Here is a 72,089-nt window from a genome sequence, read left to right as displayed (position 1 = left end):
AAGGTTTTTGACTTAGAAAGCTTTTGCAATTTCAGCTTTTAATGTCTTATTCTACTTATAGCTCACTTTCTGTCTCTTCTCTGATTGTGATTGCCCTGGGGGCTGGATCTCAAAGTATCCCCTTGAAAGATTGTAGTTTTGTGGTTCATCAGCCTAGGTCTATGACTGACTGACATTTGTTTGGTCAGAGCTAGATCCAGCTAGATGCTAGACTCTTTTCCTCATGCTTGGTAGAATGTGACGCTACAACAAGGAAGGAAAGAACTGAATGCAGGGGTGGTTTTGATGAAAGACTGTGTCATGTTCTTACCTCTGCTGGTGCTGCCTCACTGACAATATCATGGGATAGGAGGTGGGAGTGGGAACATTTTTATCCTTCTTTTGGATTCTGTGAGTTCTAGACTATGGAAACAGCTGAAGTTTCTTTATTTTTTGTGAATAATTTTTACTTAGGAGGGGTTTGAAAGGTTGTTGGAGAAATTTTCTAATTTACCATCTCTGTACTCATATAATACAGGAAACTTTATTTTTTATTTATTTTGTCAAACCTTTTAAAGTGCTTAAGTCTGTATTGTTCCTCTGTTCAAGAATATTCAGTGTCTCATTTCTTTCTCTCAGATAAAATATATATTCCTCAGCTTGGCATTTAGAACTCTACACTATCAGGATCTAGCCTATATTTCCTAAATTACTATAACTTGCTCTCTTTCATGCACATTACATTCTAATCAAAAATTCGATCCATAATCACAAGGACTTAGCATTTGATATGCCTGGAATATATCCCCTGCTCACCTCTACCTCTTAAAACCTTCAGCCTCCTTTAAGATTTAACTTTGATGTCTCTTCTTACAGGAAGTCTTTCCTCTTGCAACTCATTATTGTCCTCTTCAAAATATATTTTAATTATCTATGAAAATATTCTAATATATCCTAGAAGGAAGGAAATAAACATTTTTAATACCTTATTATACTAAAGACCCTGAGCTAAGTTCTTTGCAAATTTAACTCTATTCTCACAACCCCAGGAGGTAGGTGCTGCTATTATCCTCATTTTATAGGTGAAGAAACTGAGGAAAACAGATGTAAAATGACTTGTGTAGGGTTCTGCTGATGGTGTCTGAGCCTGGATTTGAACTCAGGTCTTCTTGACTCCATGTTCAGAGCTATACTCTAATTCTATGCATTATGTCACCCAGCTGCCAGAAGAATTTAGGGTGAAGGGTGTTTTTCTGCTTTTTTTTTTTAATAATCCCATAACCTACCTCAGTGTTGTAAACATAGTAGATGATTAATAAGTTTTTGTTTCATGGATGAAATTTGTCCAACCTAATTTTAGGGATTAAAACATTTTGAGTTTCCCAATTCTGAGTAATTGCAGAGCCATTGATTTGAATCTGTCTTTTAAGTCCAAATGCAGTATCTCTTACATTACACTACAGAGCCAAGTCAACTGGCATAGTTCAGATCCATCATCCTGATGGGGGATGGCAATAGGTTATACAGGAACTCTGATCCTTATCAAAGACCAGAATGCCTGCGATTCAGTCTGGAAAATAATTCAGTAAGCCCAAGCAGACTTGGAGTCAGAATTGTAAAAGTTTATAGTACGCTTTATAGTACGGCAAGGGTCCTTAGGGGACCTGCAAGTTTATTGTTATGCTGTACAGCAGGCAAGAGTTCTTAGAGAACCTGCAAACTTAAAGAAGACATAGGCATAGTTTTAAATCAGATGTCAATTATGCTAACTAGGTGAGTAGGGATTCGGGAGGAGTTAAGGAGTGGTCAGTGCTTAAAGGAACATGCACTTTTAATGTCAACTGTGCAGGCTTATTGCCCATAATTCACTGGGAAATAGCCCAACGGGGAGGGGGAGGGGGCCCTACCTGGAGGTGTGGTTTTAGGCCTGAAATGTCACTAAGTCAGCTAGAGGTCAAGGACTGACTGAGAAATGCCTAATCTGCAACCCATCAGTGTCATGTATGACAAGATGGATGTTGGGAACCAACGCTAATAGATATTCAGTATGTGTATAATTGGCTAAGGAGTTAACCTATAGAGAGTGCATTGAAGGATTCAGAGGGGCAGTGGGCCACTTTACTAAGGGGAGATAACATTTGCCTAAGCTAAAATGTTTATGGATGGTTTAGTGAAAGATTCATAGGTGTAGCTTGTTATTATTCCAAGCAGAAATAAACAGTTCATGAGTTGTTGCTGGACAGAGTGCTGGCAGGGGGAAGGGGCAGAGTTAATGCTCTGAGGCTGGGGTGGGGGGGGGGTAATGTGATTTTACAGACTGGTTTTACAAATTGATTTTATAAACTGATGTTAAAAACTAATATTACAGACTGATATTACAAACATAGATCCCAAGCACCCCATCAATCCTATGAGCTCTATTTACTTCAGGACCTTAAGCAGGCAGATATGCTACTTTCCTCAAATGTTTAGTGCATCTTATTGCAGCTTCAAGATTTTTCTAGGCCTAATTTCTAAATAAACATTGTGTATTTTGCATAGCAGACACTTAAGGGTATTCTAAATGGAATTAAATGACTGAATTAATTTGAATTTGCTGTTCCATTACAGTGGTTCACCATAGCTAGAAAATCTCACCCAACAACTCAGCTTTTTCTACTATTTCATTAATAGAAGCAATGCCATTTATCCTTTTGTGCCTGGCACCCCTTTTCTATGCCTAATGAATAGAATGCAACAACTTAAAGCGGGGGAAAAACACAGCAGACAAGGCTATCAGGACTAAAACCTGATAAAAGTTACATCTTTCTCAGAAGAATGAAGCATGACAGAAAATAATCTCTTTTAGGTAACAACTTTGATACCTTTTTCAATGTTTTATTGTAAGGTGTATATATAGCTAGGCATGGACAGTATGGGATGAATTTTAATCCTTCTTTTTATGTCTTAACACATCTTCCTCCTTTCTCTTTTCCTTCATAAGCCTCTACCATGGGATCTTGCAGGGCAAAACAGCCAAATGCCAAAAATCCACAAGAATTGAGAGTGAAAAACCTTTTGAAGACAGAAAACACCCAAGTAGCTAAATCTCTCTTTGCTCTATCAGCTGAAAACTTTTGAAGTCTTCTATCAATTTTTTGATGATATTTACCATTTTAAATAGATTTATTATCTGCTACAAGAAATATGCATAGAGACAGTAATGCTTTACAAATCCTTGTTGACCAAAAAAAAAAAATGACATAGAGGCATGTTTAGAGACAGAGATCAATAGGGATCAAAGGGGTTCTGTACAACTGAAAACTTACCAGGGTATCTCCAAACTGCTTTAGGCATGTTCACTGTAGGAGATAAGCATTACATGGAGATAATCTTTTGTGATTTGATTTCATACATAAGTGGAAAGCCTTTTAATAACCTTTATACAATAGTATTTGTGAAGCACTTTAGCAAAGTTCATGGCATATAGTACAATGCAATGCTTATTTCTTTCTCTTTTCTTTCCCTTCCCCACTATTGCTACTTTATTCTGTAAATATGTGTGTGTATACATGAGTGTGTGTTTTATGTTCCATTCTTTGTTTAAAAAGACTGATGGAAGAAGTACTTTGGAAACAAAATTAATTAAAAACGTTAAAGAGAAACCTGCAGCATGGAAATAAAAGTGCACAATGCAATTGCCCTTTGCCTAGAAGTTAAGAGCCATCAGAATTAAAATATAATTGAATTTAATAAAATTTGAGTTTAACTGAAAATTCAAGAGAAATTATTGAAAATAATTTTATAATTGAAATCTCAAAGTCTTCTTTGATAAAGTCCCCAGTATATAGTCCTTAATAGATGATTATGGATTTTTAGGAATAATACACTATGACTGGGGTTGAAGGGTGGGGAATAAAGAGCCCATTTTAGTCAAAGAGGAATTATTTGAATTTTTAATTTAATTCCATCCTCCTTATCCTCCTGCTCCCCACTGCCATACTCAAAACAACTAATTTAGATAATTCAGATGATTATTCTTTTAACTGATTTATATGTAGACAACCTGTCTGACCCCAGGAATATGCATAAAAGGATAGTCAGTTTCTAACATAATTAGGTTATTTAATGGCTAATTTAATTCCATATTCATTCACTCTAAAATATCTATCTACAGTTACTACATTTTGTTATTTGTAACTGTATAGATGTTGGCTTATGAATTAGAGAGCTTTCATTTAATAAACTATGAAACTTTAGATGAAAAATGCCTTCATGATCCGGCCATTATCCAGTCCACAGCACTTATTTTAGAGTTTAATAAAGTAAATCTAGAGAATGAGTTGTTCTCATTAAAAATTTTATTAGAAATGGATTCAGTCAGTTCAATTTCAAGTAGTCTTCAAAAAAAAAGACATACTCTGAGAAGGTGGGATGGAAGTCCAATAAGGCTCAGAATGTGTTCCCAATAGCCATAATCTTGTGCTTTGTATTCCTTAATTCAGTCCCCAAATGGCTTCCTATCTTCATATTGCCAGGTATGGTAATGCATTCAGACATAAAAGTGATAGGTCTATACTACTCTGCTTTGAAAATAGTCTAGTTTGAAGAAGTGTGACTAGAGGAAGAAAAAAATGAAGAAGCTAATTTTCCCCACCCAGGCACCCAAATAGAGGCCTGAATGTCCACCATTTGCAATTCAATCCTTTGGATTAAATGCTGATTTCTCAAGACAGGGAATAAGGATAACTTATGAGTATTTTTTTTTAATGCAGTTAAAGGGTATGGGGAAGGATGATGAAGACAGAGAAATGTATTATGTTTAACAGAAGAAAAATGAGTAAACCACAAGTGAATATTACACATGCAATGGATTTTATAAAATTGACTTTACATATGGTTTGAAAATAAATTTTTTAATTAAACTTGAAGGAATGAAGAATATATATATATATATCCATTTCCATGGACCTAAAGCAAATTATTCTGTTTAAAAATAACTGTGTGTGAGGCTCCAGTATATTTTCTTTGGAGATTTTATATTTTGCACAATTCTAGACTCTTGTTGGAAGTTGGAAGACTTGCTATCTGTGACTATTACTAAACTAAATTGGAATAGGGAAGAAGTAAGAGTTATCAAATAAAGAAAGCATGCCATTACTGAAAAGGATATCCTTGAAACAAAAGGATATGATATAAACTAATTTTTAAATCTCCATCCTCTTAGAAGACAGGGAAAACTAAATTTGATTTTATATTTAGATAAAAGAAAGAAGGGCATTTAATAAAGAAATTTTAGAATATATAAAATGGAAAAATTACTGAAAGTAAGAATTTTTCAAAGTTCAGATGGCCTATGAAGAGGTATCCTTTGAAAACTTTGATATATTTCTCTCATAAACAATAAGTTCTCTTAAGGTAGGGAGTGTATCTTCTTCTTTAACTTCATATTTTTCTCAGTTAAAATGAATTGTTTTACTGAGCAGGGACATGAGATTTTGCCAGTGTGGCATCTTCCTCCACCAAGAAATTTTAGTGTCTTTGAAACTTATTAACTGATAAGGCTAAGTAAGATTCCTGTGCCTCATTAAGGTTAAATGACTGTACTCTTTTCACACACCTATTAAGAATTGGAGGCAATATTTGAACATAGAGTTCAAAACTTTATGTATTGTGCCATGCTGTTTCTAGCTTTGCACATAGTAGATTCTTATTTTTTTAAAGCAATTGGGGTTAAGTAACTTGCTTTTTAATTGTAATTTTGAAAAATGGCACTGCCCTTGCCATATACTAAAGACACTACATGTTGAGGTGTTTTGAGGAGATACAAGAAAAATCCCATTTTCTAAACTTCTTATAACCCAAATCTGTCAGAAAATGGTGGAAAATATAAGATAAATGTCCCCACCCCCCCACTAATCACTTTTCTCTTGGCATTCTGTTCATACTTCTAAAGGCAATTCCCCAGTGATGACCAGCATAAAGTCTTAGTCATGAATAAAATAACATGATTGTTAAATATTATGATAAAAATAAAATTTTAAAAGAAGTTAATGAACTTGAATACTTACATTTTTTAAAAATCCCATGGCCTTTTTAGATCCTGAGATGTTGACTAAGCAAGAATATTAAAGGCACAGATTTCACTTGAAACATTAAAAATAAAAATTGACACTACAGGATAAACACAAGGGCTCTGAAGCAGAACAATATACTGTCAATTCTAAAACATTGTTAATCCTTTAAAATGGCATTTTGGTTATATATCCCCTCCTCTGAGTTGACTAACAAAAAGAAAATAACAAGAAATTTAGATGTATTATTAAAAATCACTCATTTAGAAGAAGTTTTATTCAAAAGTGGATCCCAAATTTAAAGTAAGTTCAACTGGAAGATCCTTTTGCCATGTCTGTCCCTTCTCTATTGGGGTCTGCCTCTTAGGGTCTCAATTTTGGAGATTGGCCTAGCAGGACAACTTTGATTCTCACCTTGATTGTGCTTCTGAACTTCTGGACTTAAACAGCATATCTCTCATCCTCTGCCCTTCCTTTTTCCTCCACAACCCATTTTTGACCTCCCTTTTGTATGTTGTCTTCCTTCCTTAGAAATTAAGCTCTTTGATGGTAGAGATTTGCCTTTATCTCTGCATGTATTTGTATCCTCTTCACTTAACACAAGGTATGGCAAGTAGCAAGTGTTTAATAAATGCTTGTCATCTTGATGCTGTTAGGTTGAAAAACAAAGAATCCAGATACTTCTCTAGTAAATCTAATATTCAGTGCTGTTTAACTTTAGCCTAAATAGTCTGTTTCATCTAAGTATGGTTCAATTTCTACATATTTAGGTAATCCTAATATTTGTCACACATAATCAGTCTTAACATTATTAAATTAAGGAAAAAATTATATCCAACCTTTAGTCTCTCTTCTCTACAATCCATCTTTTCATGCAGCTGCCAAATTGATATGCCTAAAACAGAGATCAAAGTCACATCATGACCACACTCAAAATTTCTAAAGTTTCTTAAATGACTCAAGGATAAGGCACAAAATTTTTAGCTTGACAGCTTCTCTATGCAGTAGCAATAAACTTCCATTGTTTGACATTCGATCTCCTGCTTCCATGTACTTGTACATTTAGTTGTCTCCCAGGTTTGGAATGAGTTCTCTCCTCACTTCTGCCTCATAAAATCTCTAGATGCATGCAAAGCATAGCTTAGCTCCTACTTTCTACACAAGAACTTTTATGATGTTCCCAATTGTTTCTATATATTTGTTCACACTAAAATTATATTACTTTTTTAAATCTACCTAATATTCTCTTATTTATTTACAGGCATTTCCCTAGGTAAATGTAAGCTTCTTTGGGAAATAAAATACTTTTTATTCCTGTAACCTCACCTCTTAGCACAGTATTATATACATAGTAGGTGGTTAACAAATGTTCATTGAATGATCAAATAATAAAATTAAACCCAGTCACTCGATCAGCATTCCTGGTACCATTCCTATGCCCCCCAAAGACAGGAAAGGGACCATGGCTGGTGAAAAGTAACTTCCCCGAGGTGGATAGAGACATAGATAGCTTTATAGTATAGACCTACTGGGGAAGGAAGCAGTCTATACACGAGAGGGGAAGTAGTCAGAAAGAGAATAATGAGGACAAAAGGGTGGGAAAGATTAAACTATTAAAAATTTCAAATAGAAGAAAGTTCAGTTAAAATCCTAGAGTACAAAGGGATAAATAAACAGAAAAGATACTTAAATTAGAAGGATGACTATCAAATAAAAAAAATTACGGGTTCTTTTAAATATTATAAGACAAAGGAAATTCAAATAATACCTAATGAAACATAGAGCTTTTTAAAATTCAAGGTGAACACAGAAAAAGAGATACTGAAGAAGATATTGACAAATTAGTTTCTTTCCATTGATTCCTTCATTGTATCCTACTTATTGAATCCATGTTAACATACTTTGTTTTTGGAAAAAAATCTTATTTTATTGATACCATTTACTTTTACATAGTGTAATTACCAAACATATTTCTCCTCCTTATTATACCCAATAAATCACTCCTTGGTTTAAAAAAATTCAATAGTTAAAAAACATTCATTAAGGGGCAGAGCCAAGATGGCAGCATAGAAACAGGAAAACTCTGTGAGCTCCCCCCATAACCTCAAATACCTATAAAATATGACTCTAAATAAACTTTAGAGCTACAGAACCCACAAAGTGGTGGAGAGAAACAAATATCATGGTGAAGGCAGACTGGCAGTCTAGCAGGAAAGGTTGCATCACAGCATGTTGGGAGCCAAGCCCAGCCCCATGAGAGATGTGATCAACCAGCAGCAGCTTGAGCAGCTCTTCGAGAGAGTGGATCACCAGCAGCTGTGGTGGTTTCTATAATTATCAACACATAAATGCCATAGACAAAGTGAGAGGTCAGTGTGTACTTTGTGAGATCAGGGGGACTGAGAGTGTGGTCTGGCTCCTGCCTCCAGGGTGAGAAGATAAGAAACAGCAAAGGTGCTGAGGCCCAAACAGCTGCCACCCCATGGCTTCTTCCAGAGCTCCTGCCCTGCAGATTGTAGGAGGACCAAGCAACCATTCTGAAGGGTGATCATTTTTGCTTTAACATGTTTGAGTCTGGATCACTGTCTTGGGGAGGTCCTGGGGTGCATGACCAAGTGCAAGAGCTTGTGGAGGCTGTAGCAAGGGTAGATAAGTAATAGCTCTGGCAGCTGTGAAAACCCCAGTGATTTGGGAAAAATATCTCCTCTCTGGAAGCAGAGTTCTACTGTAGCAAAAAGCTCAAAAGTCATGTAATTGAGTGGCAACATGAGCAAGCAAAGGAAGAAAAGCAAGAACAGCAATCAAACCTTAGATTCCTGTTTTTGGGGACAAAAAGGATCAAAGCATGGAACAGGAGGAAGACAATGAAGTCAGAATTCCTGCACCAAAAACTTCCAAGAAAAATATGATCTGGTTACAGGCCATGGAGGAGCTCAAGAAAAATTTTGAAAATCAAGTAAGAGAAGTGGAGGAAAAATTGGGAAGAGAAATGAGAATGATGCAAGAAAATCATGAAAAGTTAGTCAAAACCTGACTGAAGAAAGTAACACCTTAAAAAATAGACTAACTGAAATGGCAAAAGACACTCAAAAAGCCAATGAGGAGAAGAATGCCTTAAAAAGTCAAATTTGCCAGATGGAAAAAGAATCTCAAAAGCTCACTGAAGAGAATAATTCTTTCAGAATTATATTGGAGCAAATGTAAGCTAATGACGTTATGATAAATCAAGACACCATTAAACAGATCCAAACAAATGAAAAAAATAGAAGGCAATATGAAATACCACACTGATAAAACCACTGACCTGGAAAATAGATCCAGAAGAGAAAATTTAAAAGTTATTGGACTACCTGAAAGCCATGATCAAAAAAAGAGCCTAGAAATCATCCTTCGAGAAATATTCAAGGAAAATTTCTCTGATATTTTAGGACCAGAGAACAAAATAGAAGTGGCAAGAATTCACTGATCACCTCTTGAAAAAGATCCCAAAAAGAAAACTGATAGGAATATTATAGACAGGTTGCAGAGTTCCCAGGTCAAGCAGAAAATATTACAAGCACACAGGAAGAAATTTCAACAATTTGAATATTGTGGAAACACAATCAGTATAACACAGGATCTGGCACTTCTACATTAAGGGATCGAAGGGAAAAAATGAGAGTTGAAGAGAAAATTTGACATTCAAATACAAGAAGCTAGAGAAGCATGAGAAAGTAAATATGGAAAAGAAATCAATAGGAATTTATCAAAGTTGAAGTATTTACATTCTTACATGGAAAAACAATAATTGTAACTTATGAAACTTTTCTCGATATGAGGATAGTTGAAAGGAATATAACTGTGTGTGTGTATATATATATATATATATACACATAAATGCATATATGTCTATATAGGAGGGTATATGGGTGTATGAATACACAGGTAAGTGTGTGTATATATGTGTACAGGAAAACATAGACAGAGGGCACAGGATGAATTGAATAAAAAGGGGTAATATTTAAAAAATAACATTAGTAGGTGAGAGAGGAATATAATGAGAGGAGATGGGGAGAGACAGAATGGGGTAAATTATCTCATAAAAAAGCGGCAAGGGAAAACTGTTACAAAGGAGGAAGTTACAAGTGAGGAAGGCAAAAGGGAATGCATCAACCTTACTCTCATTGAATTTGGATTAAGGAAGTAATACCATACACACTAAATTGGATATCTCACCCTACTGCAAAGTAGGGGGGAATGATAAAAGGAAGGGAAAATTGGGGGTAGGGTAGATAGAAGGAAGCACTTTTGAAAAGGGACAGGGTAAAAGTAGAAAATTGAATAAGTGGGGGGCAGATAGGATAGAGGAAAATATAGTCAGTCTTTCACAATATATCCACTATAGAAATGTTTTGTGTAATTACACACATACAACCTATATTGAATTACTTATATTTCCAGTGGGGATGGGTGAGGAGGGAAGAAGGAAAAGAATCTTGGATTCAAAGTTTTAAAATTAAATGTTTAAAAAATATTATTATTATTATCATTATCATCATCATCATCATTATTATTATCATTTTACATGCACTTGGAAATAAAATATACAGGCACTGGGGTATTGAAATACATCTTGCCCTACTGGAAAGTTGGATGGGGAATGGGGGAGGATATAGGAGAGAGCAGTTTGGGGAAGGAGGTATTCACTGGAATCGCTCTTCTGGGCTGGTGGGTAGGGGAAAGATGGGGAGAAAATATATAACTCAAAATATTGTGGAAATGAATGTTATAAAATAAAAATAAACATAAAATTAAATTTAAAAAAATTTAAAAAGCCAAAAAACCCTTTTTTGTAAACTTTAAAACCAACAAAAAAGAAACAAAATGTAAGTGGAAACACCCATAAAACCATAAAATCTAGGCTATTTCCAAATTGTGAAGAAGAATATTACATATAAATATGAAACCTTTAAGAAAATATCTTATTTATTTTTGTATTCACTTCTAAGTGCTTTTCTGTGTTCTTATTATATTTGTTTTGTTATTTCTGTACAGTTGGAGTCAATATATAAGCAATTCTATTCTAAAAACAACAACAACAAAAACATTCATTAAACTCACTCTGTGCCAGGCAGTGTGCTAAGCATTGAGGTTGCAAAGAAAAATAACAGCCACTCCTTACTTTTGAATAGCTCACAGTCTGATAGGGGAGACAAAATATCATCAATTATGTACAAACATTATATACACAGAATAAGTTGAAGATAATCAGTAGAGGTATAGGGGATCTGGAATAACACTGTCAAACAAATCTTTAAGGCATAATGAACAAGTCTATAAGTATTTAAGTATCTATTAAGTAACTATATAAGTATCTATTACTCACCTCCATTTCATCACTTCTGCAGTTGTGATGGGAGATGGAATTTCTCTACTTTCCTCTGGGGCCAGCCTTGCTCATGATTACCAAGTATTCATTTTCTTTTTTTTTTTCACTTTCATTTGTACTGTTATAGTCTTATTTTCCTTGTTCTTCTTACTTTACCCTGAATCAATGAATTCGATGTTTCTATGAATTCTTCATATTTTCTGTTTATTTTATCATAGAATTATTTCATTACACAGTAAATCAGTAATAATACCTTGAATTTCTCTGGCATGAAATGGAATAAGAAACTCTATGACAGTAAGGAAGAACTAGTATTACACTGGTCCATATTTGGAAACTGCTATTAGCTATTTCTTAATTTAACATAAAGTCTTAAATAACATTTATAATCCATTTCAGGACAGGTAGGTGGAGCACCAGATAGCGTGCTGGGTCTGGAAGCATGAAGTGCTGAGTTCAAATTTAGCCTCAGATACTAGCTATGTGATCCTGGGTAGATCATTTCACCCTGTTGGCCTCAGTTTCTTTATCTGTAAAATGAACTGTGGAAAGAAATGGCAAACCACTCCAATAGCTTTGCCAAGAAGATGCCAAAGGGGTCATGAAGAATAAGACATGATTGAATTGGCTAAATAGCAACAATAATGAATAATTCATGGCAAAGAGTAATAAGCAAGAATTTATATTTGCTCAGTCCAACTAGCCCAGTCTCCATGAGTCATTTCGAACCAACAATCCCAATTGGGAGTTACTCAAGCTATCAGCATTCCCTATCCCCTCACACAATAAATTATAAAGGAACTAACCAGTACAAACTGGCTTCGAGGTCACTGAACAACAGATTTGCACCATCCCACAGATACTCTAATGGGCAGTTAATATCTACAGTTATTATTCTTGCTTATGTCATCCCATGAATCACTCACAAGGCTTCTACCTAACAGGTACAGGGCCTTTCTCTACATCTCATGACATTTTATGCATACTAGAGAACAAATGGGCTTACAGTGGATTATTCTTGACTTTTGCAAAGTAATTAGCCTGTTATCTTTAATAATTTTCTCTTGTAAAATTCTCAGTTGGCGATATATTGCAGTCTGTTCATGATATAAGATGCTCTGAGTGTCATTTAAACCTCTTCATAGACTAGACACTCCCTACTTTTCCAATTTTCTTATACTTTATTCCCTTTTAGGATCTAGCTATAATGAACTTTTTCCTGCTTGTAGCATATGGTCCTCCATCTCATACCTCACTGCCTTTGCACTTAGTGTCTCTCGTGCGTGGATTTTATTACCTCCTCTTTTTTGCCTTAGTTTTCCTGGATTCCTTAAAGATTGAGGTCAAATCCCACCATCTGATGGAAGACAGGGTCTGTTTTTGCCTTTATTACATCATCAGTGCTTATCACACAATAAACTCTTACTAAATGTTTATTGACTGCTTCAGTGCTTTGAATGACTTTAACTGCAGCTCTTCAGAGACTGTATTACAGCATGGCCAAAGCATCATAGGAAGAATATTGGTTTACAGTTTTGTGCCAACTCATGCATCCTTATTTGTTTTTGTCATTTGGTGAGATGAATAAGGATTAGAGGAAATATAAAGGTGAGTCTCTTGTCTGAAAATAGCTTTGAGTTTGGGCATTGTAGTGGGAAAGAACTAGAAGTAAAAGGAAAAGGAAGTTAGGGATTTGGATAAGTGGGAATTTTGGCAGTAGTGCAGCATTTGACCTATCATGGGTGGGTTGAAGTGCCATGGATCCCCAAGGACCCCAACCTGTTGGTTTTGTTGCCCAGACCCCTCTCTGGAAGCAGGGGCTGGAGCAGTGTGAGGGGAAGGACACCCCCTCCACCCAAGAAAACTTTATTTGGACTCTTGTTTTGAATTGAGGTGATAATGCAATGTACTTTGTGTTTGTTTAAGGCCCTGTGGCCACTTTGGTAACATTAGTTATGTATCTTGAAAATGTGACCTAAGAGATGTTTAGTGCTTATTCAAATGTAAATTGTCTATGCTGTGGGCATGAAAGATCTTGGGGCCCGAATGTTATAGGAGTATAAATTTTTAAGATCTTCCCTGCCCCTAGGTTAAGTGCACTTAGAGCCTATGGTGAGAGGTTTGTTTTTTAGAAATGTCCACACCTTGATGCTGTGTGATTGGGCAGAGGGTCAAGAGGGTGGCTACACTCTCTGACCCAGGAGAAGGCTATATAATACCTGATGTGAGGCTGTGCTTTGGGGCTCACTTTGAGAAGTGTTTTATGATTTGACCAGATGAGACTCTGGGCAGCCATTGAGAGCCCCCTGGCTTTGAAAACCCAGATGTTGATGCTTCCTTTTCTGGTAACTGGGATTAGGTATGGATGTATGTAATGGTTGGACAGATTGGAAGCCTGTCTACTGAAATGTTCTTGTAACTTATGCTTGTAATCTCTGTATACTCTGAAGTTTGGGGTGCTGACCTTTTTCCCCTGAACTAGTAAAACTATATATGTAACCAGCTTTGGATTACTACAGGGGTATATTTTTTTTTCCATAAAAAAATTTTCTCCTAAAACTACATTTGCTTGTTTTACAGTAAATATTAGGTGCAAAGTTAAGCAAGTAGTATTCATTGGATAGCTGTCATCCTAATAAAACCTATGTTGCTACCTATATTTTATGCATAAAGTGTATTTTGGAAATAACACAAAAACCTCTTAGTAGTTGTTCTTATATGGTCTTGGGTACTAAACTCACTGTTTTGTTACAGATTTTAAATTATGTGTACCATTTCCCTATGCAAAGTTTTATTTTAGTGCCTCATTAAGGTTTGTAAGTAAACCTGGGATCCCCAAGGCTATTATAAGCAGAAGAGCAAAATCTCTGGCAAGTCCGACCAAAACTAGAAAGGTTTGGGTATGGGTCTGATAACGTATACTATGTCTTCCTCACTAAGAGGCTCACTACCAGTAAGTTTCAGGTTAATAACTAATCCACATCAACTCTTGAAGGCCAAAGTAAAAAGAGAATGAAATCTACATAAAAAAAGAGGGAGTATCCATATCACCAACCTCACAGATCTTTTGAGTAATGTGTCATTATTAAGGATGCAGTCATGATTTTTCAAATGAATATTATCTTGAGAACGTAGGCATCTAGGGTACTTTCCTTTTGGCAAAAATATATAAAGCTGAAGAAAACTGGTATACCAATACCCAAGTTCTTTGGTAGGAAACTTTAGTTTTTCCAAGTGAGAGCTGTTAATGATACCATATTATACTGTGATAATGATATCATTAACCCAAGTCACCTTCCACTCCTTTCCATTGCCAGTTTGATATAGTTTCAATGGTAGAAGAAAATAACATTTTAACTCCTGGTTATGACTGTGTAATACAATTGCATACCATATGTGAAAGAACATATTCAATTTTTAAAAACCTGGTTGCTTACAATCCAAGCCAAATGAAATTCTCTCTAATTGTTCTCAACTATTCTACAATGAGGAGGTTTCAAAATGTTGGTCCCAATCTACATTTAATATAGGAAGTTAAAATAAAAATTTAATATTAGACATTTCTGTTCTCTAATTTAGCCCTCAGTCTTATGGATATTTAACAAAACCAAACATAATTAACTCTGAAACACAATTTCAGGTTAAAACTAAAAAGATAATAAAAAAGTAGTATTAGATACAGTAAATCAAACCTAATGAAGCAACATTAGCACTTTTATGTTGTAGGTTCTAATTAGAAAGTCTGTTAATGAAATTGGGGCATTTACTTAATTGCTGTGAACAATTATTTTCAAATTAAGCCTAGCAATTAAATAGCATGATTAAGCTTAGAGTAGTGGATTTTGCTCCGAATATGTTAAATATCTTGCATGCTGTATTATGCAAGGAAGTCTAAACTCTAAGAATCTGCTGATTAACAAATAGAGATTGAATACACTATTTCCTGGTTTTGAATGTCTGTGCCAAATAAAGCCCACATGCTAGGAGTGGAGAGGAAGTTATTTAATATACTTTGAAAATGAGCCTTAGATTTTGATGATGATGGTGTACGTATGTGTGTGCATATGTGTATATGTGAGCTTCACCTAAGAAATAAAGTGGGACTCATTGATTATATACATTGCAATTTATTCTTATTAACAAATGTATAAATCCAGGCCACACATGCATTTTGACTGTTTCTCTGAGGCTCTTTCTAAATTTCCAAAGGTCTAAAGGCATCTCAAATGCTGTCACTCTATGGCTATTTTAACTTAGAGAGGTGATGAAATTATACAGATAATTCAAGTAAAGGGAAAAGAGACCAACTCATTAATTGAAATTTATATCATCCAGTAAATTTCTTACTCAGGATTAAGTGACTTAGAACATGCTAAACACAATTTGAAGATTCAAAGAACATTAGTAGGAATGAATTATTTTTTTATTTTTTTAATAGCATAACTATTCTTTTCAAAGCAAAATGCTATATTTAATACTTAGTCTCATAAGAGTTTAAATGCTTTTTAAAAACCTCATTGCTTCATTCTTTTATTAAAGAATGCATGCCTGATCTTATCACTTAGAAGATAATAATTTTACCATCTCTGAGCTGGCTACCTAAGGGACTTATTAAATATACATGTTGAGCTTATACTTACACCAAAGAAAAGGTATTGTTAACAAAGAAAAAGAGGGCATTGACTTATTATTCCAGCTGTTACCAGGGTTCTCTATTAATTTATAATTTGATGATAAGTGTAGTAAATGTTCATGTGGTTAAAGGTTACAAAAATAGATTTTATTTTTCCATGTCACCATAGCTATTCCCTAGAAGGTTTTATTCAAATCTTTTGATCTACCTTTAAAAATATGTTTCAATCTTTATTAAATTGCCAGAGTGCTTGAGGCAAAAAAAAAAAAATTTAGTAGGAAGGTGTTCCAAATACAGGCAAGAGTTATTGGGGTAAGGCAAAGTGCATTAAGTCTTTCACCACATTAGATAATTGATTGTTGTGTCATTGTTGAGTCTTTCTGAATCTCTGTGATTCCCTTTTAGGGTTTTCTTAATAAAGATATTGGAGTGGTTTGACATTTCCTTTTCTAGCTAATACTAAAGATGAGGAACTGAGGCAAACAGGGTTAAGTGACTTGCTCAGGGTCACATAATTAGTAAGTACCACAGGCAAGATTTGAACTCAGGTCCTCCTGACTCCAAGGCCAATGCTTTATCTACTGCACCACTTGGCTGCCCAGTTAATTATAAAACAGATCTCTGGCCTTGGGTGTTTATGAACTTCACAAAGTAGTTATTTTAAAACTAACATTTCCTGCCTCATGTTATATTTTGTTGAGGAGGCATAGCACATAGAGTTACTGACCGGGAGTTCAGATGATCCAAGTTCAGATCTGAGTTTAGATATTTACTAGTTGTGTGACTCTGGGAAAATCATTTAAATCTCTGTCTGTTTCTGCTTCCCCATCTGAAGAATGGGAGTAATCATAACACCTACCTCACAGGACTCTTTTGAGAATAAAATTAGATAATATTTGTTAGATACATTGCAAACCATAAAAGTGCTATGTAAATTATTATGATTATGATTCTTGTTGTTGTTGTTTCTATTCTGCAGTGTTCATGTCCCAAGTGTTTCATTAAGCTCTTGTCACTTGAGGTGTGACTCCACAGCCTAGGAGAGAGGGAGACACAAAGAAGGGGGACAGGCATGAGTTAGAGATATATATTTCTTGGCAGTGGATGGAATCAATACATCATAAACCACTGACATCCACACTGAAACTTAAAATATATTTGAGAGTAGCTGAGAAATTATTCAGTTATATCAACAAATGAATTGTTGTTATGGGAATGGGAATCTAAAGATTTTCCCTGCTCCTTGGCCCTTTGATAGGCTTAAGTGACTCTGAGAAACTTCTCTGATTTGAAAATATTCTCTGCCCCCTAATAGTCTGAATGTGATCACCTGGAGCCTGTGGTGGGAGACTTATTTTTCAGGAAAGCCCATACCTTGTACTTTGTGATTGGGCAGTGGGTCAAGAGGGTTGTGACATTCTCTGACTCAGGAGAAGGGTATATATACCTTGATGTGAGGTTTTGCTTTGGGGCTAACTTTAGGAAGAGTTGTGTGATTTAGCCAGATGAAACTCTGGGTAGCCGTTGAGCACCCTCCACCCCCTTCCCGGCTTTGAAAACTGAGATGTTGGTGCTTCCCACTCTGATAACTAATGAGGTATGGATGTAATGGTCAGACAGCTGGAATCCCTGTCTGCTGATATGTTTCTCTGTCTGCTTGTAACTTCTGTTTGTATTCTCTGAAGTTCAGGGTGTTGACTTTTTCCCCTGAACTAGGTAAATGATATGTTTGATTAAAGTAAGATTGTAAATGCATTTTGAGTTGCTTTCCTTTAGAAAAGCAGATCTAAGAACCTGGGGTAGAAGCCGTCCTGGGTATGCTAGGGTGCTTGCTTCTACAACAATACAACATGATGTCTACACTTCTTTTCTCAGCATTGGTAAGATAACTTGTCCAATTATGTATGTAACTGTCATACACATGATTATATCTATATAGATATGGATAGCTGGATAGAACAGACATACATATATATAGACACACTAAAATATATATGCATAAATTACATACTGTGTATTCATACATTCATAAATACCATATATGTGCCTATTTCTAGTTCTCTCTCAATTATCTAATTTTTTTTTTTTACTTTATTGCAAGTGATTAGAAAACCAAACTCCCAAAGAGGAGAAAACATACCCCCCCCCCATTTTCTGTAGAGAAATAAAGAATTACAGGTGTGGAATAACGCATTCAGTGTCAGAAATAGTCATTGCACACAAGAAGGCTTGTGGGGGTGGGATTATGAATATAGAAAGGCATAAATAATATTTTTAAAATAAAAAAAGTTAATTAAATGACACTTTTTACACCACAGATATGTACTGATACATGCTACACCAACACTTTGCTATGAGTGCTTCCTCATAACAAAGAGAAGTAAACAAAACCAACTAACACAATGATCAAGACTGACAGAATATGCAGCATTCTGAACCTATAATCCCCCTAATTCATAACAAAAGGATGAAGGAACATTCTCAATATTGTTACTACGACTAAGATTGATCATTACATTTTTTTTAAAGCAATTGGGGTTAAGTAACTTGCTCAAGGTTACACAGCCAGTTATTTCTGGGTGTTGTGGTAAGTATCTGAGCCCAAATTCGATCCCAGATCATCCCTACTGGTGCTCTTACTCACTAAGCCACCTGGCCTCCCCTAAGCAATTGGGGTTAAGTAACTTGCTCAAGGTTACACAGCCAGGTGTTTCTGGTTTGGTGCTAAGTGTCTGAGCCCGGATTTTATCCCAGGTAATCCCACCTCTGGGGCCGGTGCTCTTACTCACTGTGCTACCTGGCTGCCCCTAATCATTACATTTAAAAAATTATTATTCATCTTTGTCTTAGTGTTTTTTTCAATTTACATTAATTCTACTCATTTTGCATTATTGGCCTATTTGAGTTTTTTTGCTTTACTTACTTTACTCTGCATTGATATGTATGAACATTGCCATATTTCTATGAATTCCTTTTAATCATAATAACTTGTGAGATAATAATCAATTAAGTCATATTACACAGTTTAATCATCCATTCCTTGATCATTATGTATGCACTCTCAATATTTTGGTACATACGTAGAGTCTTTTTGTCCTATACTGTAATGCCATGCATGAGCAGGTTTCCATAAGAATGCTACTGTGAACAGCCTTTAAGGTTCTGATTACACAGTATAGTGAATACTGTATTCCATAACAAACCAGAGCAAAACATTCACAGAGAATCAAGGTACCACATTCACAATGTTACAACTTATCACAGAAAATCAAAATACAGCATTCACAATGATTCATCCCTAAAATGGCCACATAGTTTTCAACAAAATAGAATCATTTAGTAACGCAATCATTCAATCATCCTTAAGGAGGCTTGCCTCCTTAAGGGTCACAAAATACAATACTTAACATTCTACCCTCATGGGGCACACTAAGTTACAAATCAGTCACTATTTAGTCATCAGTCACTACTCAGTAACCTATTAAGGGGTAGTGGAAAATACACAGGTCATCTACCCCTAGGTCACAGTAAATTATAATCTTCTCAGTCAGTACACAGTATCCAAGTAAAGTCTTCTTTCAGCTTGACTCAAGGCTGGCTCACAGCTTCCATGGTTCCTCTCCCATGGTCCCAGATCCTACCTAGATTCAAAGGCAGGTAGCTCCCAGTTCCTTGTCCACCTCCTTGTCCAAATCTTTGTCTAGTTCCCATTCTATATTGAAGCTCACAGTGTCCAGTCCACCTCAGATCTTTCACAGTTCCTGTTTCTGGGAAGACACAGCTTGATAGAGCCACAATAATATTCATAAACATTTCTGGCACCATCATCAATTCCCTATCTGCCTGTAAAATCAACTCAGATGAACCAACAAGGTCTGAGAACTCAACACAAATCATCAACACAGACCCACAAACAAGGTCCATGAGGTCAGCACAAATCATTAGTAAAGTCCCCGGACCTACAAAACCCTCCTCCAGGACTTCTGTAAACATACAACCAGAAAATCCTCTTTCAGGGCTTCAAGTAAGATCCCAGGTATAACTTTCAAGTTATATACATATATATGTGTATATATATATATCTTTCAAGTATAACAAACATCAACACATACAGAGCAGACAAACAGAGTGCCAGGATACCACAAGTATTCTCCTTGACTCTGCCAACACAAGAGTCCTCTTTTCAGCTCCTGCTGTCTCTAGCCCTGGGGCTCTTCTTATATAGTCATTAGCTCCTCCCCAGGAGTTCACAAGTTCTAGGCTTCACAACTTTTGGAGTTCACAGTTTCTGTTTCTTAACAGACTGAAACAAGGTGTTAATTCAATAGCTGAAACAAGGTGTGAACTACTTCTATGCTTGCCATTATATCCCCTTGTGTGTGCATATGTATGCACCTAATAGTGGCATATATCTGCCTTGCTCCTGCTTCCCATTTGCCTTTCATTCTCAAGGAGGATCATGACATCAGGGAAGTGACAGAATGACATGCAAATGAATGGGATTTAAGTGAGGCAGGGCTGTGCAAAGTCACCAGTCTTACTTTCTCCTCTGAAATCATCTGTGTGCAGTTGGCACACATGGAATAGGACAATTGGAGATGGCCCAGGATTCAGTGGGGGACCTTGGTCTTTTAAAAATAATGTATTTAACAGGTCTCAGTTTTAGTGAGGCAGCACCCATTAAAAGAAGGAGACAAAGAATGACTTCTTTAAGAAATAAAAATAGATCTGGGAAGATAAGACACAGGATTTCTGGCCAAAACAGAAACAATTGCAATTTACATTCATTCTGAGGTAATCAGGGCCAAACAGTGACCAAGTAGACCTTGAACTGGGACCAGAGTGATTTGGGATTCAGGCTGGTTTTTAAGAGAAAAAAAAAAGCAAAAAGAAAAATATGTTTCAGAGATTAAAATGTACATTCCCTTTGGACAGAGCACCAGCAGGTAAAGGTACCTGATGAGGTACAGTCTCTAGGAACCCCCTTGAATTCTGATTGAATCTTCCCACCTGATGAGGCATTTGCCTGAGGCTATAAGACTTTCATTATAGCTAGATACAAATCTCTTACTCTTACTAAATGTAACAGCAAGCGCCCTAGCATACCCAGGGTGTCTGCCAACTTCGTTTCCTAGATCTGCTTTTCTAAAGGAAAGCAACTCAAAATGGGTTAATAATCATGCTTTAATCAAACATATATCATTTATCTAGTTCAGGGTGAAAAATCAGCACCCCAAACTTCAGAGAAGTTTTCAAAGAATTCAAACTTAGGAAGCACCATAATCTGGGTTTTCAAAGCTGAAGGGCTCAATGGCTGCCCAGAGTCTCATCTAGTCAAAACACACAACTCTTCCCAAAGTGAGTCCTCTGGTTTTGATAACTCAGATTTTGGTGCTTCTCTCTCTGCTAACTGACTAGGTATGGATGTAATGGTCAGAAAACTGGAAGCCTGTCTGCTGATCTGTTTCTCTGTCTGTATTTGTTTTCTACTTGTAACCTCTGTATTCTCTGAAGTTAGGGGTGCTGAACTTTTTCCCATGAACTAGGTAAATGACATTAAGAACAGTGTTGGCAGCCATCCTGGGTATGCTAGGGTGCTTGCTGCTACACTAGCCTCCATTGTCCATCTACTTCCCACCCTTGAACCTATCAAAATATCTATACCCAAATCAACTGTTACACCCTTGAACTGGCCTAGCCCAGCATTATCTGTCCTCTCCAAGTAACCTCCAGGAACTTCACTGGAACAGCCCCCATTCAGTGATTAAGGTTTGAAAAAAAAATAAGGCAAAGAATGACCTCTTCTAAAAAATATGTCTGGGAGGGAAAGGATCCTCAGGGTTTCTGGGCAAAACAGAAATAATTGTTATTTATATTCATTCTGAGCCAATCAGGGGCCAAACAGTGACCAAGTACGGTTTGGCCTAGGACCAGAGTGACAGTGGAGTTAAAGCTGATCTTTAAGAGAAAACAAAATTAAACAAAACAAAATATCTGGCAAAAATAATCTAGACACATGAGTCAAAAATAATTATTACTTTGGGTATTTTTATTTCATACTACCAAGTTATTGTCTGGAACCATTGGAGCTATTTACAATCCTACTAACAATGTATTAGTGAGCATATTATCTGTATTCCCATAGTCTCTCCAGCAATATATTTTTTTTCTTTTGTCATCTTTCTCAATCTGTTCAGTGTGAGGTGAGATCTTTGAGTTGTTGAAATGAAGAAGAAAGAAGAAGAGAAAAGAGAAGGGAAAGGAAGGGAACAGAATAGAATAGAAAGGAAAAAGGGAAAATGGATAGTAGAAAGGGAAAGCTGGCTCCTATACCCAAGGAAATACTCTACTTCTATAATTAGACCAAAAAGAATCATAGTGGCTATGTTCTTGAATTATTTCACGCATCAAGAGGGTTACACAGTATGTTCAATTCAGTGGATTGTAAGGCACATTCATTTTTGTAGTAGGAATTAATATTTAAAGCAAAGTAGATTTGCTCAAATGCAGGAATAAAATCAAAGTGATAATTACAGAAAGATAAGTAATTTACTGATGTGGTTCAACTTAGAACTAATATTTATTTGGATGCTTTGAATCACAATTAATCCATCTGCATAAACATTACAATGAATATGTATCTATATTTACCTGTCCACTTAGACTCTATATTGACTAAATTTCTTCAGCTTAAACATTAATTATATAAAGCCAGCTAATAGCAGAACTTTTTTCAAGAAATGTTTGTGAATTTGTCATGCAAAGGTAAAGCTTCTCAAAATGAATAAATTTTTATTTTTTTATTCTAATATAGTGCGGAACAAATGTGTTTGCATGTACTTGTAACTACAGAAAATGATAAGGATATATTAACTTCAGTATTCTTAGTTCAAAACACCAAGAGATAAATTAAAATACATGAATGTATATATTTTGAAAAATTATATTCTCATAAATGAAAATTTATATTTACATATTTGAAAGTTCATGTTTACATAGATGAAAAAAAGTCCACTTGGAAATGAGCCCCAAGCAGTTTGTTGGAATACTCATAAAAATCACTATTGATCCTTAACAATCAATAACTACCAGAGATTGATTAGACATTAGTCCCTCACTCCTTCAGCAGCTACTTATTGGGCACATACTATGTGCTACACAGTGTGTTAGGTGGCTCTGGGATGAATAGAGAGATAAATAGGTCATGCACTGAAGAAGCTTATATTTTAGCAGAAATGATGTCATATAAAACATAAAGGGTAAAATATTCTATGTCGTGAGTGAAAAAGTTCTATGATTGTTCAAAGAAGAGTAAGAAAAGTTCTGATTGGGGCCACCAGGTAGCACAGTGAGTAAGAGCACCAACCCCAGAGTCAGGATAACCTGGGATCGAATCTAGGCTCAGATACCACCACACCCAGAAATAACTGGCCATGTAACCTTGAGCAAGTTACTTAACCCCAATTTCTTTAAAAAATAAAGAAAAGTTCTGATTGAGAAATAATACATGAAAAATGGAGAACTAGAAATTTGAATCTGTTATCACATTCAATGCCAGAATTTTGAAACCTGCACAATTGAAAAACAAAACAAAAACATATATACCATGGCGGCAAATGTATATCTTCTGAAAAGGACATATATATATATATATATATATATATATATACATATATATGTATGTATATATGTATATATTATACAAAGTTAGGCCTATAGATAGTGAGCTAAGAGAAATCATCATCCTTATAAAGTTTATTGTATTTAGTGCTATTTTTAGAAAGTTAACCCTATCAAAGCACCTAATCTCAGCAGGCAAGTTATGTAGTAGTTTATGCAATAAATATTCTAACATATAAAAAATGAATTCAAGGTACATATATTGCACTTCCCTCATCTGTGCAAGGAAGGATATAACTTATCTGTTGCAAATATTGTCATCAATAGTTATATAATTCTTAGCATATAGTAATTAGAGGTACTACAAAAACATGCAACATAATAAAGCAATTATTACAGTTATATTTTTAGTGTATATGAAAAGATTTTTGACAAAACATAAAGCAATACTTTCACAATTGGAGTAGTTTTATTCAATTAAAAAATCTATTTGTACTTTGTATTATGGATAAAAACATCCTAATTGAGAGTTTCTGTCTTGATGACACTATTTCCTCTCTATAAATAATATACTATGTGTGTGTGCATGTACATGTGTTATCATGAATACATACATAGAAAAGTTTGGGTGCAGATGGGGTCTTGAGTTGTTCTGCTTAACAAGCTACATAAGCATCTGCTACTCACCTACACTGTCTGGCTAGTTCTAATGAGAAGTCTCTTTAGTCAAGACTGGACAGCATAAGAATCAACTTTCTTTAATTGGTGGCAATTATTTTAATGTCTGAGGAGCCTTAGGGAAGGTATATTTAAACATACCTGGTCATACCAGGAAGGAGCAAATGGCTTATTTTTTTTTCACTCCAGAAATTCCATTGTGATGGCATGTATAGGAAAACTTTTAAACATATATACTAGGAAATCATCTAGGTAAGTTAGAGTTTAGAGTGCACAGTGGAAGATAAGAAATATTAACTAAAAAAATCAGCAACAAAACACAATTTAGTCTGTGGCCTTGTAAAGTTAAAATTTTTGATAAATGTTTTCAAGAAAACATAGACATTGGTAGGGATATTTGAGGTCATCTAGCACAATTCCTTCATCTTATAAGTTAGGAATCTGAAGCCAAGGAAGGCTAAGTAATTTGCCTAAGATAACAAAAGCAATAAGTGGGTATACCAATGCAGGGATTGAGTCCAGATTCCTTGAGTCCAGACTTAGTGTATTTTCCAATATAACATGCTGCCTTTCCAATAGTATGAGATAAAGGAGGAAAGGTTGGCAATATTATATTGTACAGGGTCTCAAATGCCAGGCAAAGATGTATAAATTTTATTGCTCAGAAATAAAGTGACATTGAAGTTTTTGAACCGAGGAAAAATATGTCTTTGAATTAAATGATTCCGAATATGTTAAGACAGATGCTTTTGGATGGTAGCAGAAAGCATTGCAAAGAGAACACCACAGTGTCAATGAATAGAATAATAAATGAGTAAAAGTATGTAAAAAGTATTTAACACCATACAAAGCATTAGAATGCAAATAAAATGTTAGTCTGTACTTTACAAAAACTCACATACTAATCAGGGGACACAACACATATAGTAGGATTCATTTTCAGTGCCTTTTCTACAAAGTCTAAGTTATCCTTTAGCTACAGCAGTTAGAAGTCCAGAAAGGCCCAGCAGACTGTTGGGGAGCAATATCAGGAAGTAAGATATATCCACAGTATTGGAAAGTATAGCAGTAGGCAAATGGTAAGATTCAGTGGATGTAAGTAGTATAATTGAGTGGTTATTGGTTTCTTCTTAAGGCTAATAAGAAAATGGGGGGGGGAGAGACAGGAACTTAGGAAAGTTCAAATAGAATCAGTATTGGTAGCTTATTTGATTTGAAAAGTGAGAGAGATGGTATAGTCAAAGGTAACATCAAGCTATTATTACTAGGGAATAGGCTAAATGGTGATTTAAAAGACAGAAATAGTAGAGTGATAAGGAGAAAGAGTTTTGGCGAGAAGAAAGAATTAAGATAAATTTTGGTCACATGGAATTCAAAGTCCCAATGAAATATACAGATGGAGGTCTCCTATGGATAGTTGGAGATATAAATCTACAGCACTGGAAAGATATTATAGTTGAAGGTATAAATATAAATAGAATCTTTGGAGGTGGCATTTGAAATGTTGGAGTGAATGAGTTTGTCAGTTGAGAATTGTAGAGAGCAGAGAAAAAAGGAAGATGGCCAGGATAGAATATTGGCCATATAGGTACAGAAAGAAATTGAGGGCTAAGTTAATGAGACCAAAGAATTTTCAGAGAGATAGAAAGAGAGCTAGAAAAATGTAGTATCTCCAAAGCTAAGAGTATTAAATAAAGTGGCCTCATATGCTACAAAGAATTCAAAGATGATGAGAATGGGGGGTTCTACTGATTTGTTGAAAAAATTGGTTGTGAGTAACATTAGAAATCAATTTTTCATGTAGACTAATATATGGAAAAACAAATAAAGATTTGAAGAATAAAATAACAAATGTTAGAACAAAACAAAAAACATACACACACATGCACAAACACACGCAAACTAGTCAGTTGAAGAGGCAACTGCAAAGAACTTCATTAGAAAGTTTAGCAGTAAAAGGGAGAAAAAAGATCAAATTTTTTGTTTTAGAGTTGTTCAAAAAAATCATACAGTTATAACAGTGACTTAACTCATGTGTTTAGTCTTGTCTTCTATCACTCCTTAATATGTGTGGTGCACTCCATTCCAATTGGTCTCTTCCCTGTAAGCCTCACATTTCTAGGGCTACCTAGACACTCTCCCTAGAAATTCTGTATTCATTCTTTTAATAAAACTGTTTCCAGATAGTCAGAATTTATTCAAAGGAAAAGAATCTTTTATTTGCCTAATATGTGCTACTATTCTAAGTGCTAGGGACACAAAGACAAAACTAAAATGGTCCTTACAATAAAGAAGAATGAAATTGTAAAGGTATTTATCTTCTGTCCATTTGCAAACTCCTGATGATGTATAGTGACCAGAAAAATGGAGCTGATAGTTTTGTTATGTTTGCTTGGTTAGTCTACATCTGTATATAGTGATCAGTTCTGGATGAAGAAAGGGTTTGACAAGTGGTATCTCATCACAAGAAAGGCACTAAGATCATGAAGGGATTTTAAGTATACAGTTTAGAATAATGGTCTCAAACTCAAATAGAAACAGTGACCATCAATGCATACATAAATATCACAGGGAGGGGAGGCAGCATATTCACTTAGTTTTAAAATATGTTATCTATGACTTATTGAAATTTTAATTTTTGTTAAACATTTCCTCATTCTATTTTAATCTTGTTATGGCTATACATAGGATTCTATGCTTGAGAGTCTCATGAGTCATTTGTTTGATACCTTTGGCTTAGAACATTTGAAGTTACTGTAGAGAAAAAAAAATGTTACTGGTACAGAACATGAATAGACCAGACTAGGTTCCAGAAATTAAAAATTACAGGATGAGAAATATTAGGGGTCAAAGAAGAAAGATATTAGTAAAAATTAGAAGTGTTCAAAAACTGAAATAGCTTTTTATTGAGTAATCATCTTCTTATTGAAGTGGTTCAAACCAAAGCTGCTTGATCTGAATTAGTTTATTTGGTATCTATATTTTGGGTAAGAATGGTGCTAGTGAATCCCTGTAAAATTTATAATTCTTTGATTTTTAAGACATATACATACATATGTCTCTGTGTATAGAAATACATACTACAAATGATACACATATTTATGCCTATACACACATTATATATATATTATATCTATATTATATGACATATAATTTCCCCATGCCACAAATTCTCTTTTAGTTACTAAACATAGTAGTCTGCATTCAGTCACTCTCTTTTGCCTTCTTTCTATATTCCCTGTCATTGACCTCCCCTTCCTCCTGTATTCTCTTTCCTCTTTTAGTTTCAGTTTCATTGATCTCTTCTGGAATTTCTACTATCTCGCTGTTCCCTTTTTCTACTTTATCGGTTCATCATTTTCTCCTGGTCTCTATTTAAAACATACAACTAACATTATTCCAAGAACAACTGATGTAAAACTTTGAATCTTTTTCGAATCCATTAAGTGCCTTTACCAAGAAAGCCCCAAATGGGGTAAAAAAGAATAAGACACAATTGAAATATTTGAACAACAAAAGCCCATTATAGGTCTATCTCACATTAAACCTATTTTCATTTCTCTTGAAAAGAAATGAATATGGCTTCCAAGTTAGACAGTTATACCAAAAGATCGTATTCATCATTTAATGTACATGGATGGCATAAATTTATATTTCTACTGGAAAACAAATTAAGGAGCTTTACCATCTAATGAAATTTTTCTCCACTGTTATCAAGTTGTCATTTAAACTCAGTGTAAAAGAAAATTAAGTAACATCAAAGAAAAGATGGAGATTAATGGCTTCAAGCTTGAATCCAGAGATCAAATTGAACCAATGGAGGAAAGTAACATGAGTATCTTGTTCTCTCCAAAGCAAGTTATACAAAGTATTAAGCTATCAAGTAGAAAGCTGCGACTATATAAGAAGAGATTTATTAAAAATTTTGAAATCAAAGTTCAATTGGAAGAATCCATTTAAAGTAGTTAATATCAGCATTAAGATTCATTTTAGGGATTGTAAAATGAATTTCAACATATTTGGAAACATACTACAATCAATCTGTACAATATTAGAGAAATATAATGCTCATCACATCAAAGCAGCTGGAAAGATTAATATTCCCTTGTCAAGAAAAGAGAAAAAAAAAGATTGATTTACATTTTCAGAACACATAATGAGCAGGTTTGAAAATGACAGAAATACTTTTAAAATAAGCAGACATCAATTCAACTGGCAACATGAAAGACTAAAAATGGGTTCATATCACTTGGTTTGCCAAAAATAAAAAAATCTGTGCAACACATCATTGAAATCTGCAAAAATTTAGCATATACCAAGACATGAAGTTGTGGTTAGAATTGTATAATGTGAAAATCTTTATTAAACCAAAAGATAACATATTTTTATGCTACAAATTCTAATCCAAAGTGTCCTTGAGGATATATAAACTATATGGGAAGACTGACCATTATGATATACAGAACTGTTGTCCACAATCACTCAGACATAATGTTTATCTATAAAAAGTAATGAATGTTTTAAATGTATTGACGTAGAAAACACACATAATCCCCAAGTTATGTGGAATAAAAAAGCTCAATCATATGGAAATCCAGCAAGAAGAAACCAAAATCATGTGGAAACAGCATGAGACACAGATCACCTGCCCAATCTCCCCTTTATTCTGTCTGCTGATGCAGTTGTTCCAAAGATGTTTTCAGTAAAGGAGTTTGCAGGCTGGTACTTTTAGTCAGTTGCAGAAAGTACTTTATCCACCTATGCAATAACTTATGGAATAATAAATAAATGTATATAAAATAATAATAGTAATGGTCAAATCCCAATCCCCATACCCCCAAATTCACACAGCTAATGAGTATTAGAGACAAGATTTAAATGTACTCTTCTCCTAACTTTAATTTCAGTGTTCTAACTAGTATGACCTGTTGGTCATATATAGGATTAATCCTAGTTTGCTTCTCACCAGCATTATTGCAATAGCTTCCAAACTTGTTTCTGCTTCCATTTTTGCCTGTTTGTAATCAATATTTCCTATGGTTACCAAAATTATCTTTCTATTCTACAGGTCCAATCCTATCCACATCAAAATAATCTCTAAACCCATATTTCTAATTGAATAAAATAAAAACTTTTAAACCAGACATTAAAAATGATTTAAAGTATTTTATGTCATAATCATTTCTCAATATCTTCTTTCATCTCTATAAAATACTTCATTTTACAAGGAAGAAAAGTCAAGCAACCTATTATGATCACAACTGCACACATATGCCATATTCAGTATCTATCATCACTCCCCCTGTCCTGACCTCAAGTATCACTTTCCCTTTTCTATGGAAATGAATAAGGAATGGTTTATCATACTTCTACATATATTTGCCAATGAATTAAATCTGATTTCATTTGCTTCTTAGCATTATTCCTGTTTACATTATTGCAGTCTTTGTTTTTTCTGTAATCCTAGTTATGGATTTGCATTATTTCAAATCAGTAATCTTAGGTTCTATGAATTTCTTATGTTTGCTGAATTTTGTAAATAAAAATATTCTATTGCGTTAATATACTATAATATGCTGAACTATTCTTTAATGATGCACCTCCAATTTAATTACAGGGTTCTTTTTTTTGTAACAAAAGATTCTGCCATTGAACTTTGAGACTATATTGTGATACTGATTGAGTTAACTTAAGATTTTGCCCCATGAGTGGAAGACTTTGACTATTGTACTTTGAGATAATTTTCTTTTTTCTAAATGTTGTGACCACTTGGTAAAAAACTATGTGGCCATTTTAATGATAAGCTGTTTGTGAATATAAGTTGATACATCATGAATGTTGTACATTGATTTTCTGTGAAAGTTTTGCTATGATTTATTATGGAATAAATAGAGGGTTCAGTATACTATGTAATCAGAATCTTAAAAGCTGTTCACAGTAGCAGTCCTCTGGAAAGCTTCTGTGCATGGCATTACAATAAGAAGTTTACATTTTTCTTTAGCTTCATTCCAGTTCATGCTTGACCTGAAAATTAAGACTCTTTGTAATCTGACTTTGTTTTACCCAATGTGTTTTCCTTTTCAGTTTTATTTTATACCCTTCTCTTCACATACTCCATATATTCCAGTCAAATTGGACTATATTCTGGAATTTATTATTCTAATTCTTATCTCTAAGCATTGTTACAAACCATCTCTCATGCCTTAAAGGCACTCCTTCTACATCTTTGCTTTAGTAATCCTTCTCTTACTATATGATGTTTAGCTCAGATGACAACTCCTCCATAATGACTTCTCTAATGTCTTTTGAAAGTGTCCTCTATCCACTTTTTCCTAGAATATTTTTTTGCATATTTCCTTTGTTCTATTTGATTATGTTCATTGTTTCCATGCCATGATACATGTAGTGCAAATGTATGTTCCTTGTAGAGAACTGGGTCATTTTTTTATTGTCTATCCTCATCACCTAGCACAGTGCTTTTATGACAGTTATAGATGAATAAAAGTTTTATTTTCTATAATCTTCTGAAGTTAACATCAAAGCTATTTTCAATAATTTGTAAAATATTTAGACCTCTCTACTAATTCGTTATCCCTCTCCACCATCATTAATATATGCACTCAGGAAATGTATATTGAAGATGAAGTAAAATATCATTTTAGGTCATAAAATTATATTAATGTTTTTAATGAGAACATTAAGTGGCTTCATTTGGTATTCCTGCTGCCACTAGGTCATTTAATCATATTCAACCTAGCTACTATATTGTTGTGGCTTTTTCTATGCCTTCTGTGGACCGAAGGAACATTTTTCAAATATGGATTTTTCCATAAATAAGATACTTCAATGGATTTGTGATCACATTGATGTTTCCCCCTTCAGAGGACCAGCTTGCAAACTATTCACATCCTCTCACCCTGTAAAACTCTTCCTTATGTCCTCCAATAAATTCTCAATGAAAGTTCTATTCTCTTCAGAGCCAAATACCAATCCAGTGTAGAGGCTGACCATCTGTTATCCCTTGATCTCAGAACAAACCTATCCCACCTCCTTTTTCAGGCATACAACTACTTAGAGTTTGAAAAACTCTCAGAGGTTATGTACTACCTCTGCTTTTACAATTAAGGTAACTAAGCACTAGAGGGATTAAATTACTTACTCAAGGTCACACAGGAAACAAAAAGTAGAGCTGGAATTTGAATATTAATGCTCTGATTTTGACTTGAGAATATATTTCCTTATTTCTCTACAATGACGTATTTTGCACAATTGTGCACAGATTTATGATTGGTCATTACAGACTGGTCCAGAATTTGTAAATCCACCATAAGTCTTTCTATAACTCTCTGAGTGCCATAATATTATGGTTCTTTGAAGAATGTTGTAGTGCCACAGTGGTTAGTTTAATGGACTTAGACTAAGTTAAAACCTTAAACTTTTTACTAGGTATATGACCTTGGGTAACACACTAGACACCTCAGTTTGCTCATCTATTAATTCACAAAATATACTATTAGTCCTAATAATACCTCCTATTTTCTTCTCCTCTTCCTCCTCCTTTCCATCTTCTTCCTCTTCCTTAATTTTTTCTTTTTTCTTGTTGTTCTTGTTGTTTTGGGGGGTACTTTTTGTTCTTGATCCTCTTGTTCTTCTAGTACTTTATCTTCTTGTTCTTGTTGTTGATCATCACTATCATCAACATCACCATCATCATCATCGTTTCCTCCTCCTTCTTCTTGTTTTTTGTCTTGTTCTTTTTTGGTTCTTCTAGTTCTTGATTTTCTTCTCCTCCTTCTTCCTTCTTCATCTTCACATATAGCAGTGTTAAAATAATGCTGGCATTAGAAAGATAAACCTTTTTCTTTCTGGTCATTGAAAAGCTTTGCAATTTCTCAAATGTAATTCAACTCATTTTCCTCCTATATGATCGTGTGCCCTTACATCGTTCACAAAGATATTGTATACATATATGAAATAATATATATGTATATATACACATATGCATTTATGTATGTATATATTTAATATACCTGCATACACATATATGTACACATGTATATGTGTGTATTATGTATAAACACACAGCATAATATTAATACAATACACATATACATGTATAAGCACATATCTCAGTCCATTACCTGTATATTTACACACACATTTGTATATAGACACAAATACACAAACATGTGTATATATTATTTTTATCCATACACACACAAATATATAAAACATAATTATATATAAAGATTTTATATGTATGCATGTGTATATGTAGATATGTGTATGATTATACATGTATATGTATGTGAACACACATATATTTGAATGCAGACATATATGTGTGTGTGTGTGTGTGTGTGTGTGATATATTCATTCTTTAGAATCTCCATTCCATTTACTAATTATTCTGGACAACAAGCATTTTTCATCTGCATTTTTTTCCTTCCTTTGTGAATACTTAGGCTAATCCATATAAAATAAATATAGATATTAATTAGGTACCTATGCAATTTTTGGTCTTAAAATAGAAGCACAATCTCCTCATGATTGAAAGGCATTTGAGGTACCCACAATCCATGGAGAATTTGTCTACCATTTGGCCTCTATACTAGTCATTCTCTATGATAGTAGAAAACATCTTTCATGAGCATTTGTTTCTTTTTTATGTTGCACTTAAAATTAAATATTAGAACATGCTAGAACAAAGTTCTACCCATTTCTTCATCTTCCAAGAAATTTTATGAATTCAATATATGTGTGGGAGACACTTTATCGGAGGGAGGGTGCTCTAAGGTTGCATTTTGCTCTACAGGATCATTAAAAAAAATTATCACAGTGGAAACATGTTCTCTGTACTTTTCAATTATTCATATAATGTAAAGAGCTGGGAAAATTTACCTCTTCCCTTTGTATATTTTCTTCAAGGATGACCTCAATATGTGATTATATAGAAATCCTGGCTATTCACTTATATTTTCATCAAAGATTAATAGATTAAATTATTGTTACAAAAATTTTACAAGGATGAGAAAGCAAGCATATGAATCGAGTTATTGATATCCCTCTCAAATGTGGAGTCTAGATTATCTTTTTTGTAAGTAATATCATCTGTGATTTTTTTTTACAATTGTAGATGATCAGTTAAGAGTCTTCCATGATCATTGTGATAAGCTGATTTGGAATTTTATTAATGTCTTTCTATGGGGAGTGTGGGGCTTACTCTTTGACAAACTCTTTGAGAGGATTCCAAATTCCTCTAAGTCAATTTGGGCTGAGATGAATGGCTGTTATTGACCTCCTTAAATAAAATGGTAATAAATTGTTTGGTTCAGACTGTTATGAACTGGAGCCATGCCTTTATGCTGAGTCCATGCAAAAGTACAGTTGCAAATTAATCTTTCTTCCTCCCCCCCCCCCAGATGCTTTTGGAGAGATCCAGGGAGCAGCAGAGCTAACAATGTACTAAGGAAAGGAGTGTGGGAAGGGCTTGCATATGTGAACAAAAAGCTGTTCCTCTCACTCAGCTCTCAGGGATACAAAAATAGCTGATCTATTTATTCCCAAAACATCCACACCAGCTCAAACAAGGTTGCCAATGAAAATACTTCATGCTTTTCAAGAAGTTACAACCAAGGCTCCCAATTATATCCCATTATCCTTTAATTTTCTTAAACTGATCAGAGTACTCCTCAATCCCTTAGATGATCATTTTGTTTCTCTGTGTTGGTATTATTTTGAAGTTCAAGTCCTCAAAACTATGTCACATTTATTTCCTCATGCTCCTTCTTTTAATTTATTTTGTCATTTTTAGCTCTTCTCATTTTTTTGTAATCATAGTGCCCCTAAAATATAACTAACATAGATTGTACTTAGAATTTTTTCATATGAAAATTTTTCTTTGAATTACAAAATCTATCAAGCAAAGGCATAAAATAGGCATAAACATTTCATAATCTCCTTATTGAATCAGTCATACAACCAAAATCCAACCAAGGATAATAATTTAGCTCAAACAACCTAAATCATTACTTTGGGAAGGAGTGAAGTGCTTAAAGTCATTGAATGAAATCAGTTGATGAAATGTATTGGGAATGGTTGAAAGAATGAGACACACCTCTGGGTGTCTAGTAGGAGTATTCCAACAACTAAAGGTTAAATTTTGGAAACTCATTGAGTTAAACTCTTAGTGAGTATAATCAGAGGATGATAAGGCAGGGAGTGATTTAGAGGAGTAGGGTCATTGGGAATTTTACAATCTGCCCCCTTCCTACCATTGACCATGTCATTGTAGAGATTAGACCCCTATCTGACAATACATCTATCTAGGATCTAAGAATGGGCAAACTGCGCACATTAAGGAAAGTCAGTTATTGATAGTGTGACCTCTTCTGATTGGGGAGAAATGTAGCTTCAGGATTTTATAAGGGTCTTACCCTTCAGAGCATAGCAGGGAGCTTTATATATCTCGGTAAGGTAATAGGAACTCAAGGAAGGGGCGGGAAGGAGAATGTCTCTTCTCCCAGGAACTGTGAATAGCTTACACACAAACATACATATTATCTTGATGTATGTGTGTGTGTGTATGTGTGTGTGAGTAGGGCCAAGGCAAAACAAAACAAAACACTGGACCGTGGCTAATAAGAAATGATACTAGAGAATCTCCCAAACATTCATAATTACCCATAAACCTCTGATGATAGAAGGGGTGCACTTCAGTGGTTATGCTATTAACCTTTGAATTGATTTGCAAGGCTTAAATTCCTTACCAAACTATTTGACCACTTATAGAATTTTTTTTAAAGCAATCAGGGTTAAGTAACTTGCTCAAGGTTACATGGCCAGTTATTTCTGGGTGTGGTGCTAAGTATCAGAGCCCGGATTTGATCCCAGGTCATTCTGACTCTGGGGCTGGTGCTCTTACTCACTGAGCCACCTGGCTGCCTCCACTTATATAAATGTTATATGCTTAGACTACTCATGTCTTGAGGGTTTTTGTCAACTTTCTGTTTCCTTGAAATTGTGTACTTTCAGATCTGACTTTTTCATCACAGACCAGACGACATGCTTTCCTTGTTCTGAATCTCCCTTTATAGGAATCTGTGAAAGGAATGATGATACTTTGAAACAGTACTGAAGACATTCACCAATCAAAAGACTTGCCTATAGTTTACTTTCCTGTAGCTTCTTCTTTAACAGGTAGGTCCCAGTGGGAGAAATCTAGTTACACAGAATTTTTCTGCTATACCCTGAGGCACATAAATATGTCTCCCTGAGGAAGAAGTTACAATCATTCAGCATTTGCAGCTGTGGTCCTGACTACTCCTACATATTCCAGGTTCAATATTAACAGGTCACTATTTTCCCTGAAAATCTATAAAAGTAAACGCAAAGAAATAGGGATTAGACAGGGTAATGGTAAAAGGGGAGGTGGAGGGAGGAAGCTCAGATTTTATCAGCATAAAAGGAACTAATGAAATTAAGTGTTTATTTAAAAGATATGTATAGTAATATTAATATATTTTATAAATAGGATTATAGAATATTAATCATTACATATTAAATACATTAATATTAAATTAATAAACTAATTGACTAGTTAAATATTATTAAAATAATATATTTAATAAAAGGGAAAACATAACATTTTACATAAATACATATTGTATTTAAAAAAATCATTTTATGAAGTAAAAATACCAAACCAATACTGAGTTAGCATTTATATGACACTTGAAGATTTTGCTAAACTCATTACATGTGTAATCTAATTTGATCCTCACAACAGCTCTGTGAGGTAGGTGCTGATATTAGATTTATTTTATAATTGAGAAAACATAGGCACATAGGTTAAGTTCAAACCTCTAATAAGTATCTGAAGGAGAATTTGAACTTACACCAAATCCAGTAATTGAGCCATTGTGCAATCTAGTGTCAAGTGCTCTTTTTTTTTTTTGGCCTGGTAAAATACAGAGTATCTCAATTTAAATGCTTTTAAAATGAGAAAGATGCAAAATCAGAAATATCTTAATATCAAAGCTTGAATTTGAACTGGGCTAACTAAACAAAATCTTTTTCCACATAATTTCTAAAATCCAGTGATATATTCCAAAATTGATTCTTCAATTAATAACATTATGTCAATGTAATGCTCCCAATGTCATTTACGGTTTCTACTTTTAATCATTATATGTTTCTGGCTTCTCCACTTGGTTCAGATATATATTTGTATACTCACTACTAACATTTTCATGTAAATTAAAACATAATGTTATGGATTTGGTTCCCAATATCTTGAAAATTATTGATATTAAATCAGAAAGAGTTACCTTTTCAATTTAATTTAAAAAAAAACACATTATGAAGTGTCTCCTATATGTAAAACACTGAGCTAAACTCTAGAGATTACAAAAAAAGAGGAAAAAGACAGCCATGCCTTAAAAAAAGCTCATGCTATAATGGGAGAGATAACATGTAAGCAAATATATAGAAAGGAAGCTATTATATACAGGATAAATAGGAAATCATTAAAAGAAGGAAAATACTAGAATTAAGAGGATAACATGTCACCACCACCACTAAAGTTTATAATAAAATTTAAATTTCTCATATCAATGGAAAATAAATCTTGTAACAAAAACAAAGTCATACCAAGTACTTAAGACTTAGGACAGGTACCCCACGGACTCTTGGCTCATATGGACTGACTTTAATACTAGGATCCTGATTCAAAGAAAGCCACTTTCTTCCTGCTATTTTCCCTGAAATTTTATTCCAGGGAAATCTCCAAAACAAAGCTTAGGTATTTTTCTTTTGCAGATTTCCTCAAGTCTTGTATGTTCACTGAATGTACAATATGAGTATTATGTGTGTGGAAGCCTTAATTTCATACACACAAGAAAATGTATAAATGCAAATAACTTAAAGGAATCTTTATGTTGTTGTTGCTGAGTCATTTCAGTCATATCTAAATCTTTGGGTCCTCCTTTTGGGGTTTTCTTGGCAAAGATACTAGAGTGGTTTGACATTTCCTTCTCTAGTTCATTTTATAGATGAGGAAATTGAGATAAACAGAGTTAAGTGACTGACCCAGGGTCACACTGCTAGTAAGGAGTCCTTATACATATAAAATTGAAGAGGCTCATTAGTTACTCTTGTTTAAAGTGTAGAGTGTAAGGTGTGTTCAGGGAGGAAGTTGTACCTCTGTTGTGAAGGCTGCCCAACCTTTTTTCAGGACTCCTTTCTACCTTTGGTATTCATCTGTTCATCTCACTTCTGGCACCAAGAAACTGTATCATGTTGTAAAGCCATGCACGAGCAGCTTTCCAGAGGACTGCTGCTGTAAACAGCTTTTAAGATTCTGATTACACAGTATAGCGAACACTCTATTCCTTAACAAATCAGAGCAAAGCATTCACAGTAAATCAAGATACAGCATTCACAATGTTACAACTTATCCCAGAAAATAACAATATACCATTCTGAACAGCTTATTATTAAAATGGCCACATAGTTTTCACCAAAGTGGTCATAATAGCTAGAACAAAGAACAATCATCTCGAAGTACAATAGTTAAAGTCTTCCACTCATGGGGCACACTAAATTAACTCAACCAGTCACAGCAATCAATTACTAAGTATCATTAATCACTAAGTACAATCCTTAGAGAATACACAAACCCTCCACCCCTAGGTCATTAGCAAACTACAATTTCATTGTTACAGTATCCATGGAGAGGTCTTTTCATCTTGACTTGGGGTCTGTTCTCATATTCCCGTGATCCCCTTCCATGGTTCCAGCTTCTATGTCGATTCACCAGACTGTCACCTGGGTTCAATGGCAGACAGCTCCCAGTTCCTTGTCCAGCTCTCTGGGTAGGTCCTCTGTACACTGAAGTTCACAGGGTCCAGCCCATCTCAAATCTTCCACGGTTTCTGCTCCCGGGAATTCAAGGCACAACCAAGCCACAAACAGACAAAGTCCCTTCATTATGGTCATGCTTCCTCAGTTTTCTTCAGCTCATTGAAAAATCAGAATCACCTTATCCATCCTGGGGGTAGTGGAGTCCTGGGCTCCTGGCTCCTGGGCGCCTGTTCAGAAGAAGCTCCACCAACACAAGTTCTCAGGAAATTCTTACTCAGTTGTTTTTTTTTTTGGGGTCTTTGTAAATGTGTTTATTTTTACTTTCCATTACCACAATTCCTTGAGTTTCAAATTTTCTCTCCCTACCCCCCACCATGGCAGAATACAATGAAGTATAGTATCTGCAAATACTTTCACATTAGGCATTAGTCAGGTTATAAGGAAGGATTATAACAGATGGAATGAAGAATGGGAAAGAGGAAACAAAACCAAACAAGAAAACACAAAAAGGGCAGGTAGTTTGTTTCAATCTGGGTTCAATCGCAGTTCTTTCTCTGGATGTAAACATCTCTCTCCATCACAAGTCTTTTGGGTATGACTTATGTCTCTGGATTGCTGAGAAGAGTCTAGTTTATCAAAGTTGGTCATCACACATACATTGTGTCTGTAATTGTGTACAAATTCCTCCTGGATCTACTCTTCTCACTCAGCATCAGTTGCTATAAGCCTCTCCAGGTAAATATGAAGTCCATCTGCTCCTCATTTCTTATTGCACATTAGTATTCCATAACATGCATATACCACAACTTGTGCAGCCATTCCCCAATTGATGGGCACCCCCTTAATTTCCAGTTCTTTGCTACTACAAGAAGAGCTGCTATAAAATTTTTGTACATGTGGGTCTTTTTCCCACTTCTATGATTTCTTTGGGATACAGCCCTAGAAGTGGTGTTGCTCGCTCAAAGGGTATGAAATTATTTATAGCCGTTTGGGCATAATTCCAGATTGCTTTCCAGAATGGTTGCATCAATTCGCAATTCCACCAGCAATGCATTAGTGTTCCAATTTTTCTATACCCTCTCCAGCATTTATCATTTTCCTGTTTTGTCATCTTAGCCAGTCTGACTGGTGAGATGTGGTACCTCAGAGTTGTTTTGATTTGCATTTCTCTTATCAATAGTTATTTAAAGCATTTCTTCATGCACTTATAGATATCTTTAATTTCTTTCTCTGAAAACTGCCTGTTCATATCCTTTGACCATTTATCAATTGGGGAATGACTTGTATTCTTATAGATTTGGATCAATTCTCTGTATATTTTAGAAATGAGTCCTTCATCAGAGACATAGGTTGTGAAAATTCTTTCCCAATTTCCCACCTCCCGCTTAATCTTGGTTACATTGGCTTTGTTTGTACAGAAGCATTTCAATTTAATATAATCAAAATGATCCATTTTGCATTTAATAATGCTCTCTAATTCTTGTTTAGTCATTAAGTCTTTCCCTCTCCACAAATCTGACAGGTAAACTATTCCTTGTTTTCTGAGATTGCTTATAATATCAAACTTTGTACCTAGATCATGCACCCATTTAGACTTGATTTTGGTATATGGTGTTAGATAATGGTCTATGCCCAGTTTCTGCCATACTATATTCCAGTTTTCCCAGCAGTTTTTGTCAAATAATGAGTTCTTATCCCCAAAACTGGGGTCTTTGGGTTTATCAAACAATAGATTACTATAGACATTGACTGCTGAATCTCGTTCTTACTCAGTTCTTGATTCTCTCTTCTGTAGCTGATCCGCCACCAGATTCTTGTGTCTAGGATTTCTGATTGTGCCTCTCTGGGGCTTTTCTTATGTACACACAGCATTAACTTCCTGTTTCAGCCAACCACCTCCTGTTACATCAGTAATAGGAGACAGGAGTTCATACTTTTTGTTTCCCCAACAGAGGCTTGATCAGCTACTAAGTGCTAAGTACCTGCTTACTTGCCAATGCAAAAAGGGGTATTCAAATTACCATTACACATGGATAGCAGTCACACCCTGGCAAATCATTTTGGCAGATAGGTTAAAACATATTGAGGGTAACTAAAGGGTCTTAAACCCATTGGTGAGTGGTGGGGTTTCTATCCCAAACATGAACAGCTTTGGTTACAAGAGAATTTAGCAGGTATAACATCCAAATAGCATCCCTTAATGAAACAAGACTGGCACATTGACCAGCTTACTGAAGTTGGACCTAGATACACATTTTTTTCTGGAACTGCCCCAGTGAAGGGGAAAACTAGGAAACTGGTGTAGGTTTTGCAATCAGAACTAATCTAGTAAACAATCTTGTATACCTACCAAAAAGAATGAATGACAGGCTCATGATAATGCTATTGCCTCTAATAGGAAAATATCATGCCACCATCATCAATGTCTATGCTTCCACCATCACAAGCCCTGATGAGGTCAAAGGAAAATTTTATGAACATCTAGAGACCCTTATCATCTATATGGCAAAAGAGGACAAGCTTATAATTCTGAGTGACTTTAATGCTAGAGTAGGCTCAGACTACCAGATTTGGCAGGGAGTTCTAGGGAGGAATGGAGTTGGAATTAGCAACTTCAATGATCACTTACTACTGAAGATTTGTACATCTCATAACCTCATCACCATCATGTTTACCTAAAAACAATAAAACTTTGTGGATGTACCTTTACAGTAAACATCAGCATTTAATAGACTATGTGAATGCAAGAAGAGACAGAGAAGGTGTGACAGTGACAAAGGCAATGTATGACAGAATGCTAGATTTATAGACATCCTCTTCAGGGAAAATATTCACATTCAAGAAAAGGGGAAGCCCCAAGGCAAGATGACTACTGAAAGAATTCACGTCAACTGATTAGAGACCTTCTCTGAGAGGTAACAGTTGCTAACTTGTTCGGAAATTTGAGCCAATGCATAATTGGCTACAGTGGAGCAGAAAAGGAGTGGTTAATTTTCAGAGATTTGGTGTACAGATTGCATTTGCTCGCCTGGGTCAGAATACTCAAAAACATCAAGACTGGTTTAATGGGGATGATGCGAAAATTCAGAAACAGCTAAATGGAAAATGAGAATACCACAAGGTTTACCAGCAGGATAATTCATCCATCTCTAAAAAGGAAGCATTTAATTGCATCAAAAAAAGTACAAACATAGTTTATAAAGATGCAGGATTCTTGGGTCCATGAGAAGGCAGACAAAATTCAGTTTTATGCTGATAGTAAGCAATCCAACGGACTTTCTATGATGCCCTGAAGATCTATTTACAAGTCAAAGATCTATGGTGCATTTTAACCTTTAAGTGCTGAGTGAGCCACATTGATTAGTGATAAGGACATAATACTGGAGAGATGGGCTGAACACTTCCACTGTGTTTTCAATAGATTATCATAAATCAATGCTAAAACCATTGAGCATTTACCTCTGATTGAAATCAATCCTTCCCTAGCTGAAGTTCCAACTGAAGAAGAGGTTTCAAATTTCATTAGGCTCCTTTCGTGTGGCAAAACACCTGGTACTGATTCTATTCCAGATGATATTTACAAAGCAGGGGGTCAATTGCTCGTACAAAAACTGACTGGAATTTTCCAGGTAATATGGCAAGAGGAGGTTATCCCCCAGGATTTCAAGGAAGCCTCCATTGTCCATCTCTGTAAAGGTAAAGGAAATCTATTGCCTTTTGACAATCAGGGCAGAGGGGGTTTCTTAGTTATTGCTGGAAAGATCCTTGTCAGGGTCTCCCTTCATAGGTTGATACTTCACATGAAAGATGGTCATCTACCTCAGAGCCAGTGTAGATTCAGAAAGGGCTGAGAAAGAGTTGATATGGTCAACTTGCTGGTCAACAATTCCAGGAAAAATGCCAGGAGCAGGACAGGAGACTGTATATAATGTTTGTAGATCTGACCAAGGCCTTTGATACTATCTGTCATGAGGGCTTAGGGAAAATTATGCCAAAATTTGGTTGCCTGGAGAAGTTCATCAACATTGTACATCAATTTCATGACAGCATGCTTGCCCAAATTCTGAAATTCTGGATAATAGACAAGGATCTCTTGCTTTCCCAGTCACCAATGGAATGAAAAAGGCTATGTACTTGCTCCCGTGGTTTTAAGCATGATGTTCTCAGCCATGTTGTCAGATGCTTTCAATGAGGATAAACATGGCAGCAAGGTCAGCTACTGCACTGATGGTAAATTCTTCAACTTAAAAAAAAAGGTTACAAGCCAAAACCAAAGTGGAGGGAGTGTTGGTGCATGGTTTTGTGTTTGCAGCTGATTGTATATTCAATGCAGCCTCTGAAGCTGAGATGTAATGAAGTATGAATAAATTCTCTGCTGCTTGTACTAATTTTGTCCTATCAACACTAAGAAAACACACGTGCTCCATCAGCAACCGCCACACCATTCATACATGGAATCATTGGTTACAGCAAATGGAGAAGTTCTGAATGCTGTGGATAAGTGCACTTACCTTGTTAGTATACTTTTCAGAGATGTACACATCGATAATGAGTCTGACACAAGCAGTGCCGGAGCTAGCTCAGTGTTTGGGAGGCTCTGAAGGAAAGTGTGGGAGAGAAGAGGTATTAGACTGACTACCAAACTGAAGGTCTACAGAGTCATTTTGTTGACCTCATTGTATGTGTGTGAAACCAGAACAGTATATCAGTGACATGTCAGAAAATTGAATCATTTTCATTTGAGTTGTCTTAGGAAGATTCTGAAGATCACCTGGGAGGATAAGATACCAGATACTGAGGCCCTTTCTTGAACTAAACTTCCAAGCTATCAAATTCTACTTCAGATAATGCAACTCCAATGGTGTGGCCACATTGTTCAAATGCAAAATGTAAGCTTGCCAAAAGACTATTTTATGGAACTTCATGGGGCAAACATTCACATGGTGGTGAGAATTGATACAAGAAAACTCTCAAAGTCTCCCTTAAGAATTTTAGAATTGATTTTGTGAGACGGGAAACACTAGCACAGGATCACCCAGCATGGTGTGCCCACATCAGAGAAAGTGCAATAATCTGTGAGCAAAGCAGACTTGAAAAAGCTAAAAAAAATACAAGATGCACAAATTTAGAGAGACTACCCCAAATGTTCACGTGGACTATTTTTCTCAATTTTTAAAATTTTATGTTTATTTTTAGCTTACAACATTCATTTCCACAAGATTTGGAATTAAAATTTTCTCCGCATCTTTCCCCTACGGACCACCCCAAAACAGTGATTCCACTGAATACCCTCTCCCCCAATTTGCTCTGTCCTATATCTTCCCCCATTCCCTCTGACTTTCTGGTAAGGCAAGATGGATCTTCATACCCTAGTGACTGTATATTTTATTTCCCAGTTGCATGAAAGAATAATAATAATAATAATAATAATAATAATAATAATAATAATAATTTTTAAACATTTGATTTTAAAACTTTGAATTCCAGATTATTTCCCCTCTTCCCTGTTCACCCACCCTTACTGGGAAGATAAGCAACTCAATATATGTATATGTATAGCTACGTATATAGCTACAGAGAACATTTCCATAGTGGATATATTGTGAAAGACTGACTATATTTCCCTCCATCATATCTTTTCCCCCACTTGTTCTACTTTCTCTTTTGACTCTGTCCCTTTTCAAAAGTGCTTGCTTCTAACAACCTTTGCCCCAGTCTTCCCTCCATTCTATCATTGCTCCTCTTATCCCCTTCCCCCCTACTTTGCTTCAGGTGATATACCCAATTTAGTGTGTATGGTATTCCTTCCTTAAGCCAAATTCAATGAGAGTAAGGTTGACCCATTCCCCTTTGCCTTCCTGTTCTTTCCCTCCATTTTAACAGTCTTCCCTTGCCTCTTTTTTGTGAGATAATTTACTCTATTCTATCTCTCCGTATACCCTCTCATTATATTACTCTCATTATATTCCTCTCTCACCTATCAATTTCACCTTTTAAATATCATCCCTTCCTATTCAATTGATACTGCATCCTCTGTCTATATATACCTGTACACATATATACACACTCTCACATATGTATTCATTCGCACAGATACCCTCCTATATAGACAAATATATGTATGCATCTATCTATATATATAGATATATACTTACATTCCCTTCATCTATCCTCATACTGAGATAAGTTTCATAAATTAAAATTATCGTTTTTCCCTGTAGAAATGTAAATAGTTCAAATTTGATAAATTTCTTATGATTTCTTTTCCCTGTTTAATTTCTCATGCTTTTCTTGCTTCTTGTATTTAAATGTCAAATTTTCTATTCAACTCTGTTTTTTTCATCAAGTATGTTTGAAAGTTCTCTATTCCACTGAATGACCATATTTCCCCAGAAATTTTATACTCCATTTTGTTGGGTAGGTGATTCTTGGTGTTAATCCTAACTCCTTTGACCTCCAGAATATAATATTGCAAGCCTTTGTTCCCTCAATATAGAAGCTGCTAGATCTTGTATTATCCTGATTGTGTTTCCACAATATTCAAATTGTTTCTTTTTGGCTGCTTGTAATATTTTCTCCTTGATCTGGGAACTCCTGAAACTGGCTATAATATTTCTAGCAGTTTTCTTTTTGGGATCTTTTTTTAAGAGGTGATCACTGAATTCTTTCCATTTCTGTTTTGCCCTCAGGTTCTAAAATATCAGGGCAATTTTCCTTGAGAATTTCTTGAAGAATGATTTCTAGATTCTTTTTCTGATCATGGTTTCAGGTAGTCCAATAATCTTTAAATTCTCTCTCCCAGATCTATTTTCCAGGTCAGTGGTTTTTCCAATGGGATTTTTCACATTGCCTTCTATTTTTTCATTCGTTTGGATCTGTTTAATAGTATCTTGATTTCTCATACAGTCATTAGCTCTCATTTGCTCCAATCTAGTTCTGAAGGAATTATTCTCTTCAGCAAGCTTTTGAAATTCTTTTTCCATCTGGCAAATTCAGCTTTTTAAGTTATTCTCTTCATTGGCTTTTTGAGCCTCTTTTGCCATTTGAGTTAGTTTATTTTTTAGGTGTTATTTTCTTAAGTCAGGTTGTTGACTCACTTTTCATGATTTTCTTGCATCATTCTCATTTCTCTTCCCATTTTTTCCTCCACTTCTCTTACTTGGTTTTCAAAATTGTTCTTGAGCTCCTCCATGGCCTGTAACCAATTCATATTTTTCTTGGAAACTTTTGGTTCTGGAATTCTGGCTTCAATGTCTTCATTCCATTCCATGCTTTGATCCTTTTTGTCCCCCAAAAGGAATCTATGGTGTGATTGCTGTTCTTGCTTTGCTTCCTTTGCTTGCTCATGTTGCCACTCAATTACTTGACTTTTGAGCTTTTTGCCACTGTAGAACTCTGCTTCCAGAGAGGAGAGCTTTTTCCCAAATTGCTGGGGTTTTTACAGCTGCTGGAGCTATTGGTTGGGTGCCTCATGTGGACTACTTGTGTCCAACCTATGGTAGAACATCCCACGTTTGTACTGGTCTGATCAGCCACAGTCAAATACACTATAACTTGACTCAAGCATAATGATATCATTTTGGACAGCAACAAACCAACTAGTATACTTGCCCATGAAACTTTTGTCCTCAAACTCAATAGGCAGATCCCCAAGACTGTAAGTTTTCATTTAAGTTGATTTATGAGTATATCATAGAAAGTATCCAGGCATCTGGTTTCCACCATTAAAAAAAAAGTTCATTTCATTTTTAACTTGTGAAATAAAACACACATTTCCATAACATATATAATAAGAATGATGCATATGAAGCTGCATACCTACTATGTACAACTTGTTCTTCCTTTTAAATATATAACAATATATTTAATACATTAAATACATTTAATATGAATATGTATATGGATGGGCTACCTATATGTCAAATGGAGATTAGAGGCTCCCATTTCACAGTCAGTTGCTTTCAGATAATTTATAACCCCAACTCCTTGATGTTCTGACTGTAATCATTACTGACCCCACCTGAACTTTTTGGGAAAAGGTAAATGAGGCTATGATATAGTTTTCCCACCCACATAATTCCTTTAAAGAAATAAATCTAATGTAATTACAACAACTAAAATTTATATAATGTTTACTATGTGCCAGGCACTGTATTAAGCATTTATTATCTCAATTGATTCTAAAAATAACTGTGGGAAGTGGGTCCTATTATTATCTCTGTTTTATCGTTGAGGAAACTGAGGTTAATTGATTTACTTGGGCTCAGACATCTAATATGTGTCTGAGGTTGGATTGGAATGCATGTTTTTACTTTGCTTTTTTCTTTAGGTAATCTATCCACCATGCCATTTAGCTGCCTAATATATTTAGAAAGCATACATTTTTCTGGATTTTCAGAAATATATTGATATGTTTTTCTTATCCAGCTTAGAAATAATCCAAAGGGTCATTGATAACAACATGATATTTTCATTCTTTTTTGATGAATGTGCAAATATAAGCAATACATATGAATGGAATATGGTCAATTCAGATCCACCCTGCAAGTTTTGAAAATAAAAAAAATCAGATTCAAAAAGTTCATTATATAATTTCATTTAATTGAATATATCCCTTTTGTTTCACCAGTTCATTTCTATAGTTACAAATTATCACACTTAGTCTTGCTTTCTACTTTACTGTTAAAAACTATAAATATATTTTCAAATTAGCTTTTTATGATACATAAAAATATATGCAATAATATTTAGATGGGAGAAACTTTCCATCACTTCCAGACATTATTCTTACTTACTGAAAAAAAAAGCAAGTCTAAGAGCTTGGATTTCCCCCCCCCCTCCACCACCACTTAAATTATTTTTAAAATGCCATTGAAATAAAATTGAAACAGAGATGATTAAATGTAGAAATAAGGATTTACAGTGCTGAAAAAATATGTTTTGGCTTCAGGTTATTATACTACTCTTATCCTCTGATTATATTGGATATAACCCCCACAAAAAAGTCTGAAAAATCTTTTTATCATTTACTGTGCATAATACATGCTGAGTTACTTTAAGATAAGCTATCCCATAATAATTTGAATGGAATGGTGGGATCCTATTGCTGGTAATCCCTACTACTATAAAAGTAATCTGGTTTTATATGCCTAGTATTTTCTTGGTCCTCATTAAAAAAAAAAAACTGTCAAAGTGCCCCCTAGGGGAAAATTATTGAATCAAAATATTTATATGCCTGTCTTTTTGAATCAATAAAATATATCCCCAAAGATATTATTTTCTTCATCTTTTTTTAAATGGAATGCACCAGAACCTTCCTCTCTTTCAAAACACAGAATGAATTCAACTTCTCTATGAAGCTTTCTCTGATCACCACAATACAGTTTCAGTCTCTTTGAACTCACTTTCATGTATCATTAATTTTTCATATTTGTACCACTCCAACTATATTGTAAGTTCCCCAAGGATAAGGGGCATTTTTCACACTTCTTTCTAGATCTCATGGCCTTTCACAGTGCTTGGTTAATGACAATAATTTGCTATAGAATTTACCAACTCCTCCTCTTGACTACTCAATCCTCAGTTAGCTTTACTCACATCATGCTTCCTGGCTTCCTTCCACCTCTATTAATTTTCTGTTTCCTGTGGCTCTTCATCCTTTTCTCAATTGCTTAGGCTAGGACTTTAAAAATAAAGCTATATTCTTTATCTTCTAATCATCTGTTTCTCTACTTCCTCCTATATATATGCATTTTCATTCCCATGACTTTCATTACCACTGTAATATGGATGATGACTCATATCTTTATTTCTAATATTGACTTGTGTGTTTGATCCCTAAAAGCAACTCTCTACAGCAATGGTCTTCAAATATCTTTCATCATGTACCCTATCAGAAGAAAACTAAACAAAACATTTCAACTCATTTTAAATATTTACATGATTGCATGTGTTACTATGAAAATGATTATATATCTTTTATTGTTGTTGCTTGTCCTTCATTCTACAAGAGGAACAATGACATTAGGAAGGTGATGCCTTGACTTGGAATTGGATTTAGTGAATTGGATTTAGGTGAGGCCGAATTGTGTAAAGTGACTGGTCTCAGTCTCTCCTCCAGAGCCACTGGGGTACAGTGGCAGGACATAGATTACATTGACGGTAGATGACCCCAGATGCAATGGGATACCTTGACCTTTTTAAAGCTAAGGTATTTCCTAGGTCTCAGTTTGTCTGAGACAATACCCATTCAGTGATTAAGGCTAGGTAAGAAATGAGGCAAAAAAAAAATGGCTGCTTTTACCTACTCAAAAATACGAAATCGTCTGAGAAGGGAAGACCCTCAGGGTTTTTGGCCAGAACAGAAACAATTGCTATTTCAGGGACCATCTCTGGTCACTCTGATCCAGGAAAACCCAAATAATGATCAAGTGAGTCTTGGACTTGGAACTATTGTTGTTCAATAAGTGAGAGAGAGAGAGACTAAGTAATTTGCATTTAAGGCATAGTCAAGTAGCTCCATTTAATTCCAATGGACTTTATCAAAACCTGGTTTCCCAATGCTTTATTTCAAGAAATCATAAATGAAACTAGATGAGGTAAAAGACTTAATTTCCCCATTTTTTTTAACGATATGAAAGGTCAAGGTAAGCCCCTCTGTGAGGAATAAGATTATACAAACCAAGGCCCAAACTCAATATGACCTTTATTATTAATATTATTTGTTGTTTGGGAACAGAGGATCCTGAGAATGTGAGGGCTGCTCCTCTCCTGGGACCCTGGCCAAGTTCTTGAGAAGAGATATGATAACTGCCCAACTCCTGGAACTAGCCACTCCAAGGAGACATTGCTCTTTGGGGGGCCTTGGAGGGATTGGCCTTTGTCCCAAGCCTCACACAAGATATGTTGCTTGCTAAAAATACACCTGGCAGTATGACTTCTTTGTTCTCAGCACTACTTAAACTATAAGATTCAGAACCCAAACTGGAATCTCATTTATAGAGGAGACGTCTTGCCTGGGACCCTCCTCAGTGGGTCCCTGATGGCTGTACCCAGGATTCCCCAGCTTGTGTAGTCAGGTGTTGGTGCTTCCCTGCATTGGTGATGATTGTAAATATGTATATGTATATTAATCATAGCTGCTCTTATTCTGCTATCTTTAAGCCTTTTACTCTGTTATCTCCAGTTTCCTTTCCATTTACCTATATCCTAAATAAACTATATTATATTGGATCTTTTGAAGTGCCAAGTGTTCCGTTCATGAGAATCCTGAACCTCCTTAATCAGACATGATAGAATAAAAAAGTAGGGAAGAGAAAAAAACAGGTCTAGACCATAAACCCCATGATATCTTGTGAGGTTTCAGTGATCAAACTTTCTATCCCTTTGGGCAGAGCACCCACAGGTATGATTCCCTATGTCAATAGAGAGAGAGGAAGGAGAGGTAGAAGAGGGAAGGAAGAAGGGAAGGATAGAATAAAAGAAACATGGAAGGATATAGCAGTATTGACCAACTGAAACTGAACCAGGGTCCCTAGTGGGGCAGCTACTACTGCTCACAGATTATTATTGTAGGTGATGTCAAGATCAATTGTATGATCTTCTTCGTTTGTGGTTGGGTAGAGGAATCAGTAAAATAAAGCAAGTGAATTGAAGAAATCTGCAGTTAGAGTGTTTGAGATAGTATCTATCGATCTCTCTATTTGTCTGTCAGTCTGTCTGTCTATCTATCTATCTACCTACCTATGTACCTAGGATGAGGACAAGAATTGGGGTACTCATGAAGGACTATCATCTCTAGTGAGTGCTTGCCAAGCCAATTTAAGGACTTCTCTACCATCTTTGGTGTCTATTTGGTGTTCATCTCTCACCTGTGGCTCCAAGAGGGTATAGCATGTGCAGTGGTCAAACCCTAGTAAAACCATCTCAGTAGGTGGGATAACCCAGTTTGAGGGTAAGTGACAAGCCTAAGCCTTGTTGATGATTTAGAGAAATGTCTATCCCAATAATGTGAAAAATTTCCCTGGAAGAATGGGTGGATGAGAACAATTTGTCCCAATGACCATGAAGGGGACTAAAGCAGGTGCTGTGAAATGATTTAAGCTTGGTCAGACAATGACATTCTCAGAGTCATCCAATGAATCTCAGGCCATCACCAGTCATCTTGACTTCTGTCTTATCACTGTACTTCAATGAGTCTGGAAGAGAGAGTGATGCTAGCAACTTTGTGCAACCCTGCATCACTTAAATCCAATTCACGTGCAAGTCAAGATATCACCTGTGATATCATTGGGACTCTTTGAAAACAAAGGGTGAACAAAAACAGATATTGCACCTCTAGAAGAAGGATAGGAAAGGCAATGAGGAGTAAGGAGTATCCCAACTCCTCTTCCCACCACATGACCCATAAGTTAGGGGAATGAGTGAAAGTGCAGCTAGTGCTGAAAAGGTTGGGCAGGGCATATGTGTTATTAGAAAAAAAGCAAGGACTCAATGAGAGTCAGAAGATATAAGGAGTGAGGAAGGAAAAATTTTGTTGTCCATAGAACAAGCATACCAGAGGGCACAAATAGGGAAGATGAGACAAAGGTGGAATTTGTCGAGGAAGAAAACTAGCTAAGTTTTAATTGTTTCTAGGGGTCTGGCCTGAAGGAGGACTTTTCTCAGTTCTGGTTCAATACAAACTCCTCTTTTAATATTTAAAGACGTTAATAATGTTACTCCAATCTACTTTTCCAAATTTATTACTCATTAGTTCTTTAGAAACTGGTGGTAAAATCAATAGAGTAGTAAATGAGGAACTGGTAAAACCTGAGTTCAAATTTTGTCTCTGACACTAAGCAATGTGACTTGATCAAGTCACTTAACTTCTCTTTGTCTCAATGTCTTCATCTGCAAAATCAGGCAGGAGGTGGGGAGGGAAAGGGGTTAATCATAGAATCTCCTTTACAATATTTCTGTGAAGATGAAATTAGGTTATATACATAAATCATTATGTAAGCCTTTAAGTGGCATAGAAATGCTCACTATTATTTATGTTTTCTATGGTCTAGTCAACTGCCCTTCTTGCTATTCTTCGAATACTGAATTCCATATCAAATCTCTGTTATTTATGAGTTATTTGTCACATCTGGAATATCTTCTCACCTTCACATCTTATAATCCCTTGTTTTCTTTAAAACTCAGCTGAAACAACACCTTTCACATAAGACCTATCCTTTCCTTTCACAAGAGATATGATATATAGAGAGAAGAAAAGAAGACCTAAGAGAGAACCTTTAGGAATAAACCAAAGGGAGTGTGATACAGCTCATGGGTGAAGAAAGAAGAGTAAGAAGGAGTCAACAGACAGGTATAAATTAAGTATATTTCAATCCATTAATGTGACTCTTTTTCATGCTCACTCACAAGTTTCTGTTAATGTATTGGCTACTTCCCCATGCTATCTTGTCATTATACACAATGTCAAGGATGCAAATTGAGATCACAGAATGTTTGTGAATGTTCTTCATTCTCACTACACTACAGGCCTATATTCTTTTTTTCCAAACATTTCTTTGATGAATTTCTGTCAAAATTGATATAAACCATTTTCCCATCATAAATTCCAATTTTTTAATGTTTCAGAGCTGATACATGTCCGCCATGAACCTTTCTATTGCTTTTGAGTAATGTTCAAATTCAACTCTTCAGAAACAGAAGCATTTTAAAACTTACATCCATACTCAGGTCCATGAAAGAACATTGATATTGAAATGATGGGCTGTTCTTGCGAAGAGAAACTTGGAGCCATTGAAAAACTTTTTCAATTTCCTTAATTCAATTTAACCCAGCCTATAATCCTGTTTAGTTCTGGCACCATTTTACTGCCAATTTAAAGTGATTTTTCAAGATCTCTCTCTCTCTCTCTCTCTCTCTCTCTCTCTCTCTCTCTCTCTCTTCCTCCTATCTTTCTCTGTCTTCCTCCTATCTTTCTCTCTCTTCCTCCTATCTTTCTCTCAATCTCTCTCTATCCCTCTTGTCTCCTTGTCTCTCCTCTAGTCTCTCTTATCTATCTACACATGTATTGCTAATATATTGATGCCCAAATGATTGCATATAACAATTTTCCTTGAATAGATACTACCAATGGAATTTGTCCAGAACTAAATAAGAAAAAAAAAAGAAGGCAAAACTTCCTTATGGAAAATGTCAAGTTTTTATTTAAGTAAGCCACAGCTTTTCCCTGAAAAAAGGCCTACTTTCCCCCCCACCATACTGATGTCCTTCCTGTGATTTTGTATGATTTTTGAGTCTTGGAGTACTACAGTTACTAAAGAACTCAAACATTTGATTTTGTAAGGAGAAAGGAAGATTTTCTAAAGGAACGATTCCAGGCTACCTCCAGCACCATTTTCCTTATGCCACATTGGAAATGGCTTTTGAGGCTCAAGAAGAAAGCTGAGCATACAACTGAGGGAGAAAGTGAAAAGCTTTTTAAGATTTGCTTTTAAAAAAATTGTGCCCTTTGATCATTCAAAATATTGTCATCAGTGGTAATAATTTCTTTTGTATCCATTGACTGGGGCCACATTGCTTTTTCTGACTACCAAGTAAATGAATGTGTCTAGATGGTGCTAGAAGTATATATTTTCTGGGGGTGGGGTACTTGGGCTGAGTTTTAAATTATTCTCTCTTCAGTATTGTTTAAAAAAACAAATCTTTTCTTCATGTGATACAATCATAAAATCCAACTCAAACCTCTAATTATGACCAATTTCAAATTAATGATCCTCAAGATTTGAAATGTAGTTCTATTATTCTATTATTGATTCTATATATTATTCTATTCTAATTCATTAATCTGAATTACACTATTAAACAATTTCCATTCTAAATATGATTTTACTCCATTTTTACACTTTTAGCTTCAATATTCCAAAGCTAGTTTAGCATAACAATACAGAAAATAATATGAAATCACATTTACTCTACACTGGACTGTCTGAAGAAAAAGTACAACTGTCAATGCCAAAGCTTGATCAGTCTGAAGTCATAGAATTGTGGACAATATAAATATGCCAGAAAATATGTTGGCATATTGCTACAAACAACAATTACAACAAAAAATGCAACAAAGTGAGTTTGGAGACATCTTCATTCATTGTGTCCATGTTAAAAATTTCTTTATGAAGTTTTGTTTGGTTTACAAATGAAACATCATCACTTCTACAAAGCACTTCTTGTAACTTGTGAAATAAAGGAATTCTTCTTCTAATATTAAAACCTACCAAAATATTGTCTGTAATTCTAATAATGTGAGCTTGTCACCACCATGATGAGCTCTTGAACTCTGAGTGAGCTAATATTTAAGAGAATTCATCATTTTGAAACTCCCAATAACACATAAAGGTTTGTTTTATTCTACAGAATCACATTTGTATGAAATGGTGCCCAACTGCTAGTAGAAACATTTACAAATGATGTATTTTAAGGGGGAAAAAGTGTTCCAGTAAAAACTGCTAGGGAAAGATAAGTAGGACTTTTTCTGTAGTAATTTACAATTTCATTATTCAGTGCATTCCTGAAGTAAATAGATAAATGTTATAAAAGAAAAAAATGTTTAACAAAGCCTTTATTATGCTGAATTTAATATAAGTTAATGTTGTAATCTTAAAATTAAATTCTACTAGAAGTAATTTTTGTGTTTTAGTTTCAGTTCTGACTTTTTAGAACTCTATAACAAATAAGTAAAATAAATGTATACTTTTGAAAAACTCTTCATGATTTTTTTCCATTAATAATTTAAAGAATATTAATTTTAGTGCAAAAGTTTGAAATTATTGTTTTAAACCTTATCATTGACAGAGTTGCTACAACATCTTGATTACTACACTTAGAAATGTGATATCAAGCTGAAAAATCCTTGGAGGACCTCCAGTGCAACAAAAACAAGAAGTGTCAATAACCTTTAGAACTTTCTCCGAATATCTTTAGTAACAAGGAAATCATTATATAATGGAAATATTCTACTATATTTTCTGAGATTGTTGGTTTGTTTTTCTTTTATAGAGAGTCAAAATCTACCTCCTTGCAACATCCTTCCATTTTCCTAATTTGTTCAGTAGGGTCCACACCAAGTAAACAATTATTTCCCCATATATACTTTAAATATTTGAATACAGTGATTATGATCTTAAAAGTGGTTGACTTTTCAAGCTACATAGGCCAGTTTTCTCCAATTAGTCTGAATATGATACCATTTTAAGTCCCTTCATCATTCTGGCTGCCCTATTCTGTAGTGTTTTAGTTTGTTAATTCCCCTCTTAAAATGGGATACCTACTAGACATAATCTTTTAGATATAGTTTTGCTATGGTAGAATATAGGAGGACCCAAATTCTCCAGTCTAAATGGGCAGCTATCTATCTATTAGTGCAATAAATATCAAACTAATGGGGGCCAAGCTAGGATGGAAGCAGCCAAACTCTCCCAACATTTCCCTTCAAACTCTATTAAAATAATGTTTCAAATTGAATTCTGGAGTGGAAGAGCCAAGAAAAGGTTATGGTGAGATACTTTTTTCCAGTCCAAGACAATTTAGGAGATTGTAAAGAGAACTTTGTGACTCTACTGTGGCAGCTGGTCCAGAGTGCATGTGGAAGCAACACCTGTGGTGTATCTTAAAGGTGACAGCAGCAGCAACAACAATAGTAGAGGTGATGGATAGATTTCAGGGATTAGATCTGGTAGACAGAGGGCCTGAAGAACTATACACAGAGAATTGCAATTGTGGTACAGGAGGCAACAACAACAAAAAAATGCCTAAAAAAGATTTTTTAAAATGGCCGCCTGGTGAGACTTTACAAATAGCTGAGAAAAGAAAGAAAAGAAAAGGTTAAAATAAAAGGTTAAGTTATTACCAAAAGAAATCAGAATTCCAGAGAATAGTAAAGAGAGAGAAGATTTTCTTAAATGAGTCATGCAAAGAAATAAAATAAAAAATGGAATGGAAAAGATAAGAGATATCTTTGAGAAAATTAGAGATATCATGGGAACATTTCATGCAAAGGTGGGCATGATAAAAGACAAAAAATTAAATACTTTACAGAAGTCTAAGAGATTAAGAAGAGGTGTTAAGAATATACAGACGTATACAAGATAAATATCAACATTACTATCACCACAATGGTGTGGTTGTTGATCTAGAGCCATATAATCTGGAAAATCACATAAAGTAGACTTTAGGAAGCATTACTAGCAAGAAGGCAAGTGGAAGTGGTGGAATTCCAGCTGAGCTATTTAAAACCTTATAAGATGATGCTTTTAAAGTCCCTCAATATGCAAGGAAATTTGGAAAACTTATTATTGGCCACTAGATTAGGAAAGATTGATTTACATCTCAATCTCAAAGAAGGACAATGTCAAAAAAAATTTCACATTACTGAATAACTGCACTCATTGCACATGCCAAGCAAGGACATACCTATGATTCTGAAAGCTAGAATTTAGCAGTATGTGAACCAAGAATTATCAGAAGTACAAGCTGGTTTTCAAAGAGACAGAGGAACTGAAAACTGAATTGGCAATTTTCATTGGATTATGGAGAAAGTAAGAGAGTACCAGGAAAAACAAAAACAAAAACCCATCTACTTCTGCTTCATTGACTACACTAAAGCCTTTCTTTGACTGCATGGATCATAATAAAATGTGACAATCCTCAAAGAGATGGAACTACCAGATCATCTTCCCTGTGTCCTGAGGAACCTGTATGCAATCCAAGAAGCAGAAATTAGAATCAAACATGAAACAACTGATGGGTTTAAGATTGAAAAAGGAATATGACAAAGCTGTATATTGTCATATTTAAGTTACATGCAGAGTACATCATGCAAACAAGAAGCCTAGATGAATCAAAAGCTGGAAGTAAGGTTGCTGTGAGAAATAATAACAATCACATACATGCAGATGATTACACTCTGATTGTAGAAATTGAAGAAGAATTAAGACATCTCTCGATAATAAGGGTAAAAGAGAAGGTGTAAAACCTGGCTTGAAGCTTAACATTAAAATAATAATAAGTTCATGGCAAGTGGTCAAATTACTTCCTAGCAAAAGAGGAAGATAAAAAATGGAAGCAGAGTCAGATTTTATATTGTTGGGCTCAAAGATCACTAGAGATGGCAACTGCCGCCATGAAATTAAAGGATGCTTGCTTTTCAGGAAAACAAAAGGCATGACAAATTTCAACAACATATTATAAAGCAGAGAACTCCCTGAGGGAGAAAAACTCAGGTAGTTAACTTTACATCGCAGGTTTGATGTAATCAGTCTATTTAGGAAAATAATCACAAGATAATTCTCATTTGCTCACTGTCTGACTGATGGTCCTTACTACTTTTTAACTGGAATTCATTGATGGCTTGTCTAATTTCTTTTTCTGAAATGGTTTTTTTAACTATTTTGTTTCCTCTTCTGTTAATCTGGGAAATTTATATTTTTGTAAATATTTATCCATTTCACTAAGATTGTTAAATTTATTATCATAGAGTTAGGCAAAACAGTTCCATTGGTGGTGAATTCATCCTTTTCAATTTTGATACAGGTAAGTTGGTTTTCTTCTTTCTTTTTCTAAAATCAAATTAATAAAAGGTTTATCAATTTTATCGTTTCCCCCCCATAAAACCAATGTTTAGTTTTACTTATTAGTTCAATAGTTTCTTAATTTCAATTTTATTAATCTCTCCTTTGGTTTTCAGTATTTCTACTTTGGTATTTAACTGGAGATATTTAACTTGTTCTTTTTCTAGCTTGTTTAGTTGTATATCTGATTCATTGATCTCCTCTTTTTCTAGCGTGTTTAGTTGTATGTCTGATGCATTGATCTCCTCTTTCTATACTTTATTCATGTAAGCATATAGAGACATACAACTTCCCTTAAGAAATTCTTTTGCTGCATCCTACAAGTTTTGGCATGTTGTATCATCATTGACATCTCTTGGAGGAACTTATTGATTGTTTCTATGATTTGTTGTTTGACCCACTCACACTTTAGTCTTAGAACATTTAGTTTCAAATTAATTTTTAGTCTGTTTTTCCCTAGGTCTTTACTACATGAAATTTTTTATTGCATCATAATCTGAATGGTATGCATTTAATATTCCTGCCATTCTGCATTGGATTGTGAGGTTTTCATGCCCTAATACATGGCGAATTTTTGTGTAGGTGCCATGTGCTGCTGACAAAAAGGTATAATCTTTTCTATCCCCTTTCAATTTTCTCCAGAGGTCTACTATTTCTAACTTTTCTAAAATCCCATTCACCTCATTTCCTGTTTATTTTGTGGTATTATATATCTAGTTCTGAGAAGGGGGAGGTTGAGGGCCTCCATTAGTACAATTTTGCTTCCTATTTCTTTATGTAGCTCCTTTAACTTCTTCTCTAAGAATTTCAATGCTATACCATGGTGCATAACTTTGTAGTAATATTACTTCATTGTCTGTGGTGCCTTTTATCTGGAGGTAGTATTCTTCCTTGTCTCTTTTAATTAGATCACTTTTTACTTTTGCTTTGTCTGAGATCAAGATTACTACCATTGCTTTTTGTTTTTACTTCAGCTGAAGCATAATGCATCCTACTCCAGTCCTTTACCTTTACTCTGTGTGTATCCCTCTGGTTCATATATGCTGTACAAAAACATTTTGTAGGATTATGTTTTTTAATCCACTCTGCTGTCCACTTCTGTTTTATAGGGGAGTTCCTTCCATTTAAATTCACAATTACATTTAGTATCTGTGTCTTTCTCTCCATCCTATTCCCTCCTTCTCCCATTTATGCTTTTCTTTCTCCTTTCTCCCTTACCCTCCTCATTGGAGTTTTGCTCTTGACCACCACCTCCCTCAATTTGCCATCTCATTCCACTCCTTCCATTTTCCCTTACTACTTCTTCCTTTTCCTTCCCTTCATTCCCCTCCTTCTGTTTTTTTTCCCTTTTTCCACTCCTCCTTCTTATATAGGATAAGTTAGGTTTCTGAACTTAACTGATTATTTTATTTCCTCTTTGAGCCAAATCTGATAAGAGTTAGGTTCAAACAATTCTTATCTCCCTTCTTTCCATCTACTGGAACATGTCTTTGTGTCTCTTCATGTGATATTTTCTGCCTCTCTTTTCCTCTTGTCCCATTACAATCCTGTTTCACAACTTAATTAGGCTTTTTTTTATCAGCATATAAAAGTCACCTTATACCCACAATCTCTTTCTATGTATACTCCATTCTAAACGTCTTAATAAAAATACAGTTCTCAAGAGTTTCAAATATCATCTTCCCTTGTAGGGATGTAAACAGTTTGCCCTTGTTGAATAACATTTTTTTCTTTCCTGTTTATCTTTTTATGCCTCTATTGAGTCTTGTATTTGAATATCAAATTTTCCATTGAGTTCCAGTCTTTTCAGCAGGAAAGTCTGAAAGTCTTTAATTTCTTTGAATATCCATATCTTCCTTTGAAAGATTATCTGCAAATTCACTGACTAGTTGATCTTTGGTTCCTTTGCCTCACAGAATATCATATTCCAAGCCTTCTGATTTTTAATGTTGAAGCTGCAAGGTCCTGTGTAATTCTCACTGTGATTCCATGATATTTTAACTGTGTCTTTCTCGGTGTTTGCAGTATTTTCTTCTTGAACTGGTAATTGTGGAATTTGGCAACAATATTCCTTTGCATTTTCAATTTGGGATCTCTTTCAGGAGGTGATCAGAGAATTCTTTCAATGACTAATTTGCCCTCTGGTTCTAGGACCTCAGGGCAATTTTTCTTGATAATTTCTTGAAAGATGCTGTCTGGGTTCTGTTTTTACATAATGGTTTTCAGGTAGACCAATAATTGTTGAATTATCTCTCTTGGGTCTATTTTCCAAGTCAGTTGTTTTTTCCAATGAGGTATTTTACATTTTCTTCTATTTTTTTCATTCTTTGGATTTTTTTTTACTAATTCATGATGTCTCATAGAGTCATTTGTTTCCATTTGCTGAATTCTAATTTTTAACCAATTGTTTTCTTCGGTTAGCTTTTATACCTCCTTTTCCATTTATCTAATTCTACTTTTTAAGGAGTTGTTTTCTACAGTGTACTTCCCCCTCCCCCCACCATTTTGTCAAATGCATTTTAAAGGAATTGTTTAAGTTTTCTTCTGCCTCTCTTATTTGACTTTTAAAATCCTTCTTGAGTTCCTCCAAGAAATCTTTTTTGGACTTGTGACCAGTTCATATTTCCCTTTAAGGTCTCATATCCTGGTGTATTGACAAAGTTTTTCTCTCCTGAATTTGTGTTTTAATCTTCCTTGTCACAATAATGTTTCTCTATGGTCATTGTATTTCTTTATTATTTTTTTTTTGCTCATGGTGTTTTCCTTTTTTCTGGATTTTACAGTTGTTTTCTTATTTTGAGGCTTAGGGAACACTGTCCCAAGCTTCTCATTCTATGGGTCAGGGGCCTGATTACTGGCTTTGTATACTGGAACCTCAGTTGCTGGCAACTGGAGGCTATAGAGGTATGGTAGTTTTCCTGGTACTGAGCTGGTGATGGTGGCTGGTGTGTGCCTAATATTGCTGCTTGCCTACTCCACAACACTAGGGCTCAGGATCTCCCACTGATTTACTGAGTTGGGGCTTTCTGGGACAACTCCCATCTTGTATGGGTCCCCATCAGCCATGGCAAGAGAGGCTTTTCCTGTTAGTCCTCCTAGTCTCCTTAGATAAAAGACTTCTGCACCCTGTTTTTCTGCTGGTTCTACTACTCCAGAATTTTTCCTATGGAAATATTCTATGGCTATTTTAAGGTCAATAAGGGAGGGTGAGAGCAATTTATTGTTTATTCTACCATCTTGGTTCCCAGACGTCCCTATTCATTATTTCTTATGACACAACAGTATTTAGTTACATTCATATACCAAAAGCTGTTCAACAATTCCCCACTTGATGATCAACCCCTTTATTTCTGTAAGGGTTATGGGAATTAAAGATCTTCCATTCCCCATTGGACTTGCTGACATAGCAGGAAAGGGCAGAGCAAGAGCAAGTGGAAGCCAAGCCAGAGTTCCTGCAGTGGCTAGCAGTGGCGGCGATGGCGGCGGCGACAACAGCAGGGGGAGCGGCAGCGCAAAGCCCTTTTTGAGTCAGCCAGAATTTCTGCTAAGGACTCCTGCTGAGGACTGCCAGGGGCTGGAGCTGCTGAGAGCATGCTTCCTGGATGCTAGGTGGTTGCTGTGAGTGAGGAGAGGAGGACCTTTGGCTGAGGTAGCCTGTTCTGTTTTAAAGGCTTGAGAATGTGGGTGCTTTCTACTTTATCTACCTGTGCCAATTTCATAACTACTCTGATGGCTTTCACTTTCTGGTTTTGAGACTCAGTCTTTTGGTATTTTAATAAATTTTCTAGCTTATTCCCCCATATAGCAAGCCTGATATATTTTGTGATGGATAATTACATCAGCATATCTGTAATTTCCATAGGCATTGTGAATATTGCATTGCTGATACAATTTCAAATTCTGGGCCACCACAAAAAGAGTTGATATGTGTATGTATATATATGTATATACACACATACATATATATATATATATACAGACACATGTTTACAACTCCACCAATAATACATCAATGTTCCAGTTTTCCCACATCTTCTCCAATATTTATCATCTTCCCTTTTTTTGGTCATATTAGCCAAAATGAAAGGTATGATGTGGTAACTTGGAGTTGTTATAATTTGCATTTATCTAATCAATAGTGATTTGGAGCATTTTTATATGACTATTGATAACTTTAATGTCTTTATCGGAAAACTACCTGTTTATATCCTTTGACCATTTATTAATCATGTAATAGCTTGTATCCTTATAAATTTGACTCAGTTCTCTCTATATTTTAGAAATAAGGCCTTTATCCAACATACTAAGTGTAAAAAAATATTTCCCATCTTTCTGCTTTCCTTCTAATCTTATTTGGCTTGTTTTCCCTTTTCCTAAAGGTTTTCAAAGAAAGGTAGTGTGACCACTTGCCAGATATATTATAGTCTTTTGACTTTGATTACAATGGTCTTTTTATTTACTATATGAAGATTTAGTAAAGTACTCAAAATTAATGAGATGGCTGAAGAAAATCAGCATCATGGAATTATTGAAACTAGAGGACTTCTTAGAAATCATCTAACTTCCTTATTTTAGAGATTAGGAAAGAAGGTTAAACAACTTTCTGAAAAAACACAGGGTCAATTCATAGCATATCCACAACTCTTAGGGTTATTTATTTATTTAGAGTTGGAAGACATCTAGTCCAATACATTCATTTACAAGAGAAATAAACAGGTCTAAAGAGGTTAAGTGACTTAACCACAAAGACAGTAATCAAACTAGGACCCAGCTCTCCTGAATACTAGTTCATCGCCCTTTCTACCATACCATCTTGGTTGCAGCATGGAAATCCTGTGTGTGGGTAAAATTTTCTATAAGCAAAATAGAACTAAAAGCTTTCTGTGAATTCTGCCACCTAATCAGCATGCTTTCCAACAAGGTGTTGATTGATACAATAATAGACTATTACATCATGAACATATTTTGGGTTGCTGACAAAGCAAGTCAACATGTAATGGGGCTCCTGACCAATCTACTAGATTACAGGGTGTGGTGCAGGTCCACATTTTTATGTGTGTAAGTCTTAAACCTGTCACATAGTTCATGTTTGACCTTGAGCTGTTTCATCACTTAATGTTAAATGGAAAAGCAAAATAACCAAGATCCTGAAATGCATCCAATTCATTTATCCTAAATGATATAGTACTTGCTTCAATATTCTTCTGGTGGGCTGAGCCAGAAGTAACAACAAGTTACTTTACAAGCAAGTGTCTCTTAGCAAGTGCTAAATAGTGCTCTGAGATGAGATCATTGGAAGCAAAAGAAAAAATAACATTTTTAAATTATATAACACCATGTGCACCACCAGCAAAACCTAGCTAGTGAATCCAAACCAGTGTGAAACAATCAGTTAATATGAGATACTGGGATTTGTTCTGGCATATTTTAAACAAAGATATCATAAAACTTGAAAGGTAGAATTATATAACTTTTATTGAAATCTAAAATTGAAACATAAATCTTGTTTCAAATAGGGAAATATTATTGGTTACATATCAGTCACTATATGTAAATAAACATAAAATAAAAGTACCACATTCAAGCAACAGGCAAAAGGAACCAAATTTGTTGTAAATAGAAACAGGCATTGGATGCACAGCAGTTTTAAAATAGACCTCTGGAGCATGTAAAAGTGGATATTGTTCTTATTTCTATTATATTTTCATTTATTATATAGAAAGCATATGTTGAGAAAATTTTCAGGGTATTTCTTTTAAACACACAGTGATATCAACTTCATCATAAAAAGTAAATCACCTGAAACCTAGATGGTTAATAACAGAGGTATTCAGATCATATAGCAAAAGTGAAGGATAAGGGATGTGTAGTCTAAGTGTTGCCTTGATATCCAGGAAATTTTAAAAGACAGAAAAGAAAGTCTCTAGGATGTGGGAAATATTCTTTATTAATTATAAATTAATAAATATAAATTATAAATTAATATGTGTAAATTCTTAGACAATAGTTTCAAAAGATGAGATAGTTGTTCACAAGGTTGCAATCTATATTGGTAGAATGATAAGCCAAATCAGCTAAATGCTAGATCCATTGAAAATTCACATGTTCCATAATACCTAGCTATAAGGCATCTTGAGGAATATATAATGATGGACACATATCCCATTGGTGTTGGAAGTAAGATTTACAGACTTTAGTGTTATTTGGAAACTGATAGTAATTTTACTGTATTTCAAGTACATTTTATTTTATTTTATTTTGTTGTTCTTAGTAGTTTGGGAAGCAGGCATATATTATTCTCTCTATTTTTATAGCTAACAAGTGATTTAAAAATTACCACCAAGTCCTTTTATTCCACAGGATAAAAAAAACCCTAATATATTTTTTAAATTATAAGCATTTCCCAACCAGCTTTGTTAACTTTGTTTAATACTTACTAAAATCTCCACATTCCTCTGTAGTGTGTAGCTATACATAACCTCAACCTCCTTAAAAACGCCCATTTAAACAAGACATAGAGGACTGTTTGAAATTCAGAATTTAAAATTCAGGAAACATGCATAAATGTTCTAACATTTCCTTAGCTGCTGACTAGCCCTATGATCCTGAGCAAATAATTAATTACAACATCAAATTCTTTTCTAAGCCCCTTTCCAGCTCTAAAATGCAATAACTATCCTATTTCTCCAGCTAGTAAGAAGAAGCAAAATTGAACTGTTTTCCTCAAACTCTTTGTATTTTGCTATCATGTATAGAACTAAGCAAAAGGTAAATAGAACAAAGAAAAGAAAAATTGAAAGTGTCTTTCTCTGTAATGTGAAAACAGGAAAAGTAGCTTCTGAGTCTTTCAATATGATACTGTTGGACCACCTCATACTATTATAAACTTTCCTTTTTCTCCATGGCTTTGACAATGCATTTTCCTCATGCTTTTTTTCTGTGTAGTGTGATTCTTTTTTGACTTTAAGTTTCATATTCCCTTTCTACCTCCCCAAAGTTGATGTTACCCATGGATTTTCCCCATTCCTCTGCTCTTCTTGATCTCTTTTATTTATTTATTTATTTTAGGGAGGGAGGAGGTGTGGGTATTGGGGAATGACTGAAATAGATGAGGCCTTAGAGGTTTCTTTAAAAAATGTGTGATAGGGATAGAACTAATGATCACTTTGTGCAAAGTTGATTGACGAAGGAGAATGTCAATATAAATGAAATAAAGAAAGAGAAAAAGGATATCAACAGGAGTAGAAAATTGCAGTAGTCCAAGAAAGTAGGGAATATTCTGGAAATACAGGAAAAAATAGATGAAAAAAAGACTTTAATCTAGTTCAGAAGATAGTATAGAAAAGGACCCAGATTTGGAGTCAGAATACCAGTGTTCAAATCTTACCTCTTTGAGAGGACCAAGATCTACTGAGGTTTTCTCCTCTCCCATCAAACATAAATTAGGATAATTTTTCCCTATAAAATATAAAATATAAAATGTTTTCCAATAAAAACAGTGTTTGATTGGCATGGGGATGAAGGATGGGTTATCTTAGCTTCCTTGTCACCTAAGGGCATAAAAAGCCTTCCTACATAAAGTCAGAGACATTTGGATTAGGTAAATGTACGAAGATTTTGCAAGTCACCAGTGGCATTGACGTTCTTGCTTTTATTCACAGAGGTACTTCATTTCCTGACTGTACATTTTCTCTGACTTTTCCATGCTTGGATTTCCTTCCCCTCCTGCCTTCCAGGACTTCTTCCATGTTTTTGTTAAAATAACATTTTCTTCAGGAATGCTTTCCCAGTCTAATTGGTGAATGCTTTCCCTCTGATGATATTTATAATTATTTTGTATAAATTGTTTTTGTATGTTGTCCCACCCCACCTCTTCAGAATTTAAGCATTCTTAAGGGTAGGAACGATTTTGTCCTTTTCTTCCCTTGTATCTCCAGGGCTTATGATAGTTCCTGGTATAAAATAGGGACTTAATAAGTTGTTGACTTAACAATAACCTGCCCTTCTGACCAGACAATTTTTCATATGGAAATGAAGGAGTTTGTGACTACATGAATTACATTTCTTGGTGTTTTATGGAGTCATCTCTTCTATTTCATCCATTACAATTTTCATTGAGTTGGCTGCTCTTGAAAGGTTTTTTTTTATCTCTTTTGCCAGAATTATTCCCTTCTGAATTATGTCCTCTGTACCTCTCCTTTATTGTGCATTTTCCCCTCTAGTGATCCTGTTTCATTTATAAAAACCCCTTTGTCTAAATAAACCTCTTGCTTCATCTTTTTCAGTAACTCTAAAGGAAATTTTTACCTGCATTGTAAAATACAGGTAAAATATCTTAGGCTTTTCTTGTAGAAGTCTTAGAGTAATTTTTTTTCTTCCAGATTTATGACTTCAACACTGTTACCAACATAATAGTTTTATTGTTATTGTTGTGGGATTCTTTTTGTTGTTAGCTCATGTATTCCATCTTTTCTGACTTTAGATTTGATGTTTATTCAAGCTCTGAAGCACTTCTGAAGGGAAGATCTGATCAGATCCTCTTACTATATTTTGGGGGTATTAAGTACTAGGATTAATCTAAGTCCAGACTTTCAAGGACAATTCAGGCTGAGGTCATACAAGCTTTCAATGCTCCCAATATGGTCTCATCAATGGCAAAGTCTGACTGATGCCACTATAGTTTGAGTTCTTCTCATTCCTGACTGGGATGTGAGTCTGATCTAGTAGGTTGCTACTAGACTCTGCCACTCTCAGTTAGATGGGAAGCTATTTTGGATTGAAAGTGACAACCATAGTCTTCCTTTTGGTGTGGGATTGTTACTCTATTTATCTAAAGACTTCAGTTTGGGCTAGAAGTTGGAACTGAGACCATCTGAGATCCAAAAGATAATCTGAACTTGCTCCTTCCTTGGTACAATCCTTAGGGTCTATGGACCCTATTCTTTTCTTGGAATGCCAACACAAGTTATAGATGCTCCCCTCAGTTAGCCGTGAATTTATGAGCCAGGATTAGGTACCAGTAAACAGAGCTTCAGTTGCCACCTGCTCCAAAACCATGCATGAGGTTGTGGTTACCTTAGATGGTTCTTATACTTCATCTTACTTAAGGATACAGCCTCTCCCTCTGCTGGAGTTCTTTGCATAACAAGCTCTTGGCCAGACCCCATCCCTAATGTTCAAAGACTACTGTTTTTCTCCCTATGCAAACTTGGGGTGTTAAATGATTCACTGGGACTTTTTCTTGGATTACTTCATCAGGATTGGGTCTGGTGAGCTTTCTTTTTTTCTATCAATTTATTTATTTAGTTTTAGTTTTCAACATTCATTTCCACAAGATTTTGAGTTACAAATTTTCTCTCTGTCTTTCCCCTAACCCACTCCAAGATAGCAAGCCTATTGAATAACCCTTTCCCCAATCTGATCTCTCATATCTTCCCCCATCACACCCTACATTTCTAGTAGAGCAAGATGGATTTCTATGCCCTAGCGTCTGTATATCTTATTTCCAAGTTGCATATATAGCTATATAAAATATCATTTGTTTTTAAGACTTTGATTTCCAGATCCTTTCCCTTCTTCCCTCCTCACAAAACCCCACTGGGAAGACAAGCAATTCAATATAGGTTGTACATGTGTGGTTACACAAAACGTTTCCATAGTAGTTATATTGTTAAAGACTGATGATATTTCCCTCCATCCTATCCCCGCCCCCACTTATTCTGTTTTCTACTTTGACCCTGTCCCTTTTCAAAAGTGCTTGCTTTTATGTACGTGCTTCCCCAATCAGCCCTCCTTTCTAACATTCCTCCTCTTATCCCCTTCCCCCCTACTTTCCTGTAGGGTAAGATACCCAATTGAGTATGCATGTTATTCAATCCTTAAGCCAAATTCAATGAGAATAAGATTGTCCCATTCCCTTTCAACTTCGTGCTCTTCCCCTTCATGGTAACAATTTTCTCTTCCCTCTTTTATATGAGATAATTTATACTATTATGTCTCTCCCTGTCTCCTTCTCCCAATATATTCCTCTCTCACCTATTAATTTTATTTTTTATATGTCATCCCTTTTTATTAAACTGACCCTGTGTCCTCTGTCTATGTATACATGTACACACTTATACACAGATTAATATATATATTTATGCACACACACCCTCTGTATACACATTTAAATATACATACATACATGTGTGTGCATGTATGTATGTATATTCCCTTCAACTATCCTCATAATGAGAAAAGTCTCATGAGTGAAAATTATCATTTTTACATTTAGGAATGTAAATATTTCACACTTAATGAGTTCATTATGATTTCTTTTTCCTGTTTACCTTCTCATGCTTCTCTTGCTTCTTGTCTTTGAAAGTCAGATTTTCTGTTCAGCTCTGGTTTTTTCATTAAGGATGCTTGAAAGTCCTCTATTTCACTGAATAGCAATATTTTTTCCTGAAGCATTATACTCAATTTTGTTGGCTAAGTGATTCTTGGTTTTAATCCCAGCTGCTTTGACCTCCAGAATATTATATTACAAAAACTTTGATCCCTTAATGTAGAAGCTGCTAGATCTGGTGTTGTCCTGATTATGTTTCCACAATGTTCAAATTGTTTATTCCTGAATTCTTATAATATTTTCTCCTTGATCTGTGAACTCTGAAATTAGTCTTAGGAGTTTACTTTTTGGGATCATTTTCAAGAGGCGATCAGAGGATTCTTTCAATTTCTATTTTGTCCTGTGGTTCTAGAATATCCGGGCAATTTTTCTTGAGAATTTCTTGAAGAATGATTTCTAGGCTCTTTTTTTTTGATCACGACTTTCAGGTAGTCAAATAATTTTTTTAAATTATCTCTCCTCGATCTATTTTTTCAGTTCAGTGTTTTTTTCCAGTGAAATATTTCACATTGCCTTCTATTTTTTTTCATACATTTTAATCTGTTTTATAGTATCTTGATTTCTCATAAAGTCATTAGCTTCAATTTGCTTCAATCAAATTTTGAAGGAATTATTCTTTTCAGTGAGTTTTTGAAATTCTTTTTCCATCTGGGCAATTCAGTTTTTTAAGGCATTCTTCTCCTCATTGGCTTTTTGGGCCTCTTTTGCCCTTTAAGTTAGTCTATTTTTTTAAGGTGTTATTTTCTTCAGTTAGGCTTTTTATGATTTTCTTCCATTATTCTCATTTATCTTCCCAATTTTTCATCTACTTCTCTTACTTGATTTTCAAACTCCTTCTTGAACTCTTCCATGGCCTGTGACTAATTCAAAATTTTCTTGGAAGCTTTTGATGCAGGCATTTTGACTTTGTTGTCTTTTTCTGGCTCCATGTTCTGATCATCTTTGTCCCCAAAAAGGATTCTATAGCCTTATTGTGCTTCCTCTATTCATTCATCTTGCCAGCCAATTACTTGTCTTTTGAGCTCTTTGCCATGGTAGAACTCTGCTTCCAGAGTGGAGAGGGCTGTGTCCCAAATTGCTGGGGTTTTCACAGTTGTCAGAGCTATGAGGAGGGTGCCCTCTTTACTGCCACAACAAGCTCTGGCTCCCTTGTGTTCCTCACCCCAGGACCACCACCCAAGACTGTGACCCAGATCCAAGCAGGTCAAAGCAAGAACAATTACCCTCTGAATGGTCACTTGGACCCACTACTATCTGTAGGCCAGGAGCTCCAGAGGCAGCCACATGGAAGGAGCTGCAGCCACCCTCAAACATATACCTCTCACCCTGGGGGTAAGGGCCAGACTGCACTTTACTTTTCCCCTGGATCATCAGGGTTCCCCACTGACCTTTTACTTTCTATTTTGTGTTTATGGGTTGAGAAGTCTGGAAACCACCACAGCTGTTGGTGATTTGCTCTCCTGAAGTCTGCTCTGGCCTGTCTCTGCTACTGGCTGGGGGACACCCTGGGTCTGGGCCCAAGTGGCTCAGGCGGGACTGTGCTTGGCTCCCTGTTCAGTGTGATAGACCATTTCTGTTGACTTGCCAGGCTGCCTTCAGTGGGAGATTTGTTTCTCTCTTTCACTTTATGGGTTCTGTAGCTTTAAAATTTATTTAGAGTCATTTTTTACAAGAATTAGAGGTGGTTTGCACTTGAGCTGAAGCAAGTTTGTGCTTTTACTCTGCCATCTTGGCTATGCCCCACTCTGGTGAGCTTTTTAGATGTGTTTGGAAGAGGTTTTTGTTTGTTTGTTTGCTTATTTTCAGTTTTTAGAGGGGAAGAGAAGAAGAGTCCACTTCCTCCCACTCCTATACCATCTTGGATTTGCCCTCTTACAGTATAACTTTTAAGTCTTATTAAATGATCCCACCCTCTCTTTTCTACCTGATATCCCATTCTTCTTTGATACAAGTTTGCTTCTATCATCAGACTTATTTACTCCAAGGTCCTATAACATGCCTCACATGTCTGTGTCTCAGAGAATTGTTAATGCCAGTCTCTGCTATATGGTTTGCCCTTCTCATTCGTCTCTTTGTATCCAAATTCTATCAGTCCTTTAAGACCTATTCCCTATGCAGTCTTTTTATCCTCCCAGCTCACTCTTGTTCTGAAAATCTGTAAAATTTTATATATAGCATAGATTTCATATATCATTTATTATACATAATTAGTTATCTTTTTACATGTATATATTGGTTAGGTATGGCACAGCCTGGTATTCCTCACTACCAGGGAGGCTAAAACTGGACAATAACTTGAGGTCAGGAGTTCTGAGCTTCAGTAAAACTAAGCTGAAGGGCAGTTAGATGGTGCAATGAATACAGTACCAGCCCTGGAGTCAGGAGGACCTGAGTGCAAATCTGGCCTCAGACACTTGATACACTTACTGACTGTGTGACCTTGGGCAAGTCACTTAACCCCAATTGCTTGCCTTCCCCTCTCCAAAAAAAAAGAAAGAACTTATGTCATCAGCTGTTATATTGCTTGGAAGGAAAGGGGAGAGTAGAGAGAGGAGCAGAGCTGGGAGAGAGAAGTGAGCATGTGCAGTCTAGAACAACTTGCTTCTTGCTTGTGAGGAGGCCTAACAGAAAGAAAGTTTGTGAAATTGGCACTCTGTCTGTTGATCTCTGTTAATTCCTTAGACAGAAGCCCTGTCTGCTGACCTTTATGAGTGAATTGAACTGAAGAGCAGAGATCTGCCAATGGGAAGGAGGCTTAGTTTAAAGCCCTTTTAAGAACTGCTAAAATGAATCAAGTTGATGGTGCTAGTAATATGTATAAATACTGGTGTAGCCCCATTAAGTTTTGTTTTCCTAGGGACAGAGACTACAGGCAGTAACCCCTGGAGCCTTCTGTTGGACAGGAGATGGAAAAGTTTGGAGTGGAGCAATCCTCATGAACTGAGACATGGAGCAGGAGCAGAGAGCTGCCTACATGTGAATCTAGGCAAGAGTCGGAAACAGTCCACAGAGGAGGAGCCATGGGGTTTGGAAGTCAGTCTCTAGTCATGATGAGAGAGGACTTTGCTTAGACACTATGTATTGATTGAGGAGATTGTTATTTACTGTGACCTAGGGGTGGATGGTGTGGTATTTTCTGATAATACATACACACGTGTTTATACACACATGCATGTATATATGCAATATGTATATATACATATAGATACACACATATATGCCCTCATACATACATATATACAAACACATGTACATATATACTCACATATACATACATGCATACAGTATAGCTATATCTATCTGATAGATACATTTTTTGCTTCAGGATGTTGCTATGAATGTTATTCTTTACTTTATTGAACAATGTTAAATTCTGAATAGAGAGTTCATTATACTATGTGATTAGACTCTTAAAATTATTCCCAGGAGAAGTCCTCAGGTGTGCTGCCATGATTGACCTTACAGTTGTCTGCCCTAAATTTAGCACTAATATAGTCGTGTTGTGGGAATTGGTGGGGAGGATCAGGCTACCAAAACTTCCCAGGTAAGAAAAGTTGAAAGTTTTCATGTTTATCAATAATAGGGATGAGTCAGTGAGTGACTGATTTGACTGGGTGAGATAGATAGACATAGTCTCAAAAAGCAAAAAGATAAAAACCTCAAATTGTATGTCTTATGTCTCTGTAATAGTAGCGAAAAGCACTTGTCACCATTTTCCAACAGTGCCACTGTACCACTGTATCCACAACACCATAGAGTGTGTTCTGTGGTTTCTTCCCTGAGAGAGAAGCATTGCTGAAGATATAAAAGGGGTATTGAAAGCTTCCTATTGGTCAAAAGTCTTTCTGGTTGGCTAAAGGTAAGCAGGGTTTGCATTCTAGATAAATTAACTTGGACCAGAGGGCTAAAACTGGTTTTGATAGTTGTTTAGTCATTTTCAGTCAAGTCCAACTCTTCATGAATGCTTTTGTTTTTTTGTTTGTTTTGTCAAAGATATTGGAGTGGTTTGCCATTTCCATCTCCAGCTCATTTTTACAGCTGAGAATACTGAGGCAAACAGTGTTAAATAACTTGCCCAGGGTCACACAGTCAGGATGTATCTGAAACCAGATTTGAACTCAGGTCTTCTTGACTCTAGGTCTGGTACTCTCTCTACTGTGTCACCTACCTAGGTACTCAGGTCTTAATAGTGTGGGAGAGGAGAATCAGAATGGAGAAATTTAGGAAGTGTTATAGCAGGAAAGAGACCTTCCTGCATGAGATTATATGGGAATAGTGTGCTTGAAATTTTTAAGGAAGATAATAGTGGGTTGAATTGGTTACAGAGAATTATGATTAGTTAGAAGAGTTTGGAAAATAGGGACCGTCAGTCAATCAACTAGTACTTATTTAGTGCCCATTACCAGAGTGCCTCCACAAAATTTCCCAATTTTAGATGTAGACAGCCTGATTGCTACTTAATATTGTTTCAGGAAAACTTTTTATCAAATGAATATTGTTTTTTTTTTATTTTTGTAGGGGCCATATTTTTCCTTTAAGTAAAAGTCATAGGAAAAGCACAATTGTGGTCTATTCTGGGTGATATGGGGTCAAAGAGGAAAAGTGGAATTACTTGGGAGAGCCAGGGCAAAAATCTGTGATGGCTATTGGTAACTTTGGGGGATTCAGGGCCAGCCACCAAGACAGCAGAATGCTGATAATTAGTCAGCATTGCAGCACTAGACAATGAAAGTGATTTTCACAAAGAGAAGAGCAAATGAAGAAGCCACAGTCTCACTGGACAGGAGATCCTCAGCCAATATTCAGAAAAAGATTTTTTTTCTGGACTGGTCCTAACTGGAGACAGTTCCTTGATAGCTTATGTTTGATATCAAAATGGAGCTTT

This window comes from Petaurus breviceps, unplaced genomic scaffold, assembly GCF_028583685.1.
Source record: "Petaurus breviceps papuanus isolate PSGF00001 unplaced genomic scaffold, PetGlider_PUasm1.0 41, whole genome shotgun sequence".
Taxonomy (NCBI): Eukaryota; Metazoa; Chordata; class Mammalia; order Diprotodontia; family Petauridae; genus Petaurus; species Petaurus breviceps.
This window is presented reverse-complemented; position numbering follows the sequence as displayed.